This window comes from Protopterus annectens, chromosome 4.part1 (assembly GCF_019279795.1).
Source record: "Protopterus annectens isolate FY-2018-M chromosome 4.part1, PAN1.0, whole genome shotgun sequence".
Lineage (NCBI taxonomy): Eukaryota > Metazoa > Chordata > Ceratodontiformes > Protopteridae > Protopterus > Protopterus annectens.
Genome location: NC_056734.1, coordinates 765,804,074 through 765,876,162, shown reverse-complemented (window position 1 = coordinate 765,876,162; position 72,089 = coordinate 765,804,074). Strand labels below are relative to the sequence as shown.

At 38.7% G+C, this 72,089-nt stretch overlaps 1 long non-coding RNA gene across 1 annotated transcript; it reads right to left on the bottom strand.

Annotated features, from left to right (window-relative positions):
• Positions 1-19,340: 19,340 nt before the first annotated feature.
• LOC122801413 lies at positions 19,341-69,438 on the bottom strand. The gene is made up of 3 exons (XR_006364711.1): positions 69,276-69,438; positions 19,923-20,021; positions 19,341-19,837 (listed from the first exon to the last, which is right to left on the bottom strand). It is a non-coding gene; the product is annotated as an uncharacterized LOC122801413 (long non-coding RNA).
• Between the last annotated feature and the right edge of the window lie 2,651 nt (positions 69,439-72,089).

Here is a 72,089-nt window from a genome sequence, read left to right as displayed (position 1 = left end):
TTTAAATTATATGACAGTGAACATATCTCTCCTCATGTAAGTGAGGTACTTCAAACATCATTTGTTCTTCACAAAAGAATACACTGTGACTAAATAACTATAAAATAAATAAACTGTTACTGGCATTTCAATTTGCAAAAAAAAAAGTTTTGCTCATCACCTTTCAACACATCCATTTCTACACTAACAAACATCAAAATCTTAATCATACCATCACAGCTATATGTTGTAAAATTAAACGAAGCTTAACATTTGTATTACATCATAACATCATGTCCTTAACATACTTTTGAGTCATACCTCTCCAATGCCCAGATTTTTGAAGAATGTCCACATTTTCTGCCTCATATTTTTGGTCTGTTCCTCATAAAATGTTTGGGTTTTGGTCAAATTCTCTGAGGATCGAAATCACTAATGTCAAATGTTTGAGTTTCAGACTTCATATCCTTCATAGAATGCATGGTATTAATAATACAAAAAAAGAAAACGCATGCTAACACAAATCCTCTTACTACAGCAGCTTTCTAAGTTTATAGAATCAGTATTTAAAATACGTTTCTATTTTTGCGTCTTGGTCTCTCTATTATTTTAGGCTTTGTCCAGATTTATTTTTTGCTAAGACATTTAGAGGAATGTTTATGGTACTGAAACAGTTTTTCTAAAACCATGAAAACAGTTTTTTTTTTAAATTGTTTTCTTTCATAATATACCACAAAGCAAGCATTGTTTCTTTATGTTTACAAAATAGGGAGAAATGTAAAATTTTAAAATGTAACTTATTGGTGCAATTAGGAAAATAAATATGGGAGTTAGACAAATATTGCAATTCTGCATTTCTTGTAGATGCAAGATTATGTTGCATCTTATTTTCTGGTTATTACGGATGCACAGTTAGATGCACTTTCAGACTGAATAGCTTGGCATAAATAATTGTGAGAATGAATCTTATTATTCACTTTCAAATGTTGTGAGAAGTAAAAACGACAACTCTGATACATTCTACAGTTCAGTATGTGCAAGGTCAGTAGTGGTTAATGAAAAAAAAAAACATAGATAAGCCCCTCCTTTCCTTGATAATTCAAACTTTGAAGGATTTGAATTGTTTGGTTTAATCCAGAATAGTAGATTGCAGTAACAGCAGTATAACAGCACATAAAAAAGCACAGGAATGGATAGCTGTTTTTCTTAAAAGAATCACTGAGGAAATTGTGTATGGATAACTTAGCTACCCTATGTTAAAGGCAGAGTATTTTTATTAAAAATTAACATTTGTTATACATCTAATATGCTTATAGTCTTCATCTAAATTGCTGTTTTATATTATGTCATATGTTCTCTGTGGATTTCTTGGAACACCATGAGTGATTTTTTTTCTTTGACACAGTAAATTCTGCTTTTTGAGAGAGTAGTTGCTTTTGTTGTTTTACTTCTAATAATTGTGTATTATACTTGATCATTTTGATTCTGATAAGTTTCATTGAATTCCTTTTGTTAAAGTTAATTTTTACATGATATGTTTATGCTGGTGTACTTCAAATATATATATATGTGTGTGTGTGTGTGTGTGTGTGTGTGTGTGTGTGTGTGTGTGTGTGTGTGTGCTTTATGTGGATTATTGTTTGAAGTGTGCTGCTTTTTTAACTGTGTATGGAGCTGAGTTACAACGATTACTTTTGTTGCTAACATGGTTATTAATATGCCCACAGTGATGATGTATGGTAGACTATACAAAATTTCTGAACTTTGTTTCTGATAAATATATCATTATACCATGTATTACACGGGTCTATATTAGAACACCGAACATTCAAAATGTCAAGTGTTCTAATATCAAACCCTAGCAATCAAAAAAAAAACCATTGAACATTCGGAACAGCAAATTTTTTCCTAGGGAAAAAATTTGCTGTTCCAAAACACATACACACAACACAAGCACACCAAACAAACAGCGATCCATACACATGCACCTAAACTCATACACCTAACCCTACACTAAACTATACATACACCATTAACTATCCACTTACCTTAACCCAAACCCTAACCCTAAGGTCCATCACTATCGCACAGTCACCTCATCCGCGCCCTAACCCTAACTCACCTAACCCGCCCTAACCTACACGTCCACACAATCACACACTTACCTGAACCCGACCCGTGACTTGCCACCAGAGTGCTGAAAATACCGAAACAACTGAAACAGACAACCAAATTATTTCCCTAGGAAAGAATTTGGTTTCCTGTTACTTCGACATTTTCAGCATTTGCTGAAAATGAGTCGATATTAGAACACCCGACATTTCAAATGTTCGGTGTTCTAATATAGATAGACCCTGTTATACCTGCATAAATGGAATGTGTGCAGTTTGTGGTACACAGTGTATATAGTCACAAAAGAAAGAAAATAGAGGTGTATAGATGGCAGCAATGATATATATATATATATATATATATATATATATATATATATATATATATATATATATATATATACACACACACACACACACCAATATAACTACCTGGCTGTTATAAAAATGCAGTGATACATTAGTGGAAACTATGAGTAGGTTGGTTAAGGTAAGTAATATGTTGCATGCTTCTATGAGGCCTGGTTTTAAGTACACATGGAGACAAAAGTGATCTAACAAGGAAACATCTAGATGTTAGACTTGGTGCAGAAAGGAATGATGCAGACTAGTATAATCATAACTAGGACTTAACCAGTGCAGACTGATTGCAGAAACAGATGTTCTGGGTAATTCTAGCCCTAGTCATTTCAGTCAGCGGGACTCAAATTTGTGGCAGCATAGAAAGGATAATAGGATCCAGGTTTGAAATATTCTCAGTAATCCTTTGGTATGAATGGCCACGCCAGATTTTCTGACACTACAAGAGAACAGAAAAGAATGTAGTCTATAACCAAATGGGAGTTCAAAAGACAGGGAGCACAGGTTGGCCAAATAGGTAGAGTAAATGAAAGAATAAAGAGGTCAATAGATGAAGCTGGGGTCACATGAAGACTGGATGGTGTGAGATAGGGTAGCATAAATTCAAGAAACAAATGCAACATAGGAAATCTTCAGATAGAGGAAGAGAGAGGACAAGGTAATTAAGAGAAAAAGAGAAGACCCTGCAATGGAAAACTCCTTATGACTATTCAGCCAGAAAAGGAAAGAGGGCTAGATGTAGGCTTAGGCCAATAGACTGTTTAATCTAATTCAGGAAAGGGATGTAGGATAACATAGCAAGGAAAAGAAGTTAGATTAGATAACAGAGAACAAAGGAGCATATTTGGTGATTGAGGAAGAGACATTCAGATTGGTGATTAGGAATACTGGATGAAGCACAGACTTCATTAAAGAAAATACATTTTGCAAAAGTTAATAAGACAAGGTGGAGACATAAGATTACTGCAAAATATAAAGGTCAAGATTAGAGATGTGGGTACGCCTGGATGTATTGAGCAAAACTGAGCCATTAAGAAAAGCATTGTGGCTTCAAGGGAGATAGAGGTGATGTAGATGGCTAGAATGCAGTAGAAATTTTGTACTGGAAAGAATTCTGGTAGCTTCCTGGAGAGGTGATGAAGCCCTTAGTTTATCTCTAAGTAGAAAAAACTGAAGAAATAAATAAAGGAGGTTAAGTGGAAGACAGGATAGCAGCCCATAATGATCAAAAGATAACAGTTCAGAATGTGTTACGAGAAGCTTTAAATGCGGAGTCCTAGCAGAAGTTGAAAAGTGGAATGGCCGTTTGCCAAGGGAAAGATACTCCATGGAAAGAGAAAACAAGACTGACTGGAGGAATGGATAAAAGAATAGAAGGCAATGAAGGTAATTAGGGATTTGAATGAAAGGAGAGTAGGTGGTTTAGTATAGCTGAGTAGTATATTTTAATAGTATTTTACAGCTCATGATATGTTGCTATTTGCGATTTAATCAATATGGTTACTCTGTGATGTGACTTTTGTAGGTTGGTGACAAATTTTATCACAACTTTGACTGCATCACTGCAATTATTAACACTGTAGCAAAATTAGATCACTAGTATCCAAGAGTAGAGTAACTCACTCAATGAATATAGTTATGTATGTGTGTGTATGCATGTAAGCATGTATTGTTCTACCTATTTATGCTTATCTGAATATACCTGCACATATGTTTGCTAGTCTATTTATCAACCTGTCCATCAGTTTACTCTTTCCTGTTTTGTAAATCTCTCCTTATAACTTTACACATATTTCCATTTTTGTATTAGGTTAATGTAAATACATTTCTTTGTAAGTCTCACTTACTTAAAATCATGTTTTGGAACATTTCTTGATGCATTCATGCATGATTTCCTATTCTGTAGATATAGTTTACATTTTTTACTTCTTTCACCTGCTATAATCAAGTACTTCTTTAACTAATGTACATGAAGTAAACAATACAGCATCCAGGGGTAACGTTTCCTTTCTTTTATCATCTGTCCCTTATATCTGAGCACGATTTAAGACCCTTACTCTGCAAGTTGTTTGACAACCAGTATATGCAAGATCAGAGCTGTCTTCCAAAGTACTGCTCGTCTAAAGTTCTTCTAGGATTTCTAGGTGCCAAATACAGGATTGATTCATTTTAACACATGTAGTTTAATTTTGCCATTACTTTGGAACTGCTGTTCTGGGTCCGAATATCATTTTGATAGTTGCAATGCATTACATATGCCTGAAACAGGAGAGATAGTAAACCTATCAAGTCTCTCATACGTGTGGATTTAAATCATACATCCACCTCCATCCCTACCTTTCCCTCACCCTTCTTCAGTGGTGACATGTAGTCACTTATGCTTGATATGACCACACACTTTAGAGTTCTGGACCCAGGACTGACTTCCCCTGTACTCCACCAGTCATTTTCCTTACTCCTGCCATCATCCTCTTCCACAGCATTGTGTCCAAACCTAGAGTCATTCAGCAATTCACTTCTACTGTACTAATGCTACCACCAAACACTATAGTCATACTACCTACAACTAGAGGGCCAAGTCAAAGGCCTTGGTTAATGTCCACACAGATCAGATCTATCTGTAGTCCCCAGCCAAGGTCTGCTATAACCAGTCATATAATATAACTAAATTATTTTGACTGACCTTTCCTTCTGGGTTTGAACCCATGTTATTTTTCTGAAGATTGTATATTCTAAGTAAGCAAATGGCCATTTCCTAAGGACTCTTTCTATGATTATCTTTGCTTCCTTCTATCTAGCCTACTGTTTTTCTATTGTTCTCAATACTCTTTCTGTGCTCCCACCCTTGTGGGTTGGCAGCCTCTCTTTCCATTATTTGTTTTTGAATATTGATGCAACCTATTTTTTCAATACCTTATTTTTTTTCTGAGCATTTCATGATCTTCCTCCTGTTTTTGCAAAGTGTGGCCATGTCAGGAGCTTATTTCTTATTAGAAATATCTACCTAATAGAGCCTTTGTCCACCTCCTAACATCTTCTATCATCTTCCAAGGAAAATAGCAAATTATGCACCAGTACCTGAATTCCAACTGAAATAAGGTTTCAGGAAGCTATCCAGCTGTTTTTTTTTTTTTTTTTGCCAAGTCTTAGTTTTTAAGAACCAGTGGGTGTGCATCTATGGCAGGGAATTAAACTGCCACTTTATTCTTGAAACAGGTGTAGTTTGGCTGAATTCCTGCCTAATTTTCTATTGATTCTTTTATTTTCTCTGCTGGCACATACAGCTATGAGTATTACTCCAAGCAGCACCATGCTATGTTGTACTAGATAGACGCAGGCTCTCCTAGTGTGACATTCTCTACAAATGAACTGTGTCATTCTCACAGCCATTGAAATACTGTAGATGTTTTAGGTACTGTTTACAATTTAGATTTATGCTCTGTACTATCTTAAATAATCATTTATTCTTAAAGTTATCATCAATCCTGTTTTTCCCCATTTTCAACATGGGGTCAGGTCAGGGTGTCATGTCAACTGTTGCTATCTCTGTCAATTCAGTGCCACTCTCCTACATTCTTTCACAGTCATGCCTGACTGTCACAGATCTTCTCTCACACAATCCATTCATCTTTTTTCTGGATGTCCTTGGTTCCTCTTGCCTTCTTTCTGTCTGTTCCAAATCTTCTTCACCAGATTGTCTTCTGTTTTCCTGCACGTGCATGAATCATTTTAATCTGTTCTCTCTCTGACTTTTGTTGCATTTGGAGCTATTTGGACTTCTGACCTGATGTCCTCTTCATTTCTCCATCTGTTCCATAGTTTGCATCCTACTAATAGTAGTAGGATGCTCAGACACTTCATCTCCATCACCTCTATCAACTGCTCTGCCTTCACTGACCAGGTTTCTGGCCATACTGTAGTACTGGTCACACCACTGCTTTATACACCTTACTATTTAGCTTCTTTGGCATTCTTCTGTCATACACTACCCTTGACATTCTATGCCATTTGGCTGCAGCCCCTCTGATTCTATCTTTGACCTATTCATTCAGATGTTCCTTTTCCTCAAATGCCTCTCCCAGATACTTGAAGCTGTTAATCTGTTCCACTACTTCCCTTGTATCTCAAGTCTCATCTTCTTTTGATTTCCCCATTTGCCACTGTTACAATTCTTATTTGTACTCCATTTCATCACGTGCCCTCAGTTTTGCTTTCCATTTCCCTGTTTTTTGCTGACTTCTTGTTCAGAGTCTGCCTGTACTGCCACATCATCTGCATACAACAACTGTGTTGATCTGTCCTCTCCAACCTGTTTGCTACTGTAGTCCATCACCAGTATGAACAGCAGTGGGCTCAGAGTTGAACCCTCATGCACACCCACTCCCACTGGGAATCCCTCTGTGAGTCAAAACAGTATTCATGCTTGTGTTTTGGGGTCCCTGTACATAGCCTGCATTAATTCTACCAGTGTTTCTGGGACTTTAACCAGGACAGGACTGCCCAAATCAGCTTTCTTGGGACCTGGTCATACGATTTCTTCAAGTCTATTATATGCCCAGTTGGATCCTTTCCTCATCTCTAGCTTCTTATCAGTTATCTGTCTCAGTGCAAACAGTGGGTCAGATGTGCTGCATCCTGATCAGCTCTTCTCCTATCTTACTTTATAATACTCTGCGTATTTGTTTATCAAAGATCCTCTCCAGAACTTTCACATAGTGTCACAGGAGTTTAATACCTCTATACTGCCCACACCTGTGAATTCCCCCTTTGTTCTTGTATCTGGCACTAGTATACATATTCTTAATTCATCTAGGATACAACTTTCTTATTCATCTTGCCTTTTGTTCTCCACTTATGCTTCAAATATAAGCCATTTTAAAATATTTCTTAAACTACATTCCCAGAATATTACATATCCCTTTTACACCACAAACACAAACTATATATTAACAAATCCTTAAGCTCCTGTATTCCATCCATCCATCCATGCATCCACCCGTTCACATCTCCCTTTTTCCATTTTTGCACATGGAGTAGGCGTGCCATTTTCAACAGGGACAATCATCTAGAGCCAGGTTTCACCCCATTGGGTGACTATCAGACATATATTTTCCTTGAATTACTAACTACTCAGACTTTTTCTTAAAATTGAACAGTATTACACTCCTTTACTGTATTCTTGGATCAAACTGGAAGATCAGCTATCTTGTTCACACTCCGTCGCCAGCCTTCTAGAACTTGCTTTACTTTGGCAGTATAATAGTTGCCCGATGTACATAATGAACTTTGGAAGTATAACATTTGCGCAATGTGCATAATGAAATTTGGCAGTATAACAATTGCCCAATGTGCATAATGAACTTTGGCAGTATAACAATTGCGCAATGTGCATAATGAAATTTGGCAGTATAACAATTGCCCATTGTGCATAATGAACTTTGTCAATATAACAATTGCCCAATATGCATAATGAACTTTGCCAGTATAACAATTGCCCAATGTGCATAATGAACTTTGCCAGTATAACAATTATGCAATGTGCATAATGAACTTTGCCAGTATAACAATTGCCCAATGTGTATAATGAACTTTGGCAGAATAACAATTGCGCAATGTGCATAATGAAATTTGGCAGTATAACAATTGCCCAATGTGCATAATGAACTTTGGCAGTATAACAATTGCGCAATGTGCATAATGAAATTTGGCAGTATAACAATTGCCCAATGTGCATAATGAACTTTGGCAGTATAACAATTGCCCAATGTGCATAATGAACTTTGCCAGTATAACAATTGCCCAATGTGCATAATGAACTTTGCCAGTATAACAATTGCCCAATGTGCATAATGAACTTTGCCAGCATAACAATTGCCCAATGTGCATAATGAACTTTGCCAGTATAACAACTGCGCAATGTGCATAATGAACTTTGCCAGTATAACAATTGCGCAATGTACATAATGAACTATTGCTTAGCTCATCATTATCTATATTAAATAGATGCAAGTACTTCATCAAACTGGAAGCCTCCCCTCAAAAGCAAACACAGCCTGTGAGTAGCACACACCACCAGTGCATTCCACACAAATACACAGGAAAGTATCATATGCTAATGCAGTTAAAAAATCCCTGCATAAGACTCCAAGACCTAGTAGATGCAGAGCTCAGTGTAGCTCGACATTTCACCTGTTAGCACTGGCAGAGTAAAGGGTCACCACTGCACCTATACCCCCTTCTAATAAAAGAGTGACCAATGACTCCATTGTTTGGCACACTGACTTAGCTTTCACAAGGTTGGACAAAGAGAGGATGACAGTGAGTTGCCTTTCAGGAGCTGTGAACTCTGACATATCAAGGTCCCTAAAGACCCTTAAAGCAAGCAAATATGATTATGACATGGTAGTGGTCAATGTGGTTTATGACCTGCTACATAAAAAACTGAACAATATGCAGAGAGAGAGACGTGACAGAAGTCTCCATGCATGTCACAAATGCAGCTAAGTTCCTGACTTTCACTTTAACCTTTCCTTCCCCTCAAATGGTACTAAAGTACAAGGAAAAAATGACTGGCTTAAACAACTGGCTGCATAGCTGGGTTCATTCTAGGGTGATCCAATATGTGATAGCATGGAAGAAGATTCTTGACAGTCGCTTACATTTATTTTATTTATGTAGTACTTCTTGTCTTAAGGGAAAAAAAAACTAATCGCTTACTGAGCAGAGCTCATGTGCAGTACAGGGCAAGATGATAAAAAACACAAAAAATAGCTAAAACTTAATTACAAAATATGAATAATGCTGTTAGATCATACACAAATGTATGAATAAGAATAGTCAAAAGCAGTTGTAAAGTAACATTTGTAAAGTAGCATTTCTTGGCAAGTACCTGTATAAAGTTCAGAGAAGTACAATGTATTTGTTAGAGTTGGAAAGGAAAAGAAAAAATGTGTGACTTATTACTAAATTATAGTACAAACAGGGTCACAAAGAACTAGTAAGCAGTTTGCAGTCAGAAGCAGAAGTCAGTTCAAACACAGATTTTTCAAAAAAGTTTATTATAAATATAGTTTATAAAAATATGTAGTCTAAATTGCATTTATTAGCTATGAAGAATTACTCTTCCTTGTTGTACCAACTAGATTTTGGAGAAAATGTTATACCATCTAGATTTATGTACATCCATCAGCAACTCCATTTCTGATTTTTTTCACATGGGCTCTAGGTGACACCTTACCAGTGATAATCATTTAGAGCCAAGATTTACACCAATGGGTGGTTAGCCTTGACATGGTAGTTCTTCCACATCACACACTGGATGCACACTCATACCTACAGCCGATTTAGAGTGTCCAATCCACCTATTGCATGTCTTTGGAATGTGAAAGGTAACCAGAGCACCCGGAGAAAACTCATGCAAACACAGGAAGGACATGCAGACGCCACACAAAAGGTGCCCCAGCTGAAAAATTGAGCCAGGGAACCTCTTGCTCTAAGGAAACAAATCTATCTGCCATTCCACTCATTTTTTTGGAGTTTAATGTTCATACTAAGGCATAACCAATCCATCCATAACCCCAGTAAGTACAAATCAATGCAAACACAAGGCATTTACTTATGAGGCTGAAATACAGCTACGGTCACAAGCCATCCATCCATCCATTATCAGGCATAGTGTCACATAGGTTCATAGGTAGGTACTAGGCTATCAGCCCAAGGGCCTAAGTAAGCCTAGCCAACAAGGTTCCCTGGCTTATGCCACCCAAGAAAGTTATTTTCATGTGCCCCTGTCAAGCAGAGCCACAGAAGTGATCCCTGGGGTGTATTTCCTATTTCCCATCCACTTATCAAGATTTTTCTTGAAGAGTGCTAATGAGGAACTTTGCTTGACATAGATGGGTAGCTTGTTCCAGAGTATGGGAAGTCTCTGGGACAGGAATCTATCCCTCCAGCATGTCCTGTTTATTGTGGTGACAAGGTTTAGGTCCCTAGACTGTGTAGCTCGAAGGGATTGGGATTTCATTTGCTGTAGCATGTCCAACATCTCTGGGCTTGACATAGCTTTATGTGTTAGGCAGAGATCACCTCAGAGTAGGTAATATGATATGGAGTAAAGCTGGAGTTTTTTGAGACGGTCAGTGTAGGGCATCTGTTTGAGGCCAGTAATCCTCTTTGTGAGGTATTTCTGTGGCCTTTCCAGCTCCTGCAGATGTCTTGTGAGGTACATTCCAAAAGGGGCATTGTACTCTATAATGGGTCTAATGAGTGTCGAGTAGAGGGGAACAATGACCTCTTTTTTCCTAGTTTAGAACCCGTTTGTGATGAGGTGTGCCACGTAGAAGGATTTTCTGACTACTGTGGTGATGTGATTATCAAAGGAGAGACTACTGTCCACCTGGGTCCCCAGGTCTCTTATCACACATTCGACATTAAGTAGACTGCTGCCTATGTGGTAGTTCATGGGTACAGAGTTTTTACCAAACAGGATGACAATGCACTTTTTGGCATTTAGCATGAGGCCATGGCTCTGACACCAGGCATCTATCTCAGTGAGGCCCTTCTGTAGGATGTCCGCATCATTTGGGGACTCAGCTATGGCTCCTAGTTTGCAGTCATCTGTGAACTACATTAGCCAAAGTCCTTCTGTGTTAGCCTGTACTTCAGAGAAGTACATACCAAATAAGAGAGGTCCCAGGACTGTACCCTGTGGTACTTCACTTGTCACTGGTTTGAAGTCAGATTTGGAGTCTGCAACTTTTACAGTGTGGGTTCTATTCCAGAATGGGGGATGGTGTTGAAAGCCTTGGCGAGGTCAAGATAGGCTGTGTGAACCACCTTACCCTCGTCTACAGCTTTGGAGACTGCCTAAAAGAAGTCGATCAGGTTCAGAAGGCATGATCTGCCTTTCACAAACCTGAACTGGGTGGGGTCCAGAGTTTGGAGGTTACTAATGTCTTTGTTTATAAGTTCCATGATGATACGTTCCATGCACCAGGCTCGTCAGGCTAATTAGGAGATAGTTCCCAGGATAAGTGGTGGCTCCCCCTTTGTGGAGTTGGATAACTGTTGCTGTGCACCATTCAGTGGGCACAAAGCCTGATCTGAGACTATGATTGAACATGGTGCTTAGGTGGGGAGCCAGTTAGTTCTGAAGTTCATGTAAAACACAGCCTGGGATATTGTCCAGTCCCATGGATGCTGTGTTTTTAGCTTTGGACAGTGCAGATTTTACCTGCGTAGTTGAGATTACAGGGACTCTGCATTCTTCCTGTATAGATATGGGCCCTTTATGAGGTGAGGGGGGGGGTAAAGTTAGCACTGAACCTATCTGCCAGGACGTTGGCAATATCAGTTGGTTCTGTAATTTTCCTGCCATTGTACTGTAACAAAGTGCAGATCTGGATGTTGCCATTAAGATTCTAGACATAGCTGTAGAATTCTATGTGGTTGTCCCTAGAATCAGTGGCAATTTTGTTTTCATAGCTAGCTTTGGAGGATCTTATAAGGGATCTCAGCTTCTTAATGAGGCTGACCAGGGAACTCCTCCACTCTTGGGAGTTCACTCTCTTTTACAACAGTTTCTTCCTTCTGTTGTAGAGTTTGTTTATGGCTTCCTTTTTTTGGAGGATAGCATTTTGGTTCTGTTTGGGATAGCATGATCCATGCACTCGTGAAAGTGCTTATAGAGTGCATCTGTGTAGGATTCAGCAGTCGTAGCTGTATTGTCCATCTGCATGGGTGTCATGAAGTTCACCACTTCTGTCTTAAGAAGCATGAAGTTGGCTTTGGAGAAATTGTTTACCGTGATTTCCTTAATGGTGGGTGGGGGCGGGATGTGGATATCTAGGGTGATTAGCTTATGCTCGGATCTGACCAATGAGGAGTTGACTTCAGCTGTGGAACACCAGTCACTCATGTTGGTAATGATTAGGTCTAGGATATTGTTGCCACTGGTGGGGGTGTGGATAAGTTGATCCGGGGCATTGTAATTTATGAATTCCAAAAAGCGTTGAGTGAAGGAGTTGGTACATGAGCAGTTTTCCCAGTTAATGGTGGGGTAGTTGAAATCGCCCATTATTAGGGTGTTTGATTGAACCCTAATATTTTCCAGTATATCAAGAAAAGAGGAGTGGGAATCCTGGGGCATGGTGGGGGATCTGTTTCAAGCTACAATTTGGATTGCAGTTTTGCCCAGAGTTATTTGCACTTGGATAACCTCAGATGCATTATGCTGAGCAACTAGCCTGGAGGTGTGGATATCCTTAATGAATATGGACACACCTCCGCCTTTGGTGTTCCGGTCCAGGTTAGATGGTCGAAAAGTGTGGTATGCATTATAGCCTGGTAATGCAGGGGTGCTCTCTGGAGCCTTGAACCAGGTCTCAGTCACTGCATAGATATTGATGTTCTCCATTTTAAGAAGTGCCTCGAGTGAGTGCATTTTGAGATTTAGACTTCTAGCATTGAGTAGCATTACCCTCAGTTTTTGCTTGCCTGTTCTTGTTACAGTGGTGAATTTGTCACTTGAACCTTGCCTAAAAAAGGAACTAAAGGGGCAGCAAGAGCATTAGCCAGTATCTGGAATCCCAGGGGTGACAGGTGCAGGCCATCTCTGGCAAAGCATCATGGTCTGTCAACCATGTCGGCCCAGGCAGACAGATACTGGACCCCCTTAGAATGACACCAGAAGCTTAGTCAATTGTTGAAGTCAACCATTTTGTCCTTGTACTGCGCTATCATTCTGGGCGATGGCAGGATGCTACTCAGGGCTAGGGTCATACTTGCCTGGGCTACAACATCGGAGAGCTCTTCCATGTCTCTTTTCATGTAGTCCAGGGAGGTACTTCTCAGGTCATTTACACCAACATGAACAATGAAAGAGTCATATTTGTACTTGTGGAGTGACCTGAGTGCGTGGGTTATGTGGCGGATCCTGGCACCCGACAGGCAGGTGAGAGTAACTTTCTCCTTGTTTAGCCTGGTGAGTGGGACATCAGTGTGCCTGACCATAGAGTCACCTATGACTAGTGTGTTGGGTACATTTAGGCTTACCATACATCTGTTTTTCCCTGACATGTCCTCTTTTTGTACTCATGTCCAGGCGTCTGGGCATTTTTTAAAACTTCCGTGATTTGCCCGGGTTTTACAATCCTGACTCAGAATCCACACATGTGCGGATGGTAGAAGAGCTCGCAAGAGTCATGAGAGCAGTGAGACTGTGTTTGCGCGGGGAAAAGCAGGACTGTAATGTGTCAAGGACAGGTCGTCAGAGTGAGAGAGAGAAGGAGATATAGGGCAGTTTCAATATTTGATGCTAAGTAAGGTCAGTGCTAGCCTCTGGATAATAACTGCAATATTTGTTACGTTACACTGACTTATTTTATTTTACGTATCAAAAGATTTCTTTGGTGACCATGGAAGTTATTTAAACTTTTAAAGCAAAAAGTTTGTCTCAGACTCAGTCTTCTCACCTTTGTAGAGAAGGGAAGACTGAGACAAACCTTTTTGCTTTAAAAGTTTAAATAGCTTCCACGGTCACCAAAGAAATCTTTTGATATGTAAAATAAGTCAGTGAGAGAAGCCTGCAGCTCCATTGAATATGATAGATAGTTCATGAAATAAATGAAAGGCACTGATGCCAAAAAAAGGCTGAGAGAGCAGAAATGGCTGTAAAAAAAGTGCACTGTTAGGTTATGCTAAACTGAGCTCAGCTTTATTGTTTGCAAGCCGTACCGATGATGCATACTGGAACTAATAGTGTGTATGCATGTGTGTATGTGTGTGTGTGTGTGTGTGTGTGTATGTGCATGCTCGAGTTTGCCTGTGTTTGTAAAGCCTGCCCTGGGAGGGTAACTTGCAATGTTGTTTTTATTACTCTGCAAAAAAAAAATGGCATTCATTTTTCAGTTGCTAGAGTCTCCAATGCGGTAAACTTGACAAGTTCAGACTTCATTGAGTTGAATTTAGGGGAATTGTAGGTGAAGTGACAATCCTAGTTTGCATTCAGGCATGGCATTTCTTGTGCTTTAGCTCATTTGTCAGCAACTAATTCAATTTGCCACTCAAAACAGTTTTATCTTCTTAAAATCTACAAGGCACATTCTACATAATACAATATAATAAAGGTTGAATTGAGCAAGATACCTAACTCTAGTATTTCACTTTTTTCCATGTTAGCCAGTCTATATTCTTTTTATTTATACTATGTCCCTTCAAATTATCAAATTTTTAATACATCTCACTGTTATATTGTTGATTTCTGAGTGTATCAATGCATTCAGTATCACACTTTCTGTCTATGTAGCTAACACACTTTGAATACAGTAACTCTCATTTACATTTTTCTGCCATCTGATGGCATTTCTGCATTTAGAGCCATCTGTGTATGCACAAAACAACTGAAATGCAGAACCACAGGGCAATGCAATGATTTTGTTAGTGGCTACACACAGACTCATCCTTAGGCTTGTACTTTATTAAGTAATGGAGTATTGTGTCTCCATGGCACTTCATTTAAAAAAATGTGCTTACCACTCCCACGGATAAGCTAGAAGGCTTCCCTCCAACACAGAAAGGCTTGGGGGGCCTCAGAAGCTTACAGGCAGTCCTGTATACAGCAAATCTGTATCTGGACTAGACTAGTCACAGGAAAGGTGGGAAACAAGCGCAAATGCGGGCTTTTAAACCAGAAGGTTGAAAGAGACGGAAAAACTGCCCAGACAGGCAGTAGATACAATTTCTGGGACAGAAACCACTCTTGTGGTAGATAGGCTACCTAGTGCTTACCACTCCCACTGATAAGTCAGAAGGCTTCTTTCCAACACAGAAAGGCTTGGGGGGGCTCAGAAACTTAAAAACAGTCCTGGATATAGCAAATATTTATCTAGACTAGACTAGTCACAGGAAAGATGGGAAACATGCGCAAATGTGGGCTTTTAAACCAGAAAGTTGAAAGAGATGGAGAAACTGCACGCAGTTGTTTGGTACATGTGCTGGACAGCCAACTCCAATTAATGTTCCACTGTTATCTATCATATTCACCGGAGCTGCAGGCTTCTCTCACTGACTTATTTTATGTATCAAAAGATTTCTTTGGTGACCATGGAAGCTATTTAAACTTTTAAAGCAAAAATGTTTGTCTCAGTCTTCCAACCTTCTCTACATTACATAGAGAAGGTGGGAAGACTGAGTCTGAGACAAACTTTGTTGCTTTAAAAGTTTAAATAGCTTCCGCAGTTATGGTCACCAAAGAAATCTTTTGATACGTAAAATAAAATAAGTCAGTGTAATGTAACAAATATTGCAGTTATTATCCAGAGGCTAGCACTGACCTTACTTAGCATCAAATATTGAGACTGCCCTATATCTCCTTCTCTCTCTCACTCTGACGACCTGTCATTGACACATTACAGTCCTGCTTCTCCCCGCGCAAATACAGTCTTGCCGCTCCTGCGACTCTCGTGAGCTCTTCTACCTTCAGCGCATGCGTGGATTTTGAATTCTGAGTCGGGACTGTAAAACCAGGACAGATTGCAGAAGTTTTAAAAACTGCCCGGACGCCTGGACAGGAGCACAAAAAGAGGACATTTCCGGGGAAAACCGGACGTATGGTAAGCCTAGACTAGACTAGTTACAGGAAAGGTGGGAAACAAGCGCAAATGTGTGCTTTTAAACCAGAAGGTTGAAAGAGATGGAAAAACTTCCCAAACGGCCAATAAACTACAATTTTTGGGCCAGAAACCATTCTTGTGGTAGATAGGCTACCTAGTGCTTACCACTCCCACGTATAAGCTAGAAGGCTTCCCTCCAACTCAGAAAAGCTTGGGGGGGCTCAGAAGTTTACAAACAGTCCTGTATACAGCAAATCTGTATCTGGACTAGACTAGTTACAGGAAAGGTGAGAAACAAGTGCAAATGTGGGCTTTTAAACCAGAAAGTTGAAAGAGATGGAAAAACTGCCCAAACGGCCAATAGATACAATTTCTGGGCCAGAAACCACTCTTGTGGTAGATAGGCTACCTAGTGCTTACCACTCCCACTGATAAGCCAGAAGGCTTCTTTTCAACACAGAAAGGCTTGGGGGGCTCAGAAACTTACAAACAGTCCTGGATATAGCAAATCTGTATCTAGACTAGACTAGTCACAAGAAAGAAGGGAAACAAGCATAAACAAGGGTTTTAAACCAGTAAGTTGAAAGAGATGGAAAAACTGCCAAACGGCCAATAAACTACAATTTCTGGGCCAGAAACCACTCTTGTGGTAGATAGGCTACCTAGTGCTTACCGCCCCCACTAATAAGCTCGAAGGCTTCCCTCCAACACAGAAAAGCTTGGGGGGCTCAAAAGCTTACAAACAGTCCTGGATACAGCAAATCTGTATCTGGACTAGATTAGTTACAGGAAAGGTGGGAAACAAGTGCAAATGTGGGCTTTTAAACCAGAAAGGTGAAAGAGATGGAGAAACTCCCAAAGACCAATAAACTATAATTTCTGGACCAGAAACTACTCTTGTGGTAGATAGGCTACCTAGTGCTTACCACTCCCACTGATAAGCTAGAAGGCTTCCCTCCAACACAGAAAGGCTTGGGGGGCTCAGAAGCTTACAAACAGTCCTGCATACAGCACATCTGTATCTGGACTAGACTAGTTACAGGAAAGGTGGGAAACAAGTGCAAATGCAAGCTTTTAAACCAGAAAGTTGAAAGAGATGAAAAAACTGCCCAAATGGGCAATAAACTACAATTTCTCGGCCAGAAACCACTCTTGTGTAGATAGGCTACCTAATGCTTACCACTCCCACTGATAAGCTAGAAGGCTTCCCTCCAACACAGAAAAGATTGGGGGACTCAGAAGCTTACAAACCATCCTGGATACAGCAAATATGTATCTGGACTAAACTAGTAACAGGAAAGGTGGGAAGCAAGCACAAACTCAGGCTTTTAAACTAGAAAGTTGAACGAGATGGAAAAATGCCCAAACAGCCAATAAACTACAATTTCTGGGCCAGAAACCACTCTTGTGGTAGATAGGCTACCTTGTGCTTACCACTCCCACTGATCAGCTTCCCTCCAACACAGAAAGGCGTTGGGGGCTCAGAAGCTTACAAACAGTCCTGGATACAGCAAATCTGTATCTGGACTAGACTAGTTACAGGAAAGGTGGGAAACAAGTGCAAACACAGGTTTTTAAACTAGAAAGTTGAAAGAGATGGAAAAACTGCCCAAATGGCCAATAAACTACAATTTCTAGGCCAGAAACCACTCTTGTGGTAGATATGCTACCTAGTGCTTACTACTCCCACTGATAAGCTAGAATGCTTCCCTCTAATACAGAAAGGCTTTGGGGGCTCGGAAGCTTACAAACAGTCCTGGTTACAGCAGATCTGTATTTGGACTGGACTAGTTACAGGAAAGGCAGGAAACAAGCTTAGAAAGTTTTATTTTTTTTGGAAAGGGAGAAAGGAGAAACAGAAGATAATTCAAAGCCAAGGACACAAGTGGCTTGCCCTTCACCAATATTCTCTCTGTATTAGGTAGAATGAGCTAGTGACACTAGACTGGAATAGAGCTGGGATGGAGCTGAATAGATGGGACTGGTAGGAGTGTCTGAAGCCAAAATATGATCGCACTGTACTTAGTTGAGTGAGCAAATGAGATAGACCCAGGAGGAGTGTTCAAACACAAATTTACAGGAGGGTGGGTAATTCCAAAGCCACCAAGATTAATACCAAAACAAAAACAGGGAGGGTGGGTGGCAAACTAACTGCAGAGACAGAGACTGACCACAGTATTCTATGAAACAATTAAATAGAAATATGAATAACTACAGAGACACAATATTCAGTGAAACAATTAAACAGACAGAAAAATGAAATGCAGTACAATCTTTAACACTACAAGTTTATATTTAACTCAGCTGGTAATGCAGTTGATTGTAGGTATGTAGCAGAAGCCAAACAACTCAGGTATTCAGCAGTAATAAATTCAAAGATATTTCACTAACATGTATAAATACAGAGAAACCCTCTAGGCTAAGAGTTTAACACTGAATATCAATGAAGTGGAACACAATAGCCCCCAATAACTGCAGGGACAGAGAGAGAGAGAGAGAGACCACAGTATTCTATGAAACAATTAAATAAAAAAATAAATAACTACAGAGAGACTCAGACACAATTATTCAATGAAACAATTAAATAGACACAAAATTAAATGCAGTACATTCTTTAACACTGCAAGTTTTTATTTAACTTAGCTAGTAATGCAGTTGATTGTATGTATGTAGCAGAAGCCAAACAACTCAGGTATTCAGCAGTATCTGAATACAGCTATTTCATAGATGTAAAGGATAACAGTTGAAAATGATGCAAGGGTTTCTATGTTAGTTTCATCCCATGTGCCTTCAGTTTTGCATTGCATTGCATGTGATAGTGTTTTACTGTGTACTGGAGAAGAACAAATTCATGAGTTTTAATTGCATGTATCTACTGCACTGTTTGCATATTGTGTCTCAGAAAGTAATTTAATCCAATATAAATCAGCTGTGCTTGTCACAATCAAAACATGAGACTGTATTTGAAGTAGTTTTCTTGCGGTTAAGAGTATCTTTACGTTTTACTACTGAAGATTGAGGATGTGAGCTTCTGTTGTGCTTTATCTTGTACTCCTGTGTTTAGTTCAATTTTTGTCCATTGTACTATGTTGTAGTTCTTAAGAAGTTCACTTAACTTTTAGTGTTTCTATGTCACCCATGCAAAAATGCACTCGTGACTAATGACTTTACCTTGTTAGCAAATAAAAACACATAACTGCATTAATACAAATAATATTGATTTCTGTTCATCATATCGAAACTACGTTGACAATAAGTCTGTGATCAAGAAAAAGGAACGTTTTAAACTTTAGTCATTTTTTATTAAATTAAAAAGCAGTTTCTATTACAATTAATTTATTTATACCATAATTCTACTTAACATCCAATAACATGCCTAATAACTATTGTATGACATAGCTTCAAAAATACAAATGACTTTACTGACAGTTTTAGAGTACATTGCACAGGAGGCACACTTTTTATTCAAATACTACCTAGTCTAACATTTTAATTAACTGAATGTAGGCATCTTTTTTGTAAATTATTTTGCTACAAGATTGCACAAAAAATTGCATGCCTTCATTGAAGGTTGGGCGTCGAGCTGGCACTTTGGCACCCATAAAAAATCTACTGCCAATCATTAATGGACCGGAGTTCCACTGTGGCGATCCCTAACCAGGAAAAGCCGAAAGAAGAACAACATTGCACAGAAAATTGCAGGAAGGAAAGAAGGAATAGAAGTTCTTGACTGGCAATGGCTTTGGTGCATTATCTTCCTTGCATAAATCTTCTTTTCTGCATGAAAATCAACCAGCTTAGTAATTATACAACAAATTGTTAATTATGTTTCAGTTAATTTATATGTTTAGAAGTCACTTACTGTTTCAGGAGAAGACAATATAAACCGCAACTACACAACCCAAAATCCAGCAAGTCAGTATCAAAGCTGGCATTACCAGACGTGAATAATCCACTTGACCTACAGAGAAGCACAAAATTCATGTGTTAAAATGCAGACCAAAGCACCTGACTGCAAAAAAATATATAGAGAACAGGAATATTTCATGGATGTTGAATCCATTATATGCATTTTTATCATGAAACAGGATCACTTCTTATGGAAGATTTGTAAACATTTTGATGCTATAGCTACATACTGATTTTTACATATTTTTTTCCTACTGTGCCTTGAAAGACATTCATAAATATAGTCCCAGTTCTGTCAAGCAAGGTCAACATATTTTTTAACTCAGAAAATTCTTTACATAAAACAAATATGGCTTCTCCACTGCTTGGATAAAAACAAGGGAAAGAAGATTTATTTTGTAATAAAACTGCAAAGAAAACCATTGTGTATTCAATAAAAATAAATGTTTCTGTATGGTAAAATTTCTTAGTTATTGTTTCCGTCTCTTAACTATTTTATTTTCTTTCATCACCTTCTGCTTTGTTTTAAATTTCTAATCCAGTCCACCAGAACCATTTTTTTGTTGGTAAATATTATTTTTTTTGCACTCTAGTTCTTAGTCCAACAAGACATAATCAAGACATTTTCCTTTTTTATCACACTGCTCAGTCTGCCATTCCTAAAAAGTTATAGTTTCCAGTCCTACACACAAGTTGCCTGGAACAACAACTTCTATTCATTATTATTCTTTCCATTCTGTTTTTGCCATGCTCTACTCCCAAATCATATCCACCATTAAAAGCTCCTTCCGATTACAAATATTGTGGAAGTCCCCAGGACTAAAGCCATTTCTTTTGGATTAGGTAGTTTAAAGCATCCTATATGTACTAACCTCATTTGCTAATTACAGATGGAGTCAACTGATTGTACTTTCTAATAAAAACTATCTGACTATCCTCTACTAAACCCAGGAGAAGATTCTACAAGTGACTGGACAGTCATCTGGCTAAGATCTAAGCATCAACTTTTATCAGGGCGATGGGTCTAAAGCTGCTAAGTGACAGTACTCATTTCTTCTGATGGGAGCAAAAACATTAGGAGAAATATATGCATAGGGTTTATATTATAACATTGAAGTAGTAAAATGTCAAATGTTATAATATCTAACCCAAAACAGCGAATGCTGAAAATAGCGAAACTGCAGAACATCGAATTCTTTCCTAGGGAAAGAATTTGGTGGGCTGTTTCTGCCGCTTTGCTATTTTCTCCACTGTGGTGCAAAGGTTACGGACTGGGTAAAAGGTAAGTGTGCGAACGGACCGTGTGAAGGTGAGTGTGGGAATGGGATAGTTAGGGACCTTAGGGTAAGGGAGCAGGTAAGGTGAGTGTGTGATAGTTAGGGGCCTTAGGGTTAGGGAGCAGGTAAGGTGAATGTGCGATAGTTAGGGACCTTAGGGTTAGGGAGTGGGTAAGGTGAGTGTGTGATAGGGACCTTAGGGTTAGGGTTTGGGTTAAGGTAAGTGGATAGATAGTAGTGTATGTATGGTTTAGTGTAGGGTTAGAATTAGGATTTTAAGTGTATATGTGTGGATTACTTTTTTTGGTGTGCTTGTGTTGTGTGTGTGTTTCTCGGAACAGCAATTTTTTTCCCTGGGAAAAAATTCGCTGCTCTGAGCTTTTGATTATATCACATTTCGACATTCCAAGTTCGAGCTTATGGTGTTCAATATTTTGGGATTTCGATTATGTGATATACACCCTATGCATAACATGGTTATTACAGTGAGTCATCAGTTTAGGCAATATATGCCATTTTACACAAAAATATTATATCAGTGTTTCATATTATAATTCACATTTTTTGATTTTAAGGATCTGTAGGATGAGGTGATATTTCAGATGCACAATAAACATTGCTGTGTCTGTCTGAGATATTAACTGGAAGGCATCCTAGGAGGTCTGAACTTTGTAACACTTAAAACAGTTGTGTGTGTTTTTTCTGCAATAGTTAATTTGTTTAATACAATTTTTCAAGAAAGTTACAAATAGTACAGTAAGTCTAGTTTGTGCACTGAATGGTCATTTATTTATGTCTGTATGTATATATGTATATTTGTAGGATAAAACTTTTTGGAAGGCCATTTTTCTACCACACACAACCTTTGCATCATTTGAATTTTTGACATTTGCTTAATCAGACACACAGGTAGCACCCACTCAAAATTTGAAAATTTTACTGAATTTTTACTCAGGTATTGACAGAAATTTATATTGATCAGTAATTAAATAAAAGAATCACATATAATTGATGAGTATATTTCTAAATATAATCATTTGAATATTCCAGTAATTGCAAAATCTAATTTAAAATAAACAGGAAAATAACAGTGAAAGCAATTATTGCATAAAAAGCAAATGAATCACATAAATCATCAGGTCTTTGTGGGGAAAACATGGGCCACCTTAGTGAACCATTAATAAGCAATAGCTTTCAAACTTACCCCCAAACCAAGTTCATAAAACAGGCAAGTGACAAGCACAGCATAAAATCATGAATGGTTTATTAAACAAACGAACAAAACAAATAAAAGGATAGTAAGCACTTTCGCGTTGATCAACCAAGCTTCTTCAGACATGCAGGGGTGCTCAAACACATTATTATTAATGATAGATCTGCAATAAATGCAATGCCTACAGCTATATGTGCCTTCCCTAACAGATGACACATTGCTGCTGTAAGAACTTGTTCTATAACATAACTTTCTTTTAAAGATTTCATATTCTTGAAAGTAACTTTGGAACGGGGTCCTACAATATTGTCTATACAATCACATATCAGATCTTGTTTTTGCTTTTAGGTTGTAGGACCCTGTTTTCACTTGCAGAGGGGTTAATTGGAGTGATTTGTTAATTGATTGTTATTTTGCTAGGACTAGATGGAGTGTGTTTTAAAAGTAAGATGATTTGTTACTGCATATCTGAAGAAGTGTGGTTGATCCATGCAAAAACGTTCACTATCCTTTTATATGTTTCATTCGTTTGTTTAAAAAAGCATTTATGATTTTATGCCATGCTTTTCGCTTGCTTGTTTTATGAACTTGATTTATTTCGTCAGACTGGGAGCTTGACTTTGCCTAGTGCAGTAGATTTACTATTGTTTTACCCCCAAACCAGTCTAGAAATGTGTTTATTCATAAATGTTATCAAATTTATAAACTAATAGTATTAATTAACCATGATATTATTATTTTTAGAACTTAATATTCCTTCCACATCAAATGTATTTATAAGAAGGCATTCCTTTCAATTACTCTCTTATATTACAAGAGATAAAAGATTGTTCTAGGTCAATCTTTTCTTAAATGTTTCTGGAACATTGGTAGTTTAAATTTTATTTTAAGGAATTACTTAAAGTTTATGATTAATTGATGCAGTTTGTAAAGGGTACTGGTTACAATTACATTTTATTTTTGTTGTTGTTAATTCTCATTTCATTCTCTTTCAGTAAAAGATATTGCATTTTCCCAGCCTTATTTCAGACTAGGGTCATCTGTTTAAAAAAAACTACAAAGAATTTCCTTTTGGTAAATAAATATGCACTGACTTTATTTTATTCTCTAGTACATATTTGATCATGTACAATGTTTATATCCTTTATACAGTAATTGATTAAAAACTACGAAACATACTGTGACACAGGCTCACAAAGAACATATTTTCTATTACAGTAAATATGTTTTTCCTATTTTCTGTGTAAATGTCATATTATTATAGCATAAAATAGTTCATGCCAAGCTATTTAGTACCACATAGTTGCTGGCAATTTTGACAATGATTAAAACTCAGCAGAAAACAGTGAATATTATGTTGTCTTGCCTTATGAAGTACTAGTTCAGTCTTAATGGACAGCTAATACCTATGTCCATGCCTAGCTGTACTTTTCTGAGGTGCTGCTAAACTTTTAACACCACCTTCTGACACAATTAAGTTCTCTTCTTCTATTCTGAAACTTTCCAGTCTCCTCCATCCTCTTCTTCACCAGCAAATATAACAACAAAATCACTTGTCTTTCTCTCAGTCCATCCTTTTCCCTTGCTATTTAATTCCCACCCAAAGAACTTGAGCTGAAAAGTACAATGCATACATGGGTTCCTTTAAAAATATTATGCCCAACTCTATTCACGTTACTCGTGTTGTCATTGTAATGACTAGAACATATGTTATATTCCTGCCTCCTGTCCTCTTAGTTGCAAGTCCTAATATTTTTGTTCTTTCCTTACACAATTTATTAATTGTTATAAGCCAGTTATGACAAATATGTAGCTATTGGCTATCTATTAGTTATTGATACAGATCCCTGTGCATTTCCCATGGTCTCCACAAATCCTGTCCTCTAGATGCTTCTCATCTATGAGCTTCCATTTACTTGCTATTCTTCCACATACCAGCAGACCCTTTTCTCAACAAAATCTCGATAAATGAAGCTACTTCTAACCCTTATTATTCCCATCCTTTCTCTCCAACTTCTACTGTGGCCAGCTATAGTGGATCAAAGGTGCAACTGTTGATTGACAAGCCCATCTAAATTTGAGCAGTGGCTCATGTGCTGTAACAGCTGTGTGTGGTAAAACTGGAGTCCGTGACTGGCACTGGCTTGTACAACATGTGTGGAGGAAGCAATGATGGAGGTAGATTGCACCATGTGACTGCCACCATGCAAGCAGAGATATGCAAATGACTGAAAGCATGCTTTATCACACTCCAGCTATTATGGCAGCCCTTATTGGCATGTGGGTGATACCATGCATTCACTGGAGCAAGGGGCTTCATGATGGTGCAGGTGCTCTCATCAGCTGTGAGAAGCAAGATTATTGCCTCACTGGAAAATCCTCATTCTTTAGCTTTTGGCTGGGGAACAAGTCATCCTCATAGCTGACTAAAGGAGATGCTTCTGCCTGGTGCTCTCCTCTGTTGTGGGGATACCCAGCACAGGAATGCAAATGGGTTCTATATTTATGAGAAGGCTCAATGTCTATTAGGTGTGGAGGCAAAAAAGCATATAGAAAAAAATGTACTTCTTCACCTGAAATAATTGCACCATTAATTGTATTGAGTGTTAAATTCACTTCTCACCTACATAAAACTATTTAACTGTTTTCTATCAGCCATCCTAATCAGCTGTTCCTCTCTAAGGATATCTCATAATTTCCATCCTTCTTAAGTACTCCGCATTTTCCTTACTCCTTCAAAGCCTATAATTTTCTCACCTCTTCCTCCATTCATTATATCCACCACTTTGCAGTCATATTTGTATCATCTAGTACTTTCTCTCATTGTGCTTCTAAGACCTTTTACCTACACATGCTTATGTTCTCTTTCCACTCTTCACCATCCTCTAGCCAATCCCTCTAAATCCATTGACTGCAGTTGGGTCTGTTTATGTTACCCATTTTATATCTCTTTGCCAGGTCATCTGAAGGAAGTAATACCCCTACAATTTCTTATCCTCTTACTTTTCCCTGTGGTATTCCCTATCCTACTTCTGAACATTATAAATAGCCTGCATGTTCCTCCCTTCAATATGTGGTCATCCTCCATATCAAAAAAAAAAAATCATATAATTAGTTTTCTTTATTTTTTTCAAATAAAATGTTATTGTTTTCACATGTAATAGCAGTAACAAAGGTCATATAAGCATGAATGTACACTGAATAATCAATGATCTATCACAGTTATAAGGCAAAGAGACATTCTGTCCACATTTTGTTGTTTTTCCCAATAATTTTTATTTTTGTTTTACATTTGCAAAAACCATAACCATTCCATATTTACAAAATGCCCATATTTGCATGTTATACATTGTGGATAAAGTAGAAACATGTAGGTCATACAGCATACCTAATTACAACATATACAAAGATGCTTTCCCAATTAATGTCATTAGTCTAAAAACAGCACATACAAAAATGATACTTCATCCATAGTTAAGCTGTGTACTTGTGGGAATACTTCCAGTTCATAAGATATGGTGTACCTGGTGCTTTATGCTAATAAGATGTTATAGGACTGTTCCCAGATTGCTCGGGCTTTAATTTTTTTGTTTCTTTTGTCCAATAGTATTTTATGTGCTAATAGATGTTTAATAGCAGATTTCTTCAATTCCTCCCAAGAGATATTTACATGATCTAACCATTTGTGAGCTATATATAGCTTCATTAATAAGAAAATCGTTATAAGTGGGTTAGCTTGTTTTCTTGAGATGTTGGCCGGGAAGATGTGTAAAAGAGTAAATTCCCATGTTAGTGTTGATGCTTGATACCCCATTTTTTGTAGTTGTAAGTTAAGGGAATTCCAAAGCTTGAAAACACATTTACAACTCCAGAATATATGTATTAGGTCTGCAATCTGGTCTTTACAGTGTGGACAGTATGAGGACTTAGTTGCACTGAATTTGTGAAGAATTGCTGGGGTGAAATAAGCATTATTATTAATCATGAGTTGTGTGTAAGAGAGTTTTTTAAGTGGAATAGTTTTCAATGTTAAGTTGATTGCCTTTTCTGTTTGCTGGTCATCCATATCAGGTTTTCATTTTCTCCAGTAATTAGAGAAGATAAGGTCTTTCTGGAATTTGATTTCCCCTATCATTTTGTATGAGTTCGTTATTGCTTTCCTTGACATTAACATAGTCTTCCAAAGTAGGGTACAATTTTCGATGTCACTTTCGAGTATGGTAAGGTTTTGGAGGTAACTAGAACACACCTCTTTGATTTGTCTTAAAATTATTATATATACTTTAGGTAAGTTTAGATTAGTTCTTAATTCATGAATTGTGCTATTGAGGAATGGGTAGATATCTTGGATTCTCTTATGTTTTAACTGAGGGAAGGAGTCTAGGTTTAGCATCTTGTTATTTATTTTTAATTTAGGATTTTTATGGAGGGGTTGTATTAACATAGCTTGTCCAAGGTTTAAGGAGTGAAAAAGTTTTTGTGTTATATTTATAGAATGTTTTAGTGGCTCTAATATGTTATAGGCTTGTAAATCTTTTTTATTTAAGAAGGGAAGCACTTTGGGATTGATGTCTAGTGTTTTTATGTACCTATAGTATATTGTTACCCAGGCCGGTGAACCAGTCTTTGCCGAGGGGTCATACTCTGCTATTCTCAGTATTCTATTAGTGTTGATAATAGAGTAGTAGATTTTGAAATCTGGTAAGTTCAGACCCCCTTTGTTCTTGGGAAGTGTTAGTTTTTGATAGCAGATGCTGGTCTTTTTAGGTTCCCATACAAATTTTGCTAGAAAGGTATGAATTTGTTTGAAGAATTTATTATGTATAGTTATCTGAGATGTCATAAATAGATATATTAATCTAGGTAGTATGTTCATTTTAATTATTGATACTTTAGACAAAAACGGCAGCTTAAGGTTATTCCATCTTGTACATTCTTGTGCTATGTTTTGCCATTTAAGAGTTATGTTATGTTAGTAGAATTCCTTGTTATTCTGAAAGAAAGTAATCCCCAGGTACTTGGTTTCTTCTTTTATTTTTATTTTGTCTAAGAGAGGTATTAGGGAGATTAGTCTAGGTGGCCTTAAGGGGAATATATTAGTTTTATTAAGGTTTAATTTGTAGTTAGACATGTATGAGAATTGTTCAATTGTGTTTATTATTTTGGTCATGTCTGAACTTGGTTTAGTAAAGTATATGTTTAAATTGTCTGCAAATGCTGAGAGATAAACTTTGAAGTTATGTATTCTGTCCACATTTTGAATTCTGATTACAAGATTACAAAGGTAGCACAATACATTTTGACTGGCCATGTGTCATATATATATATATATATATATATATATATATATATATATATATATATATATATATATATATACATATATATATATATATATATATATATATATATATATATGTATGCACACACAGACATATCTTATGTCCTATTTGACTATCAATAGCTATTACACACTTTATATCCACAACTTCAAGTTCAAACCCAACAATATATACTATTTACATACTGATGTCAACTAAGTTAACATTTTAACTCCATACAAGAAACCTCACCCATTAAGGCTGAGTTTTCTAGTCTGATGTAATTAGTTGTAGACGGTCTGGGTTGTTTGTGGCTTAGCCTTTCTTATTTACTCTAAAGGTATTAATTATTTAAGATAAAATATCATGTAGTGTTTTCCAATATTTCTGATAGTAAGAGAGTTTCTTTTGACTTTTTGTAATAAATTTGTTTGCTAATATGTATTTCATAGCCATACATTTATACTCTTCCCATGAAATTTTAGACCTAGCTAGCGAGTTTTTGGCTATATACGATTTCAAAAGGGCACATAATGTTATTATGATGCTTTGTTTAGATAAGTGAGATCTTCTGGGAATATCTGTAGTACTGCAATCTCCCATGACAAAGTGGTCTTTAAATAGCCTTTTTTCTCCAATTTAGTTCTTAGTGAGCACCATAATTTGTATAAATTTTTACAGCTCCAAAAGACATGTAGAATGTCCGCAACACTGTTGGGACACAGGGTAAAAAGTGAGGAATGAGTAGGATCAATTTTATTTAGAAGGACTGGGTATGGTAAGCATTATTATTAATCATAATTTGGGTGTACATTAAATTTTGAAAGGGGTCAGTTTCATGGTGAGTTCTACTGCACCAATTTTTTGTTTTGAAGTAATGTTTTTATTCGTATCGTCCCAGTATTTTGAGTATAGGAGTGAGTTCTGATATTTAATACTTATTATTAATCCATAGGTATTAGATAACAATTTTGCCCTTAGAAGTAACATTTTCTGAAATAGTAGGTGTATGTGTATTTCTTGTTCACTGATTTTAATATTTGAGGTTAGTAAGTTAACTAAGAATATTATTTGCCTGATTATAATATTATAACTTCTACTTACTCCTAGGCAATGCCTAATGTAATCCAATGGAAGGTTTTTAATTTGACAGAAGTCCCAGACTGTGAATATTTTGATTAAAGGGTATTGGTCTAGGTTGCGCATAGTATTATTTAATGCAATATTAGGATTTAGGTGGATTGGTTGTAAAAGGGTAATGGTGTCTTTAAAATGTAGTAATGTTATTAGTTTCTGAAATATTAGACTTTTATTTATGATTATTAGGTGAATTTTAAATGTCTTCAGAGTCTTATTATTCATAAACGGTATAGCCTTAGGGTTTATATTTGAACAAATTAAGTGTTGATAGTATAGTTTTATCCATAATGGATGCCATTCTTTGTTGCCTGGGTCATAGTTGGCTATTTGGGTAATTCGGCTAGCATTTATAATCTCATAATATATTTGAAAATCAGGTAATCTGAGCCCCCCTTTCTCTATGGGTATTGTCAATCGGCAGTAACTTATTCTAGTACTTTTAGGATGCCATATAAACTTTGCTAGAACCGTTTTTATTTTAACACAGAAGTTATTAGGTATGGTAGTGATGATAGCATTTAGATGAGAAAAGATTTTTGGGAGAATATTCATTTTAATAATTGCTGCTTTTTAGATAGTGGGGACAGGTTTAGGTTATATTTAACCATGTTTTGTACAGTTTCTTTTTAGTGTCATCTGAATGAGGGTGGGCAAAATAGATACCCAGGTATTTAATAGAGTAGTTCACTTTGATTTTTGTTTCAGGAAAGTAAAACTCTTTGTGGCCTATAGGGTTCGGTGGAAATATAACTGATTTATTTGGATTTATAGTATAGTTTGATATCATAGAGAACTTTCAATAAAGTCTAGGATCTTCTTTAAGTTAGTATTTGGAAGTTCAAAATATATGTTGAGGTCGCCTGCGAAAGCTTTATATTTAATCTGGATTTTGGAGATTTGCATAATTTGATGATATGCCCTTTGGCATATTTGAAGTAGTGTTTCAACATAGATGTTAAACAAATAAGGGGATAATGGACACCCTTGTCTTGTACTGTTAACAATTTTGATTGGTTTTGATTGCTTTTTATTTATATAGAGTGTGGTAGCAGTATTGTTATACAAGGCCTTCACCATGTTTATAAATTTCTGTGGAATGCTAAATTGTTGCAAAATTTAAAAAAGAAAAGCTAGATTTACTCTGCCGAAAGTTTTGGATGCGTCTATTGATAGGGCATATCTGGGGCATTGGTCCTTTGCTAAAAGATGGATTATTGAGTCGATGGTGAGTGTGTTGTCCCATACCTGCCTGCTGCTTATGAAACTGAGTTACTCAGAAGATATTATATATGGTAATATTTTTTGATTCTATATGCTGAAACTGTTGATAATATTTTGATATCGATATTTATGAGCGCTTTTGGTCTATAATTGTTTGAATTTGTGTCATCTGAGTTAGGTTTTACAATGAGAATGTTTTTTGAGTTGTTTATGTACAGGTTTGAGACTCCAAACTCTATTATGTATTTGTGTACTCTTAACAGGATCAGTGCGATTTGTTGCTTAACTTTCTTGTAAAATTCAGCCATGAACCCATCAGGTCCTGGTGCTGTACCTGGTTTCAACTTGTCAATAGCTACATTAATTTCATCAACTGTTAATAGAGCATTTATATTGTTAATTTGTGCTGCATTCAATATTGGAAATTGCAATTCTTTAGTAAATTGATGGTAAAGGTCATTAGACTGAACTTGGGGGCCGTAAAGTTTTTGGTAAATCTCTTCAAATGCCTGTATAATATTATTATCCAAGTATAGGGTTTTATTTTCATAACTAATTTGTCTTATTTTGGAGGGGGATTTTTTTTTTTATATTGATGATTCTTGCCAACATTTTAGAAGGAGTTTGGGCCCATTCTGCATATTTGTGTAATAGTTTTAGTTCCGTGAGAGAGTATTGCTGTGTTTGTATTTTGTACAATTGTCTGTGTAAATGTGTCATTTGGTTCTCTAGATCTAAAGAATGCTTCTTTTGCAATTCTAGCTCTATATTTTTTAACTTATCTTCTATATTAGTCACTTTCTCCTTGTTTAATTTTTTTATATAGCAAAGCTTTTTGAATTAAAATTCCTCTGATAGCTTTAGTTGCTTCCCATTGGATATCATATGGCATTTCAGCTGTCATAATGGTATTACTAATTTGGATAAGAATGTTTGTGACTTCGTGGATAACTTCTTTTTTATTAATTAAATTATGATTTAGAGTCCAATTTGATGAGATGTGAGTCAGCTGTTTAGATATATTGTCCTTTATTATAATATTATTTTTTGAGTGGTCTGAGATGGTTCTGGGCTCAATATTGTATGTAACATTATTTATTATAACTTCAGAGATAAGGAATAAATCTGTTCTGGACCATGATTTGTGATATGATGGTTAATACGTACATTTACTGACTGAAGTGTCTGCTCTATAAATTTATATAATCAGTTTTCTCATATTCCACACCTTCAGCTGACTATATATTCCTTCACCCTCAGTATTTTCTGCATTAATCTCAATTTTCTGCTTGATTGCCAGAATGATGCTATAGTCTATGAAATAGGATGTTGTGTTATCATCTCCCATTTCCAAGACATAATCTCTTCATTCATTTTTCAGTACTCTTCCTCTTGAGCTAGATCTCTGTTGTTCTGGGACAAGCCAACTCTCTGCTCCTTTATTCAAATAACTAATTTAATCTAATTATGCAGCATGTCTTTCCTATCTGTTACTCCCAAGTTTCTCCATACTCCTCTAGTACCAGCTAGGTGTTGTTCAGTTGCAGTTTGCACCAGTAAATGAGAGGGTTACCTTAATGCTGTTTGCGTAGAAAGGGGGAACTATGTCTGTTGCATATTTACACCTAACAGATAATCAGAATATATAGTCTTCTTAGAGACAGTAGATGCAGTTCTTTATAAGTGCCACCTATGACCGCTATAGTTTCACTGTGAGACTTTAAATGGTGTATTTGAGAAGCATGGCTTCCCTGAGTTGTTTTTGGACATCTGTTATTCATGTATTGTTTATAACAAACACCATGTTCAAACACAAATATTTTCATAAGTGTACTTCGTACTAGAGCTCTGTGGACTAAAGTTCAGTGGTTGACTTTGCGGTCATGTCATTAGACCTGAAGCTAAAGCTATATGTTCTGGACACTCAAGTCAAGACAGGCACTAAGCTCTCAGATGGTCATCATTTGGTGGTGAGCAGCCTCAGATGGTTACAGTTGCAAACCTGCAATGAGGATGTCCCCAGGAACACCTAATGGATGCTTCTGTGTGGGGTGAATTCATCTTCTACCTCAGGAAGATCTTCTGCCATGCAAATAGCTGAGATGATGGTGAGGAACTGTGAGAAATGTTGGCCAGAAATTGTCATTTTAGTAATCCTAGCAGAAGCTGGTGGACACCACTGATTACAGTAGCAGTCTGGTACAATCACAAAATGCTATCCTTAATGACCAGCACATTTGACTGATAGGTGCCGACAAATCATGGTGGCAGCAGCAATTATCAAGGAAGTGAAGGCCTGGCAATGGGAAAAGTTTAGCAAAGCCATGGATAACAGCTTTTAATAAGCCCATGGATAATACCTTTTTAACAGGGTCAAACAACACAGTGGCTTAGGAGGGGGTGATAAAATACTGCTAAAGCTGCTCTCATTAAAGGTAGAAAAGCTCTGGCCTTAAATGAGAAATGGTGGAAACACTTTTCGAAACTCCTCAATCTGGTGGGCATGCCCTTCTCTGATAAGGAAGTGCAAGAAGTAAATGGTGGAACTGGTTCAGTTTCACTAGAGGAAGCCACTGCTCCAGTCAAAAGGTTCTACTGCTACAAGGCTGCAGGAATGGATGAGCTTAGGTCAGAAATGCTGAAGCCACTAGAAACATTGAAGTGTAATGGCTAACACACCTATTTAGTGTTGCATGAGGCTCTGAGTAATAGAGTCAGACTTTCAAACTGGAGTAAGTAGTTATCTCCATTTCTAGAAACGACAGGAATGTGTATTCTAGTTATTACCCTTTCTGAAACAGCATATAACAGCATGCTGGTAAGGATATTTCATCCAGCAGGTACATTTATGATGCAGGACTGATGGGGATCATATTCTGTCCAGTACTGTCTATATGTGTTTAATGGACTTGGAGGAGGCAAATAACTCTGTACCCTGGATGTTTTCTGGGAAATTATACAATTATATGAGGTTCCAAGGGTGCTATTGCAGGTTATTTTATCAGTGAGACTACTGTCCCCATAGTTTTTTTATATTGCTAAAAATAAGGCAAAACATGACTCTGTCTATCAAGCCACTTGTGGCAAACAGGGGGAATGCACTTTGCCAGAATCAGTGAGCTAGCATGTGCTCATCTCCTATTAGAAGATTTTTTTTTGATATTGATAAAATAAAGCAAAACATGACTGTCTATCAAGTAATAAGTTACTCTATTAAGACTACAATTTTTGTTCATTTATAATATTCAAAATCAATTCTGGTATGTCAGAAATATTTGGATCCCAGTTGTCTTTTGCATGGTCTTTTGACTATGCAATATTACGCCTGTAATTTGCATTAATGCGTGTTTTCATAGTAATACAGAGACAGCGTGTATGACAGAAAAAGAGCAAAATGTTCATACCGTCTGTCAGGTACCTAATATCCCAGATGATGGTTTGCGGCTTGTGCTGTGACAGTTGTTGTACAGAAGCCTTAAACATAAGTGCTAAAAAAGAAAACACAAAACACGTAGTAATATAATCCTTATTAGTGGAAATACTCTGTTACATTTGTGTTTTGCAGAGGTGATCAGTGATGATAATAAATGTGTGAAGAGGCTACAATCAAAAATAAAACATTAGATCCTAGAGTGTTAAGGGATTTTTGCCTCTATAGTGTCACATTTCTGGTAGTAATAATAAATTGCTGTTAACAAGGACAGTAAGGGATTGGCACTACAGACTTTAAACAACACTTATGCTATTTTGTAGCCACCCTTTGTAAATGTGGTGCTGCTACGAGTATGTTCTCTGGTGTTTCCATGGTCAGCACACTGCTGTAGCTGGAGTTAGCACAGTTGTGCATTTCATATATGAGCAGAGAATCAGAAACATGTGGTGGACTACACAGGGCAACATACTGCAAGATGAGGAGCCATTCAAAATGATTGTTAAAACTGGTACACTGGAATACTGCTATACAATGCAAACAGGTAGTGCAATGAGCATTATTTGTGCTGTTTGACACGTGGTGGTGTACAATTGGTCAGTTCACAGACACCCCTGACACAGCAAGTTCAGTGTCTGTGAGCAGAAGTAGATATGTACATCACAGTTTTTATGAAGAATATTTAATTGGCTGGCACCAGAGACTGGTACTTGCACATGCAGTTATGTGTGTGAACTGATTGGTATACATGTTCTCCTTAACATAGAGAAAGATGGGACATTTGTTTTTCATATGAACTGCTCCAGTCAATCTATTTGCTTAGGTGAGATACTCAGAAATAGGTTAATGATGCATATTATAGCATAATTTTAAATCACTTTACATCTGTGATACACAATTCAACCTTCCTAGTGTGGTATGCGTAGCATGGACTCAGGACTGTTTCTGTTTGTTCTCCATAATGAACACAATTTTGTTCAGTGCATTGAAGTAAAAAAGAAAATAAATGAATATCAGGCTGGGGGAAAGTAATTTTCCTGAACTGTATCCCTTATCTGCGGATTCACATAAAATCTGGGATACTATCACACTGAGAGGACTGCTTTTATGTGCTAAAACAAGATATTACTTTTAAAATGGTTTCTGTTTTACTTTTAGCCAGATGTTCCTTATAAAGGTCCTGTCCTCCTTTGCTGTGCATTGTGCATGGTTTCAGTACTGACTGCATTCTGGAACTGTTAGAACATATGCTCTCATCACATGCACAGTCATCAAGATACTTAATGGCAGAATGTCTTTACTGCAAGGTGCCACATTTGCGCAGTGGTTAGCATTGCTGCCTCACAGCATTTGGGTCTCCAGTTCTATTCTCACCTGAGGTACTTGTATGTAGAATCTGAATATATGGCCAGCGTCTGCATGGGTTGTTTCATTTATTTATTTATTTGACATTTGCTAACCGGCATAGCCGGCTTAGGCATAGGCCAACTAGGTGGCTGCCTAAGGCGCCACTCTAGCAGGGGCGCTTTTCCAGTATTTATTTGCTGTAAGTAGACCAGGATGGTGGCACCAAGTGGTTTGGTGGGGGGCACTGTGGAACCCTTTTGCCTAGGGCAACAGTTGACCTAAGGCCGATCCTGCTAACCAGGTTAGTCCGACTGGGTAGAGATCCTTTTTCAGCGGAGACCTGAGGAGAAAAGCTCCAACATTACAAAAAACAGTGAATGTTTGTCTTTTCAGCTTTTCCCGGTTAGGGGTTGCCACAGCGGAACTCCGGTCTGCTAATGATTGGCAGTCAATTTTTATGGTGCCGAGTTGCCAGCCCGACCTTCAGCGAAGGCACTCCCATTTATGCATGTCTTTCGGAGGCCACATGCAGACAAAAAACAGTGAATAACAATTGTAAATACTTACAGAAGAAAAAAAGATTAAAAAGTACAAACATGAAATAGCTAACATTTAATAACAAGGTCATCATTTTTTTAAACAGTGAGACAGTAATAAGAAAAACAAATGTACAAATCTGCCATAAGTTAGATAGAAAACTGCATAATGAGGGTATGAATAAATTCAAAAGGAATAATGCAATACAGAAAGTTATAAGCCAAGCTAGATGGTATATATAAATGCAAGAAAAGTAATACAGTATATGCATACTCTAGAAAATACCTTCACCAATGTGGCCAATTATGAACTGAAACTTCAATGCACAAAAACTGGAAAACTAATAAGGGATTATAATGACTTTGTATCTGGTCATATTTTTGTATGGCCAAGAACAACAGAGAAGAGGGGTGGCCAGCAAAAGGCTCCTGAGCTTGACCAGAATAATATGGTAGTGTCAGAAAATCAAGAAAATGGACAAGAGGGAAAAAGCTAGGAGGCTGAAACTCTGCAGGTGTGTAGGGTACTATCCACCCTACAAAGGGGTAAGACAATCCTGGTTATGGCTTAACTGCCAGTGTTGGAGGAGCAGATGATGCTGCCATAAGAACTGATGTGCTGCCTTCCCATAATAGTGTACAGGATGTTGCATTGAATAACACTTTAGTGCATGATGCTCCACAATCGAGTAATTTGAGGTCTGGAGGTAAAGCGGCATAATATGGGAGCCAGACCAAAAGAAAGACCAACTGAGAAACAGGGTTTTCATCCCTTACCAGTGATGGTGAAGTCATCTCATTTTCTCAGCAGAGGGTGCCACAAGAGGAAACATTCCAATGAGAGCCAACAAGGAATACGCAAGATGAGGAGGTGAATTGTATAGTGTATAACCTTTCTGAGCATATTTTGACTGAAGCAGAACTATCTGCTCTGAATAAGGGACACAGTTTTATTCCCTCTGTACAATCAGAGGTGAGTGCTGTTCTGATTGATCTAAGACTTTTCTGTCAGAATTTGACTTTAAAACTAATGTTTAATGACAATAATGATGTTACCAATAGACCGCGATTCAGGCGGCCAAGTGATTTTGTTCCATCTATGCCTTTACATGTACAGCTTTTTATAAAAATATGTGAAAATGAGTTATGTCAATATATGCATGGAGAAAGGGCTAAGGCTTAACAAAATTTAACAGCATCACAGCACCGAGCCCTAAATGATTTAAAGAATAATTAGGCTATAAGCATCAGACCCTCTGATAAAGGAGGGTCTAGAGTAGTCATGAATCACAAAGATTATAATATGAGTATGCTTGCCATGCTGAATGAGGATACAACATATGTACAGATCAGCATAGACAGGGTAAGATCTATTATTGATTATGTACATATTGCTTTATATGAATTATTTATGGAAACTTCCATTGACTGTGACTTGTTTGATTTTTTTGTATGTGACTGAACCTAAGACACCATTGATAAAGGGCCTTCCTAAGGTTAATTAATCTTTGACAAAACCACCCCTACATTTGATTGTGTCAGGGGAAGGATGGGTCACACAAACATGTTCTTTATATGTGGAAAGTAAGTTTAAGACAATGCTGGCTTCGGTGTCTGTTTTACTCAGGGACACAGCAATTTTTAACTGACCTCTTCATGTTTTTGGAGAGTTGTGGTGATGTAACAGGGTTTTTTCTTGTGACCCTTGATGTAGTGAATTTATTTATGTGCATCCCAAATGAGCATGGCCTTGATACCATTACAGAACTGTTGACATACACACGGAATTTCGACAACGGTCAGGTTGAAATTGATTGCTGCTTGTTGGATTTGGTTCTAAACAATTTTTTTTGTATGGTGACTGCTTATATGCACAAAAATGGGGGGGGGGGGGGTAGCCATGGGCACCTCCTGCACAAATTTATATGCAAATGTAGTAATGAACTCATGGGAGGAACAATTTGTGCTTAACAATAACAATATATACAGACCACACATTAGATTTTACTGTTGCTTTGTGGACAATGTTTTTATCTTGTAGGGAGGGGGCCAAGAAGAATTGTATGATTTTCTTCACTACATTAACCATACTACTGAATTTTTGAAGTTTACTATGTCCATGTCACAGAAAGAGATAGCTTTCTTGGATGTACGGTTAATGGTTAATCAAATGGGTCAGGTAAATACCAATTTATTCCGAAGGGGATGTTGGAAAAATAGTTACTTGTCCTTTGATAGTATGCACTCCAGGCATATATACCCTAATGTAGTAAGATGCCAATACATGAGAGCCTCTAGGCTATGCACACAAGAAGAAGCATTTAATGAAAACATTGATGCATTGAGTCAACATTTTTTGAAAAGGGGCTATAAGAAGGATCTTCTGATACAGCATAAAGAGAGGGTGGTCAAGGATAGAAAAAACATTGCTACCCCATACTTCTCCAGGTATGCTTCGAGTGCCGATAAGGATAGGAGCTTTGGCAGTAAACTCAGATTTGGTCTGAAGAACACAAATGATGTAGGCTCTGTTTGTAATATTATATGAATAAAGTGGGGAATGCTTACAAGTGACAACAAGAGAGTTGATAGTTGGGAACAATCCCTCCTTTATGTACAAAAATTATTTAAACTTGAAAAGACAACTGTGCACAGGGAATTGTAATACTAAGTCAAGCAACTTGCTATCTGCCAGACTTGGTACATACAGTTGCAGGCATTGCAGAGCCTGTACGTATATTTCACAGGAACAAGTGTTTAAACATCCACGGATGAAATATATTTTTAGTCCCAGATTCGATGCAGATTGTAGTAGAGCAAAAGTCTTGCACAGGATTCCATGTTGGTAAGACCAATAAGAGATTAAAATATAGAATTTTTGTCATTCTTATGAGATTAGGACTTGCAATATAAACAATGCACCAGCTAAACATATTAAAGAAAATGCTGGACATGAGTTTGTTTTTAGAGTACTACAAATAGTTCATGTGGGTCACTGGGGGGGGGGGGGTGATCTTACTAACTATACTGAAACAGTAGAACTTAAATGGATCTTGAGGCTACAGGCTGATAAACATCCTGGTATTAATGCTTGTGGCTATTTAAAACCTGTATTGAAAGCGAGGAAATTGGTTTAATGAAGTGATGAATTAACATAGCTAATTTGAACATCTAACTGTTTTTAAACTGAGTTGTGACATTGTGTTTTATGATCTGAAGAAGCATTGGTTTTACAATGTGAAAGCACTTATCTGGTCCATTTTTACAAATAAATACTTTTACTGTGTGAAGCTGTGGTGTTCCTGCCAATTTTTATGCTTTAGGTTTGTGAGTATGGGGGCTGTGTAGAGTAATGTGGGGAGTAGGAAGGCTTGAGCAAGGGAAGAGTCTGAAGGAATGTGAGGAGTTTTTTGTGTCTGTGTAGGAGTCCAGGTTTTTGATGAGTCTTTTTAATACATTATTGAGTGTGGAGATGAACTTCAGGTGCTTGTCAATAGTAACTCCAAGGTGTTTTGTGTGAGGTTTAGTAGAGATGGCTGTGTTGAACAACGAGGAGACAAAAAAAGTAGTTTTAATGGTGTTGGAGAGTTGAAGGAAGAAATAGGAGAAGGTTAGTTTTCTTAGGGTTCAGTAAGAGTTGGTTAAAAGTAAGCCATCTTTCAAAGGGAGAGAAGGGACTGTTGGGTGAGGGAATGAAGGTGAGAAATGTTGTCAGAGCAGGAAATTATTGTGGAATCATTTGCATACTGAATAATAGTAGGGAGTGGGCAAGAAGAGTGATGTTGTTAACAGGTGTGCCAGTTTCCTTCTATATCACAAAGATTTTCCATAGGTGAATCAGTGACCTCCCATGTTGACAGTTGATCTTTGTGCCGTATGTGTGTGTGTGACTATTTATGTGTGTGTGTGTGTGTGTGTGTGTGTGTGTGTGTGCGCGCGCGCGCGCGCACAAGTATGTGTGTGTGTATGTACTGCTTACAACCTGAGATTATCTACCACTGTAACCAGGATTAGTTTTGCTGCCTTGTGCCCACTGAGTAGTGGGGTAGGGTCTGCAACCCTGCTGAATATAAATTGGATTAAGAGGGTTTATAAATAATAAATCAATGCCTTATTTAACATTTTTTGCATATCTAGTTTAGATGTCTTTTCTGTATCTGCATCAACCTGTAGACATTAAAAATAGGAACAAAGGCCCTTGAAATCCAGGAACATCAAACTAAAAACTGGACTTCTAATTAGCATAAAATGTAAATACAAAATTGACATAATGGCTAAGGTGTTTACCCTAACTCTTCACACATCCAGTAGAAATGTGGGATACTGCTCAAAAATACATGTTTAGAAGACAGGGCTGGATTCAAGATGGCTTGCATGGAGTCTAAGAGTAGAGTAAGACTCCATGCAGCCATCATGTCCGACGAGCGATCCACGAACAGCCTGCAGGGGTGTGCAAGAGAGCTCCTAACACATCTCTTACACGGACCGGGCCGGGACATGCAAATTACCTCAATTGCAGCTGAAAGGCATGCAAATGAGGTAGATTTTAGATTCAGGAAACCCAAACCTGTCCGAGTAAGAGTAGTGTTATCTGCAGAAATGTACTCAGTTGACAACTGAGTACTGTTCTGCAAATAGCAAAACGGAGCCGTGACAGCTCGAAATAAAGGTTGCATCCAGTAGAGGAAGCATGCCAATGGCCAAATATATGGTCATTGGCAATGTTTCCTGATGCAAAATGAAAAAAAATTAATTTATTTTTTTTTGTCCGATTTCCGATGTTTAAGTGTAGCGCAGCGTTGCACTAAAGGACTGTGCTCTAAAAAACAGAAAACTAATAATAAAAATCCACAAATGTGGATTTTATGTGAATTTGTAATGTGCAATGCAAAGCAATGGCAGGCTGAAGACAACATGGCTACCGAGTAGGGGTTGCTAAGGGGGGAACCCAGTCTAAGAGATGTAACCAAGCATTAGGTTCGTAGGTTCATAGGTTCATACTAGGCTATCTGCCCTAGGGCATTTATAAGCCTAGCCAGAATGTGTTTGGCTTTCGCCACCCATTTTAAATTTATTTTGCTATGCCCTTTTTCGAGGTTAGTATACTATGCCTCTATCTAACAGTGACACAGAAGTGATACCCGGGGTAAACCTACGATCTCCCATTCACTCATCAAGATTCCTCTTGAAGAGAGTCAATGAGGGACTCTGCCTAACCTGGACTGGGATTTTATTCCAGAGTGAAGGGAGCCTCTGGGTTATGAATCTGTCCCTCCAGCATGTCCTATTTATTTCAGTACTGAGGTTCAAGTCTCGAGCGCGTAGCTCGATGGGATTTGGATTTTCTGAAGTGCAGCATGTCCATTAATTCCGGGTTGGACATGGCTTTATACGTCAGGCACAGATCTCCTCTGAACAGGCGGTATGCCACTGAGTAGAGCTGGAGTTTCTTTAACCGGGCAGCATATGGCATCTGTTTGAGCCCTTTGATCCTCTTGGTGAGGTACTTTTGGGGTCTTTCCAGTTGCTGCAGGTGTCTGGTAAGGTACATCCCAAAAGGGGCATTGTACTCAATTATGGGCCTGATGAGGGATGAGTAAAGAGGCACGATGACCTCCCTGATCTAGATGTGAATCCCTTCATGATTAGGTGGGCTATATAAAATGTTTTTCAAACCACTTTGGCCACGTGGTTGTCAAATGAGAGATTGCTATCAACTTGGGTCCCCAGGTCCCTAATTACTTCTTCTGTACTTAATGGATTTCCACCTATGTGGTAATTTGTGGGCACTTTGTTTTTGCCAAAGGGATGACTATACACTTTTGGCATTTAGCTTGAGGCCATGGCTCTGGCACCAGTTGTCTGTTTCTATGAGGCCCTTTTGGAGGATGCTTGTGTCGGCTGGAGAGTCAATTATGGCACCCAGTTTGCAGTCATCTGCGAACTTGGTCAGCCACAGTCCTTCCGTGTTGGCCTGTACCTCTGAGAAATATATACCGAACAAGAGAGGTCCCAGGACTGAGCCTTGTGGGACACCCTTGTAACTGGTTTGGAGTCTGACATGGCTCCAGCAATTCTAACCATGTGGGTTCTATCCTTGAGCCAGTTTGCAATCCATCTAGTGGCATAGGGGTTTATATTTAAGCTGGTGAGCTTATCTATAATGCCCGAGTGGGGTATTGTATCGAAGGATTTTGCGAGGTCCAGGTAAGCTGTGTGGACCACCTTCCCCTCGTCAATGGCCTTGGTGACTGTTTCAAAGAAATCAACCAGGTTTAAGAGGCAGGATCTGCCCTTAACAAAGCCGAACTGGGTAGGATCCAGTGTTTGTAGGTCCCCAATATCTTTATTTATGAGGTCCATGATGATCCTTTCCATAGCTTTGCAGACCAAGCTAGTCAGGCTTATGGGGCGATAGTTTCCAGGATCCGTTGAGGCACCACCTTTATGGAGAGGGACCACTGTTGCTGCACGCCACTCTTTGGGCACATATCCTGTAGTAAGGCTGAGATTGAACAGTAGTTTTATGTTTGGGTTTAGCTCTTCTTTGAGTTCATGTAGGACGCAGCCCGGGACACCATCTGGTCCCATTGATGCTGTGTTTTTGCTTTGGAGAGGGCGGCTCTTACCTGAGCATCTGAGATGTCAGGGGCAGCACTCTGCTGGGATAGATATTTGCCCTTTTGGTGGGGAGGGGAGAAGTTTGCTGAACCTGTCAGCTAGGATGTTGGCAATGTCTGTGGGTTCGTGTATTTTTGTCATTTTGGACTAATTCTGAGCATATCTGGGAATTACCACCCAGGTTCCTAACATAACTAAAGAAAGCCTTGTGATTATCCTTAGTGTCCTGTGCAATTTTTCTCTCGAAGCTGGCCTTAGACAATTTTATGTGTGCCCGTAGTTTTTGCTAATACTGATCAGTGATGCCTTCCCTTTTGGGATTTTGCTTTATCATTTAGTAGCTTCCTCCTTCTATTGTATAGTTTGTTTATGGCTGGGGTCCACCAGACAGGACGCCTGCCTTTGGAGGATTGGGTCTTGGTTTTATTTGGGATCGATGATCCATGCATTCCTGAAGGTGTTCATAGAATGCGTTTATAAAGGATTCTGCGGTCTGGGCTGTATTTTCCACAGGCCCGGGGCTTTGAAGGATTCCACCTCAGTTTTGAGGAGTGTAAAATTTGCTTTAGAGAAGTTTTTCACTGTGGTTTTCTGGGCAGGGGTGGGGTCGGGATGTGAATATCCAGTGAGATTAGTTTATGGTCTGATCTTACCAGTGAGGGATACACTTCTGGTCTGGAGCATAGAGTCCCCATGTTGGTGATGATCAGGTCCAGTATGTTTTCCCCTTGTGGGAGTGGTAACAAGTTGTTCCATAGCATTTGAGTTTATAAATTCTAGGAACCTTTGGGCTAGGGTGTTGGAGCTAGAGTAATGCTCCCAGTCTATGTTTGGGTAGTTGAAGTCGCCCAATATAATGGTGTTTGGAGAGACCTTCATATTTTCCAGTGTTCTCAGGAAGGCCAAGTGGGGTTCCTGGTTTTGGGAGGGTGGTCTGTAGCAGGCTATAAACTGGAAGGCAGTTTTACCCACTGTTAGTTGCACATGGATAGTCTCTGATGCTTCGTGCTTTGCCACCAACCTGGAGGTGTGGGTATCTTTGATGAATATCGATACTCCCCCTCCTTTTGTGGTTCGGTCCAAGTTTTGGGGCCGAAAAGCATGGTATGAGGTATAACCTGGTAGTGCTGGGGTGCTCTCGGGAGCCCTGAACCAGGTTTCTGTTACTGCACAGATATCGATGTTCTCCATGCTAAGGAGAGTTTCGAGTGCGTGCATCTTGAGGTTTAGACTTCTGGCATTGAGTAGCATTACTCTTAGTTTCTTTTCCCTTGTGATACCTATGGAGGTGGGTTTGTCTTTTGAGCCTTGCCTAAAAAAGGCACTATGGGGGTAGCAAGAGCCTTTGCCAATATCCGAAAGCCCAGGGTTGACAGGTGCAAGCCGTCTCTAGCGAAGCATCGTGGCTTGTCGAGCATATCATCCCAAGCTGACAGGCATTGGATCCCCTTTGAATGACACCAGTACTTAAGCCAGTTGTTGAAATTGATCATCTTGTCTTCATATTGTGGCATCATTCTTGGTGAGGGTAAGATGCTACTCAAGGTCAGGGTCATACCGGCCTGGGCTACATGCTCAGAGAGCTCCTTTATGTCTCTTTTCATGTAGTCCAGGGAGGTACGTCTCAGGTCATTCACACCAGCATGGACAATGACTGAGTCATATTTGTACTTGCCTTGGAGTGACCTGAGTGCTTGTGTTATGTGGCGGATCCTAGCACCCGACAGGCTGCTCACCATGACCCTCTCCTTGTTCAGCCTGGTGAGTGGGACGCCAGTGTGCCTGACGATAGAGTCACCTATTACAAGTGTATCAGGTGTGTTGTTTAGTCTTAAGGGCTGTGACTGTTTGGCACACTGGCTTTGTGAGATATGTGTTGCACGTGTTTTGTTTTGGGGTAGCGGCTGCTTGGGTGTCTGCTTTGGAGGTCTCTGCTGCTTCGGCAGATCTTTATTTAGAGCCTCTGAGTATGTTTTTGTGTGATTATGTGTTTGGTTTGCTGTCGTGGTAGGTCTATGTGAGACTGGAATTGTAGTGAGTATGGTTTCCTTCTCCTCCTGACTGGTTATGCCAGTACTGAGTTGAGAGAGCTTAGCCTCCAGTTTGGCTACATGGTTGCATCTCTCACATGTGTTGGAATTTGTTGGGAGGAGGAGAGGGTTGTCTGTGTACATGAAGCAGTTGTAACATTGCCTCAAGATTCCCAGATTCACCAGCTGGACCGGAGAGGAGATTGACAACTGACCTTTGGACATGCTAGAATAATATTGGGAATTCCTTAATAATTGAAAACCAGGGCCAGTGGGGAGTGAGGGTGTAGTGCTTTTAATTTTTAGTGCTGACATATAATTGCTTTAGTGAGCAAGTGCCAGGTAACTGCCATTAGTAGGCAATCCTATGCAAATGAGTGTAAGGATAGTGAATCCCAAGTCTACATAGCAAATGAGCACAGTCAGTGGAGTGTAAGACTAGGATAAGGGGAGTAACAGAGTAGGATATAGGTGACATCATGAGGGGGGTATGTATGAAAGAAGCTAATCTCATTGGAGCAGAGTGGCATGTGTTAGCTGTCAGTTGCTCATCACTGGAAGAGGTGTGTCAGTAGGTATCCTAGCTAAAGTCAAGAAATGTGTCCGCCCCCCTGAGGGAATGGAAAGGGAAAAGGAAGCACAACAAACAGTAGGAAGTTAACCAGGGAGAGTCAGCAGAGCTAGCATGTGGAAATAATCAGAATCAGGCAATCACACAGGCAGTACACAAACCCAGCCCAGCACAGCACTTAAAACTCTGAAAACAACAGCCCATTATGTTTCTGTCAAGAGACACTGCAACACTGGAGTTAACTAAGAGAAGTGAAAACTTAAAAAGCTTAACTGACAAAAAAATGTTAGTGGCTGCAGTTGCAGGCAGTGTCTACTGTTATTAATGTCAGTATTCATTGTGTAATACCCCACCTCTATACATGACAGCAATACTTTCTAGAGGGTGTGAGACTGACACAGCTAACATACATTGCACAATCATGAACTTCCATAGAACATATTTAAGAGCTATGGCATCTGCCCCACTCAGATATGCTAGTGTTTGTAGTGCCCTGATACTGTGTGTGGTTTGTAAATTGCCTCTGTAACGTTATTGTTTGCTAGAATGACTGCTTCTCTTATCACTGTCATGTAATGCAATTCCACAACACTGGCTGTTAAGGATTCACAGAACAGGCTTTGTCTAACGGCCTTTCTATTATTCCTTTACATTCCTTCATTGTAAGGAATGATATATTTATTACAACATCAAATTATTTTATATTTGCTGTGGCTTAGTAATAATTCATGCAGTCTAGTGTATCCAAGGTCTGGGGTTCGAGACTGACAGGGGTGTTTTATTTTGCAGATGAGCAGACTACAAGCCTTTTAGCTACAGGTAAAATGTTGAATAAATCAACTATGGTAGTGGAACTCAGTCAGCAACATTCTGAAAGGTTACACTGGGCATGCTCACACACATAGGCCATGTCAGAGTATAGCAATGGTCCATACCTATCAGGCAGTTACAGGTGTCAACCCAGGAACCACACACTATCCAGCAATCTGGCCTGTGCACACAGCTATATGACAATAGACACATATACAATAGAGTTGAACCCTGTCATAATCACATCTTTGCTGCAGATACCTAAGTTGTTCATAGAAAGTGGGGAAACGAAGATGATAAACACCTGCAAAGGGTATCATCAATAAACAGGTGTGAATCCTGAACATTATCATAGGTGCAAAGTCTGATTCTAGGCTATTTGCCCTAGGGCATGTACACACCTAGACAGAGTGTGTCTGGCATGTGCAACATGTCCAAGTTGAATATTGTGCATGTGAAAAGTAGGTCACACAAGATAGCCCATATATGTACAGTCCATTGTGCATCTGTGTAGCAGGGACACAGAAGATATCCCATAGCCAAACATACAATCACCCATACACCTGTGCAGCTGACTCACACAGAGTTATTGGACACCTTCCAACACACATGGTTCATTCCTGCAATTACTGCAGACACTACCATGACCAGTCAGAAGATATCTGCAACCTACAAATGTGGCAGGTGAAAAGGAAACACCCAGTAAAGCATATAGTGCGCCGTGTTAATGCCTGTCTCTGTAGTATCATAACCTAGTTAGGTAGGGGTTTGAAACCTGCAAATACTGAATGTGTGTGTGTGTATGGGGGGTGTTGTGTATGTATATCACATCCTTTGAGAGGAGTAGACTGTAGACACAATGAAGGAGTTACATTCTTCTTTGGAAAGTCTGGTGATGTCAGCATCCTACAAGTATAGCAGGTGGAGACAAATGCCCAGTAAAGCATATAGCGCGCCGTATTAATGCCTGTCTCTGTAGTATCATAACATAGTTAGGTAGGGGTTTGAAACCTGCAAATGCTGAATGTGTGTGGATGGGGGGGGGTGTTGTGTATGTGTGTCACATCCTTTGAGAAGAGTGGCCTTTCTGTAGACTGTAGATACAATGAAGGAGCTACATTCTTCTTTGGAAAGTCTGGTGATGTCAGCATCCTACAAGTATAGCAGGTGGAGACAAATGCCCAATAAAGCATATAGCGCGCCGTGTTAATGTCTGTCTCTGTAGTATCATAACATAGTTGGGTAGGAGTTTGAAACCTGCAAATGCTGAATGTGTGTGTGTGTATGGGGGGGTGTTGTGTATGTGTGTCACATCCTTTGAGAGGAGTGGCCTGACTGTAGACACAATGAAGGAGCTACATTCTTCTTTGGAAAGTCTGGTGATGTCAGCATCCTACAAGTATAGCAGGTGGAGACAAAGGTCCACTAAAGCATATAGCGCACCGTGTTAATGCCTGTCTCTGTAATATCATAACATAGTTAGGTAGGGGGTTGAAACCTACAAAGGCTGAATGTGTGTGTGTGTGTGTGTGTGTATGGGGGGTGTTGAGTATGTATATCACATCCTTTGAGAGGAGTGTCCTTTTTGTAGACTGTAGACACAATGAAGGAGTTACATTCTTCTTTGGAAAGTCTGGTGATGTCAGCATCCTACAAGTATAGCAGGTGTAGAAAAATGCCCAGTAAAGCATATAGCCTGCTGTGTTAATGCATGTCTCTGTAGTATTATAACATGTGTAGATAGGGGTTTGAATCCTGTAAGTGCTGACTGTGTGTGTGTGAGCAATTCTGTTTGAAAGGAGTGGCCTTTTTGAAGACTGGGAAAACACACTAAAGATGTATATTCCTCTTTGGAAAGACTGATGATGTCACCACCCTAGAAATACAGACGGAGAAGAGAAGCCCACCTGTAAAGCAAATAGCATGCTGCGCTAATGCATCTCTTTCTAGTGTCAGGCCGGGGTTTAAATCCTGTAAGTGCTGACTCTGTGTGTCACTCTAGGACAATGCGGTGTGGGTTTTGCTTTTACTATGTTATAACATATTATGATTACAACAGTAAGTGCAAGCCTGCATACTACATGAATACATTTGTTGCCATTGACAGGTTGTGCCACTGTTTCTCAGATCGTAGGTTACATACGTATGTATGTGACAGGGCCATCCACTGTCGTGATCCGTGGCCAGGGTCATCTGTGCCACACACACCCATGACAGTTACTTAACAGTAGTTTGAGTGAGGGTATATGCCTGGGGTATATGTCAGACATGTTCATACACAATAACTACTGACAATAATAGACAGTCTTTATAGGTGTACAACCACCTTGTGGATATGCATCCAGGCCTCTAATGTCTCATGTGACACACCTTGGAACTCCACAATACCTATGGATATGTGGATACCAAGGGACACATGACATAACATGAGGCTGTATGTACACATTGGTACCCAACATACATGTTGAGGGCTACCACCTATGTGGTACTGATGGGATAGTAAGTATAGTACATGTGGATGACTATGCTATAGTCAGCTTACTGCTATACAGCATGTATCAGATGACAGGCATCTGTCTGTATGATACCCTTGTGTAGGATATGTGTCCCTACAGTGCCCTGGCTGGTGTGGCGCGCACGTCCGCACATACATATTGCACTGGATAAAGCGCTGCTAAACTTTGGGCAACCCTATTTAGCTGGGTAAAGCACTGCTTAAATCTGGAGCCTTTAAAATATATATTTTCGTCAATAATAAATTGGCCATTTCACTGCTTTTTATAACATTTTAATCATATATGTCAGGTATTATTTCATATACTGATTTGGAACATAAAAAAATAATAAAGGCAGTGGTGGGACTCAAACCTTGAATGCCTACACTTTGGGCTAACACTCTACCATTACACTACTGTTACTTGGCAAAATTGGAATAATTAGTTCTTATATGCTATTCGCTGTCACAATTGCTAACTGTGGTTAGGCAATGGGCACACCCGCACACACACGCACAAATACGGGCAGCCCATACCTCTCAACTGTACAGATTTTCGCAGAATGTCCAAATTTTTGCCTTATATTTTTGGTCCATTTTTCATAAAATTGTGGCTTTCTGGCAAATTATTAAAGATTGAAGTTAGAAAATAATGACAGACATTTGGGTTTTAGACTTCATATCATACAGAACATGCATACTAATGCAAAACCTGTTATTCTATCAACTTTCTAATTTGTAAGAGCAATATTTAAAACATGTCCCTATTTGTACCAGTTTTTTAATGACTTTGTCCAGATTTCTTATTCTAAGAGGTTGAGAGGTATGCAGGCAGCTATATCGTGGATTAAAAATAAAAAAATAATATTTTATGTTTTATAACTTTGATTGGGGTTTCCAGTGTCAGGGCGTGTGCTGTTGGGTGCAAGTACATTTGAGTGACCTTGCTCTTGTGTGCTGACATTTTGCTTTGTAACAACTTGCAGGGGCGTGAACATTTAGACTGCTAAGCAGTCGGACACGCCCCTGCTTTCATACTCAGTCTGTGTAAGAGTTACTGATGAGTCAGTGTGCCCTCATGAATATTCATGGCTCGCTGATGTCATACTGTTCAACTGCAGCCTCTGTGTAAGACTTATTAAGTCTTACATGGAGGATTCGTGAATCCTGCCCAAAAGAGTGACAAAAATTATGGAAAATCTAAGCACATCATCAAAGAGACAGTGTAAAATCTATAGACTTTAGTGAAATGTATTGCAAAATTCTACCATACAAGATCATTTATTTTTGCTTCAGAAAAAAAGAAATTGTAAGATATATATCATTTTTCAGGCCTATATTATTTGAACAAAGTTTTCTAACTTCGAATACCATATGGGCTACACCATATGGTTGAAGTTAGAAAACTTTGAATACTGAAAAAAAAGACTAAACCCTAAACTAAGGGTTGTAGGGCAAGCCCCCCTGCACCCCCCACGTGGGTTTAACATGTTAGGCGACCTTTTTATTTATTTATTTTTTTTTTCAGTATACAAAGTTTTCTAACTTCGACCATATGGTGTCGCCCGTATGGTATTCAAAGTTAGAAAACTTTGTTCAAATAATATAGACCCCGTTTTTATTTAAATTATTGATGCCATTCATATGTTTGGTCACGTAGTGTGGAGTTCTGTGTACAAGACAGCATCAAAAAAATCACATGTGATGAGGGAGAGTCAGAAAATTGTGTGAAGAGGTAAACCAAGCCTGAAAATAGCTGCATAACTCAAATAATACAAACACTGTAAATTAGGCTGGAAAATAGGAATGTTCTTCGTAAATAGGGACAGCTGAGAGGACATTTCTCCTGTGCTAAAACAAAATCTGACTTTTAAAATGGCTTATGTTTCTCTTTTAGCTATGTGTTCCTTATAAATGTCCTTGTTTTGTTTCTAGAAGAGTTTAATTGCCGTAATCTTTTAATGATATTTTTTAGAATATACAGTACTGCAACTTCTTACCAGTAAGCATGATAACTCCAAAATGATGTGTGTGTGTGTGTGTGTGTGTGTGTGTGTGTGTGTGTGTGTGTGTGTGTATGTGTGTGATGGGGTATAACATTTGGGGAGGTCACACTTCAGAAATGAGCAAATGCACATGAGCTAATATGTTTGTGCTGTCATAAGGCTTGTAAGGCACCACTAAAATAAAATATTGTTGCTTGATAGGGACCAGGGGTGGCTCATACCATTGGACTGCAGGACTGCAGCCCCCCTTCAGCTGTGAAAAGAAAGAAAAAGATTAACATTTTAAAAAATAAAATATTTAAATAATACTGCTTTGCTAGCTGCGAGTCCGACTGACTTGCTGTTAAAGTCCCAGAACTCAAGCTGCACATTCATGCATGCTCAGTGAGTTCCATTTAAAAAAAAAAAAAACTAGTTTCTTTAAATACAGACTGCTGTAAAACCAGTCCAGTGTAGAGATGAAACACCAAATGAACAGCCTTCTTGAGAGATAAAAATCCTTTACTGGTGTCTCCTGGTACCTTGGCTAATGCCTTCAGTGTAGAGATGCCCAGAAGTCTATGCGGTTTGTAACCATGGTAAAGCGGAAGGGTATCGGACTGCCACATCTGCAGTCATGTGTGTGACGTGGATGGCTATTAATTGGTTCTCACTCTCTTCCCTTGCTTTGCTTGCTGGGAAAAAGAGCGCAAGAAACAATCAGCAGCAAATTGGAGTTTGTTCTATTGGACAGCCAAGGGTGCCCGCAGGCAGGTGAAAGGGGGTGCACTTGCATCACCAGATGGGCTGAGGTAATCCAACTATATATGATGTGACCCAATATGTATTTGCGAGTTAAGGGATCAGAAAAACTACTAATTACAGCGTGTACGTTACACACAGTTTGGTGTGCTAAGTTTCAATGCAGCCAGTATTTACATTTTAGGATAATTAATTATGTTTTATGTTATTTAAAAACAACAAACAAATAACTAAATGATCTTTTATCCTGGATCACTTGTGACTCAGAAATAGTATGGACAGTGGTGCTAGCCTGAGATAAGCATGTGTGAAACCCTATAAACCCCAAAGGATCCCTGAGATTAGTTTACGTAACCATACAAAACCTGAATCCATTTACTAGCTAATTACTCAGTAGCCTGCAGAGGGATTAGTCTGTCATTAAAAAGGGATGGATTAATAAGCCAGGAATAGACTGGAGCCAAGGGTCTGGAGTCAAATCTCACGAAAGTCTCCTTCATCAAGAGGGGTAGATTTTGCAGTTTTGTGTACTGCATGTCATGGCAAGCTAGCAGGTGGTCCTTTTGGTGCAAGAGAAGAGTAAAGGACAGCGGGCACAAGGGTTCCATAGTAGCAACATGCTAGGAGCTGAGAAGCAAACAAAGTGAATCTAGACTTAAATCTGCCCCCCACACACACACACACACACTCCTGGAGAGACAGTAACACTACCTTGAAGAGATTGTGTTACAAATATATTTACAAAAAATGAATACAGACTACAGCATAACCCATAACCTCTTCTTTCCTAATCACCAGTTTTAGGAGGGATTATGAAGGACAGAGACAAATTTTAAGCCTGCATGTGTTTTGGAAACCACATTACAAGATGCATTTTCTTTGACATTGTCTTTTAGTTTTTCACTATTTGACTGCACTACTCAAACAGACGATATAGCAGCTGGCAGGACAGGACACCTTGCACTTTCCCCATGTGCTATTTCCAAAATCTGTTCGGTACCAATGCTTTCGTTGATGTGTCAAAACCCAGATTAACAAGTTCAAAGCAAGCAATAACTTCTGGCTTGAAACAGTTTGCTGAAATTCTGGTTATAATGTTACATATGGTGAAATATTTGAAACCCTCCAGCCACTGTCCAGTCATATCCATTAGTAAGTATATGTAGTCTTTCTTCTTTCTCTGACTTTGTTGATAGCAAAGTTGCTAGAGATCTGCACATATAACAAGTGTTTTTTTTTGTGATTTGACGTTGGTGTACAGTTTTAAAATATATTTAAGGCTTATTTTGGTCCTGTGTTTATCCCACTGAATCAGTTATGTATTAAGAACTTGTTGGTTTTCAGCTTATTGTAAAGCTGTCTAATTTAGCTATAAGTTTACTCATATTATGATGCCTTGTTTTATACTTGTGAACTCTTAAAATTTTATGTATAATTGGTGTACAGCATTTGGAGGATACAACATTTACACCTTTTTTTCAGATGTTTGATATTTTAGCTGCATTTTTTTTTTGTTGGAAGAGAACTGCTGTGGTGTTAGTATCACAGCAGGTAGAATTCCTGCGTCTTGATGCAGAAGGCTGTAGGTTCTACTCCCATGGCATATACATCTGGATTTTAAGGTGCTGCAGTCCTGAGTATGTCCTCCTTTGGATAGAGATGCCTGTTAACCATAAACCTGTTTTTCAGTTTGCCATCCATTCCCTATTTCAGCATACCAGCTTACATTTTGTAATGTAACATATGCAATTTATTCTTCAAGGGAAGCAGGCACTGAATTTGTAGATGAAAACACTGAAATATAAAGTTGTTTTCTAGCAGCAACTTTTTTCATTAGATTCAGATTTCTGTAATGTGGAATTATTCAGATAACTTTTACTTCTGCACAAATTGTGCTTATTGACTGATATTGGTAGATTATAATGGGAAAAGTTTGAGTGGCCTTTTATGGTTGAAATGTTCTGAATTGGGCACTCTTGTCGTTATTGGTTTGTATGTTTTGTTTCATTGCTTAGTGGAAAAATGTTCAAAACTATAAATTTAAAACACACTCTAACAAGTGGTGCTGTATTATGCAAGGGATATAATTCAATTTATATATTATAATTAATACATTCAGTAAGGTGAATCAAAGAATGTTTGCATGGTCCTAAATATGTGCAAGGGGCCTATGATTTGAAAACAGCCCAAAGGTAAATGTAACCCAGCACTGGCCAAATGCATTTTCTTTGAATGTGGGTTTCAGTGCTGTTTCAATGAATGAGTTTCAAAGGCAGAGAAGTTTTAATGTTGTCTGTTTTCTCTGTAAGACTGTATTTCTTTGTTTAGTAGATATCTATCAGTGTTTATGCTATAAAATTTGAAATAAAAGTTGTAAATTAAATCCAAATATCTGTAATCACTGTAGAAGTAAAGCATAAAACAGTATGCACACAGTTTTTAACACTGGAGGCAATGTGTTTTGGGGATTGTTGATGATTTTTCTTTAACATAATATTCTGGGAGGGTCAGCCAGATGCTAGTGATCAATGTCTTTTGGGGGCTGTTGATGACTTTCTTTTTTTTTTTTATATAATATCATGGCGGGAGTCAAAGAGATACTAGGTATGCAGTGTGTTCTGGAGAGTCATTTGTGGAGGACATCTGTTTTTTTTTTAACCTAGTATTGTTTTTAGGGTTAATCAAAATAAATTAGGATGGCTTATCAATGTTTTGTTGTTGAAACAAACTCTACTTTTGCATGAGTAAAGTGTGTATGGGTGAACTGACGTAAGATCACATGCAAGTTCTTGGCTATGTGATGTGAAAGAAATACAGTAATGTAACCGTGGTCTTTTATTGTCATTATTTTAAACCTTGTAGGCTCAAAGCAGATTCTCTGGGTAGGCAGTTGGGATGGGGCAATGCTTATATGCAAATGGAATGACTGCATTTCTAGCTTGCTTTGCAAGACTAATGTGCATTTGAGTGAAGTAAGATCAACCATAAGTCCTGAACTGAGTGTTATGTGAAAAAAAAGAATATGAACCACACAAGTCAACTAAATCTACTGTGTCTTGGGATATACAACAAGGAAATGAAACAGGGATTAGAAACAAGATCACATTGTTTGCAGCATCTTTTTTTTTCTGATGACAAAACTGAAGGATTAAAGCAAAATAACTATGCAAAGTTTAATGGTTACTAAAATTTGAGCATAGTAGGCAAATTAAAGGTGAGGAAGAAAACCAGGAGAGTTTGAAAATAATGCTTCCGAGAACATGCAAGTGAGATCCCTGCTGATATGAAAGAGTAGAATATGACACACACACAAACACAGTACAGGAACTGTCAGAGAAGAATGAAGTTAAATTTTATTTTTATTTATTTATTTTATCTGACATTTGTTAACCGGGTTAGCCTGACTGGGCAAAAGCCCCTTTTCAGCAGACGCCCGAGGAGAAATGCTCCAGTAGTAAAAAAGACAATAAATATGGTAAAATAATTACAGAAAACTAAGATTTTAAGGAACAAATTGGCTAACAGTTAATAACAAGGTCAGTTGCTACAGATGAATAATAATGTATAAAAAAAGTAATCATACATAGTGCAAATATGTGAAAAGTGATGCAGATATGAACAGCATAATGAGAATGGACAATATGTACGACATAATAGTGGCAACCAATTACAAGCAAAGATAGGATGATAGGTGAAAGAAGAATAAATGACAGAGAATGTCACCAGTTAGGAAAAATAAAGTGGAGAGACATAGAGAAGTGAATGCATTTTTCTAGGATTTTTGGTATGGGGGATAGGATGGCAATTGGTCTGAAGTTTGAGGGGTCAGTTTTGTTGCCGCCTCTATGTACGGGTATGACATAGAATTTTTTCCAGCTGTCAGGCACAATGTTTTCTTTAATGGATCTGTTGAGTAATATGGAAACAGAAAGAGCGATAGAATTAGCAGCAGTGTTGAGGAATTGTGGAGGTAAGTTGTCAACTGTTTGACATCATATTTTAAGTTTGGAAAGAAGGGTCTTGATGTATGTTGTGGGGACAGGTTTATGAGAAAAGATGGTAGAATGGGTAGAAATAGGAGGTGTGGAGTCAGTGATATTGTTGTTTTTGATAAGGGTACAGATGGGATCAATGAAGAATGAATTGAGGATTGTAGTAGTTTCTGTGAAAAAGCTATCAGGGCAGGGGTTAGGGGAAGATGGGGACCCTGGATGTAGTAGCTTATTAACTGATTACCAGTTAAATGTGCTAGTAATGGTCCAAGCACGTTGATAACAAGTAATCCAAAGATAGGGGCCTTGAAAACAGAATGTATACTGTCTCGTTTTAGTGGTCTTTCTAAGAATTTTTACATGAAGAAGCTGTGGGTGCTATATAACTTTTATAATAAGTTAGGCAGCCACAATATTGTAACAAATATGTCGAAACATATTTGTGTTACACATCACCGCACAAAAATATGTAATAAAAATAACCTTGGGTGCACAAGTATATAACCCAAGGAAAAGGTCAATATGCTCTGGTATTCTTATTGGAGGGTAATTGGACAAAGGATGTCATTACTACAAAGAGTAAATATTGAACAGGGAGGATTTGTATATAGGTAGAGAGCACTGTTCCGTAAAAGCAGTGAGACTGGACTAGAGGACAGTATTTTATACATACTGGGTACAAACTTCATTGTCTTTTGCATTGTGGATGAGTTAAACATGGTGATTGCGGAAGTCTTCAAACATATTTGATGAAAGCTTTCAAAGTGCTTGCAATATACCCTTAATTCCATATAATAAAAAAAAGCAATCACATTCCCAGCAGAGAATGTCTCAGTGTGCCTTTGACATAAACCTGCAAAACATGCCTACATTTCTGAATTGTAGTTTTTAAGATATTAAACTAAAGGCACTGTGATCAAAGTGTGTCTTTGCAACATGAGTGCAGCAGCAATCACACAACACATAAACCTCTTCACTTGTAGCATCCAAGCACTCTTCATTTTAAAAACCTATGCCAAGGAGCACTACAGTTATGAGAGAGCGTGAAAAAATGAAAATAAAGCAGCAGCAGATTCTGAGTATAACTTGATATAAGGACATTCTTCAAAGAATCATTCTTGTCGGGAATGGCTGTCAGTAGTGCTGGTCTGAAGAAATGTTCTCATTCACATAGCCTAGACTAAGATGCAAGAGTAAGCAGTGTGTTGCAGTTAAAAGTGCAAAAAAGGGCTTTTTGCATTTTTTCATATTTTTCTTTGACTGAGAGCCCCATCTTGGGCATCTCCCCATTTATAATGGAAGTGCAGTGCAAAATGTTCCAAGTATACAAAATTTACTGACAAAACATCCATGGTTATAAATATGATTTCTATCAACACAAAAATAAGTATGCCCTCAGGATTATGCATGTAGTACTGTGAAAATTATGAAAACAAATGCGCTTGTCATTTATGAATAAATAAGCAGTAGTGAATGAATTTCAGGTATACAGCACTTACACACTGATATTTGTATGTTGTTATTTGGTACATAATTGATATGTGATCTAACCAAAAACGAAAAGTTCACAATACCATTTTTTAAGTACATTGAATATGGATAGAGGTTCATGATACTGGTATGTACAATGGATAGCAGATACATCAACTGTAAACTTATTTTACCTCAGTAAGTGTGAAGTGCAAGTGGTAATGAGTAATGTTTGAGGGGATTGTGATTCATAAATCTCTTACACACCAGCACCCACAGGATTGCAGCTGATCAGCCTGTTCAATGCTCAGTTCATTGCAGCCATATGGAAATGTGGAAGTCTGCATGCACAGCCTATGAATATAGCATAGGTCCATATGTTCATAGGTGTGCACTAGGCTAATGGCCCTGGGGCCTTTACAAGCCTAGCCATAGGATTACCCTGGCATAGTGCCACCCGACCTTATTTCCCAGTGCCTCTGTCGAGTAGAGCCACTGGAGTTATCCCCGGGGTGAATTTTCTGTTTCCCATCCACGCATCAAGATTTCTCTTGAAGAGGATCAGTGAGGTGCTCTGCTTGACATGTATGGGAAGTCTGTTCCATAGCATAGGCAGTCTCTGGGTTATGAACCTGTCCCTCCAGTGTGTTCTGTTGATTGTGGTAATGAGGTTGAGGTCTCTGGAGTGTGTGGTGTGGAGGGATTGGTATTTCTTTAGATGTAGCATTTCTAACAGAGCTAGGTCAGACATGGCTTTGTAAGTCAAGCAGAGATCGCCTCTAAGTAGGCGATATGAGACAGAGAATAGTTGGAGTTTTTTGAGTCGGTCCATACAGGACAAGTGTTGAAGGCCTAGGATCCTCTTTGTGAGGTACTTTTGCGGCTTCTCCAGTTGTTACAGGTGTCTAGTGAGGTACATGCCAAATGGGGCATTGTACTCGATGACTGGCCTAATGAAGGAAGAGTAGAGGGAGACAATGACCATTTTCTTCCTGGATGCAAAACCCTTAATAATGAGATGTGCCACATAGAAGGACTTTCTGACCACAATTTGCAATCATCTGTGAACTTTGTCAGCCCGAGTCCCTTCGTGTTGGCCTGGACTTCAGAGAAATAGATACAAAACAGGAGAGGACCCAGGACCGAACCCTGTAGGACTCCACTCATGACTAGTCGGCAGTCTGACTTTGAGTCAGCTACTTTCACACTGTGGGTTCTATCTGTGAGCCATTTGCAACCCTCCTAGTGATGTAGGGGTCAAGCTTAGTGAGTTTTCTATGATTCCTGAGAGGGAATGGTATCCAAAGCCTTGGCCAGATCAAGGTAGGCTGTATGAACCACATTGCCTTCATCCACAGCTCCAGTGATTGACTCAAAAAAGTCGACCAAGTTGAGCAGGCATGCTCTACCCTTCACAAAACCAAACTGTGTGGAATCCAAAGTTTGGAGAGTGCCTATATCCTTGTTTATTAGATCCATGATGATGCATTCCATAGCTTTGCATATCAGACTCATCAGGCTAATGGGGCAATAGTTCCCAGGGTCTGTAGTCACTCCTTTGTAGAGTGGGATGACTGCAGCAGTGCACCATTCAGTAGGGACAAAGCCTGAGGTTGGGCTGTGATTGAACAGGCCACACAGGTGAGGTGCCAGTTCACTCTGTACTTCATGCAGAACACAACCAGGAATATTGTCAGGTCCCATAGAAGCTGTATTATTGGCCTTAGACAGTGCTGTTTTAACCTGTGCAGTAGAAATACTGGGTACTTGGTAATCTACTGGTATTGTGATTGGTCCTTTGGGGGGGGGGAGGGTTAAAGCTGGCATTGAATCCATCAGCCAATATACTGGCAATATCTGTTGGCTCAGTATAGGAGGTACCATTGTGCAGTAGCTCAAAGCAAATCTGGGTATTGCCGTGGAGATTCTTTACGTAACTATAGAAGGCCTTGTGGTTGTCTTTACTATCTGCTGCAGTTCTGTTTTCATAGCTAGCTTTAGAGGATTTGATGAGGTATCTCAGTGTTTTGTTGAGGCTGATAAGGGAGTTTTTCCAGTCTTGGGACTTTACCTTATTCTGCATTAGTTTCCTCCTTCTGTTGTAGAGTTTGTTTATGGCAGGGGACCACCAAATTGGCTTCCTTTTTTTGGAGGAAAGCATCTTGGTTCTATTGGGTATGGCGAGATCCATGCATTTCTGTACGTGTTCGTACAGTGCGTTGGTGCATTATTCTGCAGTCACGCAAATATTCACCATTTGCATGGGTGTCATTCATGAAGTTAGCCACTTTTATTTTTAGGAGCCCAAAGTTAGCTTTGGAGAGGTTCTTCATGGTGGTTACCATTGCAGGGGGGGGGGGGTGATGGGATGTGGATTTCCAAGGTGATTAGTTTGTGGTTTGATCTAACCAGGGATCAGCTGACTATTGGTGTAGAGTAACAATCGCCCATGTTAGTAATGACCAGGTCAAGGATGTTGCTACCTCTAGTGGGAGTAAGAATGAGCTGGTCCAAGGCATTGAAATGAATGAACTCCAGGAATCTTTAGACAAGTGTATTGGTACATGAGTAGTTTACCCAGTTAATGGAGGGGTAGTTGAAGTCGCCTAGTAAGAGAGTGTTAGATTGGACCCTAATATTCTCCAGAGTGCTTAGGAACATGGAATGCGAGACTTGGGACATGGCTGGGGACCTATAGCAGACTATGACCTGAATCGCTGTCTTACCCAATGTTAGCTACACCTGAAGTATCTCTGATGCGTTGTGTTGGGCTACCAGTCTGGAGGTGTGCGCATCCTTTATGAATATGGAAACACCACCACCTTTGGAGCTATGGTCCAAGTTCTGGGGCCAAAAGGTGTGGAATGAGTTATAGCCTGGTAGTGCAGGCGTGCTTTCTGCTGCCTTGAACCAGGTCTCTGTTACAGCACAAATGTTGATGTTCTCCATTTTATGGAGTGCTCCAAGTGAGTGCATTTTGAGATTTAGACTTCTAGCATTGAGCAGCATGATCCTCAGATTGCATTATGCTTATGCACACATTGGAATAATTCTTTTGTGATCATGGTCATATATCAATTAGAAGACGGCTGTACTGTGCAAGAGCACTGTAAGTCAATGCAAAAGTATGTAAGTGTATGTGGCTAATGGTCATGTCTAGCCACTGCAGAGCAGGGTGAAGTGGGCTACAGTAAAGCACGTACAATACACTGTTGTTTAAACTACTTGTATGTGTCATTTTAAATATTAACTTACATTTTAATGTAATTCAACACCATGCAGAGTATATATATATATATATATATATATATATATATATATATATATACATACATATCTATATATATACATATATATATATACATATATATATATATATATATATATATATATATATATATATATATGACATTTTTGTTAAGTAGCACAACTCTCCTTGTCTGAGCAGTTTTAATTATTCTGTTCAGCAGACTTCTGCAGATGTCCTCTGTGGTGGTGGCCTGTATAAAAAGAAGCAGACTTGTGTATATATGTTTAAAAAAATGTGATAGTATAGTGCTGTTTTGGGTGGAGAAGAGAGAATCATTTTTTCATTTTGAGTGTTTCTTCCTCAAGAAAAAAAATACATTTTTAATATGATAAGGGAGAATCAGATCAACGGCTAAAACATGTAAGTTATTTCCCTCGCATAGGGGATACTGTTTTATAAACCTGTAAGTGTATATTTGACCAATGGATTGGAAATCTGTAATTCGATTCTGGCATCTATTTCTCTGGTAGATAAAGGCAGATAGTAATGCCCAAACAAACATACTCCTCCATATAACCTCTAGAAATGTCCTAACATACCCCCTCCTAATAAAAGCCCATGATGCATAGGGATTCAAGTGGGTTGGGTTGCATAGTTAGATTTATAAAGGCACTGGTGGTCGTTAGCCTAGTATGTACCTATGAACCTGTTATTGGATACTTCAAAGAAGCAGTCAGTATTCACTGTGCAATGCATAAAAGTTATCTGACATTTTAGGCAGATTGAACAAATGCAATGAACTTCTCAAGCTTGTGCAGCATAATGTATTAGTAAATTCCTTTGACAGTATGACAAACGGATTCCTTATTGAAATGTTGAGACTTGCCAAATGTTGAAAATTTCCATTCCTTATAAATATTAAAAAAGACAGAATATACAAAAGAATATTGAATGTAAATTCTCACTTTTCTACTTTGAACTTTTTCTTTTTTGTGGGAAGCAAGGCCCTCACATCCCAAGAACTTATATATACCAATTCTGAGATCACCATACCTAAAAGAAAGGGTTGTTTGTTTGTCTTTTCCTGGTTAGGGGTTCGCCACAGTGGAACTCCGGTCCGCTAATGATTTTTTTTTTATGCTGCCGAGTTGCCAGCCCTACACCCAACCTTCAGCAAAGGCACACCCATTCACACATGTGTTTTAGAGGCCACTCAGCCGCAGGGAGGACAAGCAGACTCCACACAGAAGGCACTCCAGCCAAGAATTGAACAGGAGAACCTCTTGCTATGAGGCAACAATGCTACCGCTGCACCACCGCAGATTCTACCTAAAAGAAAGGGTATATTCTGAAAAATGGCACTCTCAGACTTAATATGAATAAGTCTGCATTTTCAGTCATTCATTCTCCATATTCCAGGACTCAGCATTGTTATTCTCAGCATTTCAGACAGTTAACATTTTTTCTTTAGTTTTCTATGCAGTCAGATAGGTTAATTCTCTGTCCTTACATTAAAACTAGTATTCCTTCATTTCTGCACATTATAGATCTTTGCCATCTACCTTGTTATCATTTACTATCACAGTATCATTTAGAATCATTAATACTACCAAAGGCTCAGTCCAAGCAGTACCAAGTTTAAGATCATCAATTTGGACACTGCTCTAACTTGCCTTAATTTGCTGAACTATGTACATTTCAATATGGACAACCATTTTTTTATCTATCAGAATGCACCTGTTGTGCTGTTTTCATTCTCAGAATTAAAACCATATTTCTGTCCAGTGCTTTCTGTGATTCCTGAAATATTCTTATTCTAAAATGTTATGAAGAACCTTTCTCATTGCAAAATTTAAAAGTTTGGTATGCATGCTGTACAATATATGCATAAACTATAGCAGAAAAGAGGAAAATCCCAGGATGCAAAAAACTCCCTTACCAGCCTCAGTAAGAAGCCGAGATCCCTCATAAAATCCTCCAAAGCTAGTTGCGAAAATAAAATTGCCAAAGATTCCAAAGACAACCACGAGGCATTCTATAGTTATGTCAAGAATCTAAATGGCAATACTCAGATCTGCTCTGAGCTACAACAGAATGGCATTAAATATACTGATCCCAAGGATATTGCCAATATCCTGGCAGATTGATTTAGTCGAAAAATAAAAAAAAAAAACAACCGGAGACACTGATATAGATATCCATGCTTTACTGATGATTCTGATCGATTTAGTGCCAACTTGACCCCCCTCTCACCCCCTAAAGGGGCTCATCTCAATACCAAAAGATTGCCAAATTCCAGTAATCATGGCCACACAGGTAGAAACCGCACTCCCCAAAGCTAAGAATACAGTATCCATTGGACCAGATGACATCCTGGACTGTATACTACATGAACTACAAAATGAACTGGCACCTCACCTAAGTGTCATGTTTAATCATAGCCTCACCTCAGGCTTCATGCCCACTGAGTGGCGTACAGCTACAGTTATTCCACTCCACAAGGGGGGATCCACCTTGGATCCCGGGAACTACCGTCCCATCATGGAACGCATTATCATGTAACTTATAAACAAAGATATTGGCAACCTTCAAACACTGGACCTCACCCAGTCTGGGTTCGTGAAGGGATGATCTTTTCTTCTGAACCTGATTGACTTCTTTGAATCAGTCTCCAGAGCTGTGGATGAGGGTAAGGCAGTCCACACAGCCTAAATGGACCTCGTCAAGGCCTTCGACACGATACCCCACTCTGGAATCTTAGATAACCTTACTAAGCTGGGCATAAATCCCTACATCACTCGATAGGATGCCAACTGGCTTTCTGACAGAACCCAGACTGTAAAAGTAGCCGACTCCAAATCCAGCTCCAGACAAGTGACAAGTGGAGTACCTCAGGCTTCAGTCCTGGGACTGCTGTTGTTTGGCATCTACTTCTCTGACGTACAGGCCAACACTAAGGGACTCTGACTAACAAAGTTCGCAGATGACTGCAAACTGGGAGCCATTACTGAATCCCCAAATGATGCAGATATTCAAGAAAAGGGCCTTACAGAAGCAGATGCTTGGTGCCAAAGCCATGGACTCAAGCTTAATGCCAAGAAATGTATAGTTATCCCCTTTGGGAAAAACCATGTGCCCATGAATTACCACATAGGTGGCAGTACACTAAACACCGAAAGTGTGATGAGAGACTTAGGGACAGAGGTGGACAGTGGTCTTGTGTTCAATAACCACATCACCACAACAGTCAGGAAATCCTTTTATGTGGAACACCTCATCACTAAGGGCTTTTCACCCAGAAAAAGGGAAGTCATTGTTCCACTGTACTCATCCCTCATTAGACCCATTATAGAGTACAATGTTCGTTTGGTATGTACCTCACAAGACATCTGCAACAGCTGGAAAGGCCACAGAAATACCTCACTAAAAGAATCACAGGCCTAAAACAGATGTCCTATGCTGACCATCTAAAAAGCTCCAGCTATACTCTGTGGCATATTGTCTACACAGATGTGATCTCTGCTTAACATACAAGGCCATATCAGACCCTAAGCTGTTGGACATGCTCCACTTAAAGAAATCCGAATCCCTCAGAGCCACATGCTCCAGGGATCTGAACCTTGTCATCACAATGAACAAAACATGCTGGAGAGATAGGTTCCTGAGACTCCCCATACTCTGGAATAGACTGCCCATACATGTCAAGCAGAACACCTCCTTGGCCCTCTTCAAATGGAACCTTGACGAATGGATGGGAGATAGGAAATTCACCCTGGGGATCACGTCAGTCATCTTGCTAGACAGGGGTCCAGAGAAGTAAATATTGTGGGAAGAAATATTCAGGGAATTGTTATGGCTAGGCTTGTATAGGCCATAGGGCTGAAAGCCTAGTACCAACCTATGAACCTAAATATCAATGCCACATTAAAAAGGCTTACCTCTTTGATGTTTATTCTGTTGTTTTCCTCAGCACATCTTCTAATCTTCTTTGAAATAAAGTGGTTAAAATTTATGTAAGAGACTATAAAAACAATTTGAAAGACTATGAGCCATGTGCATTAGGAAAGAGTATAATTATCCCCACAGACAACGACAGCCCCCATCACCCAGCCTACTTTGGAATCATCAATCAGAATTAGGCAGCAGTACTTTTCTTGCTTGAAATGCATGTGATCCAGTGAGAAAAATAAGCAGATATGTTATGCATATAAACCAGTCTGGAGACATCAGGACTTCTATTCTGCATGTAAACTAATGGAACATTTGTCCTGTGTCTGAACCAATAGGAAGGCATCAATACTACTGTCCTGCATGTGAAATCAGTGGGGAGACATCAATACTTGTGTCCTGCATGTGGATCAGTGGGGAGACATCAGGACTTCTGTCTGGCATGTGGATCAGTGGGGAGACATCAGAACTTCTGTCCTGCATGTGGATCAGTGGGGAGACATCAGGACTTCTGTCCTGCATGTGGATCAGTGAGGAGACATCAATACTTGTGTCCTGCATGTCGATCAGTGGGGAGACATCAGGACTTGTGTGTGTGTGTGTGTGTGTGTGTGTGTGTGTGTGTGTGTGTGTGTGGGAAGATATCAGTACTTCTGTCATTTTCGTAAATCAGTAGGGATACATCAGTACTAATGTCCTGTATGTAAACCAAGAAACACATTAAGTACATCTGTCCCGCATGTAAACCAATTTAAAGGCATTAGTGCTTCTGTCCTGTGTGTAAACCAGTGGAAAGACATCAGTACCTCTGTCCTGTGTGCAGTGCATGTGAACCAGTGGAAAGACATCAGTACCTCTGTCCTGTGTGCAGTGCATGTGAACCAGTGGGAAGATATCAGTACTTCTATCCTGTGTATAAACCAGTGGGAAGATATTAGTACACCTGTTTTAAGTACAGCACATATGATCTAGTGGGAAGACACTGATAATTCTGTCCTGTATGTGAACCAGTAGAAAGGCAATGGAACATCTCTCCTGCATGCTGTGCATGTGATCCAATGAGAATACATCAGTACTTCTGTCCTGTGCGTGAACAAGTGAGAAGACATAAGCATTTCTGTCATGCATGCAGTGCATGTGATCCGAATGGAAAGACAACGGTACCTCTGTCCTGCATGTGAACCAGTGGGGAAGCTTCAGTACTTCTGTGTTGTATATGAATCAGTGGGAACAAGTCAGTATTTCTGCCCTTTTCGTAAACCAGTGGGACTACATCAGAAATTCTGTACTGCATGTCAAACAGGGGAAGACATAAATACATCTGTCCTGCATGTTAGCCAGTGGGAAAACATCAATACTTCTTTCATAGGATCATAGGAGGTTACTAAGCTATCGATCTGGAGGTCATTTCAAGCCTAGTATTTTATCCCAAAGTAATACTATAAATACTCTAGTCACTACCCAGGATTGTATTTAATAATGGCTGCCCATGTCCAGGAGGGTTGTGGGCGTCATCTTCAGTAAGAATTTAAAGTGCCCATCCACTCGTCCAGGTTCCTTTTGAATAGTGTCATAGAGGTGCTCTGCTTTACATGAATTGGCAGCCTATTCCAAAGATGTGGCAATTGTTGGAGACAAATCTGTCCCTCCAGCCTGTCCTATTCAATTTACAGGACATATTAAGGTCCCTGAAATGAATAGTTTTAGTCCCATTTGAATTACCTATGTGCAGTAAACTGATTAGGTTTAGGTCGGAGATTGTTCTGTAAGCCAGGCATAAGTATCCCCTAAGAAGTCCATACGATACTGAGTATAGTGACAGGGGCTTTAGTTGGTCTGTCTAAGGCATGTGCTGAAGTCCCTTGATCTTCCTAGTTAAAAACCTGTGAGGTGTCTCCAATTGCTGCAGGTGCTTTGTACAGTACATGCCTAAAGGGGCATTATACTCAATTAAGGGCCTGCTTAGTGATGAGTATAGAGGGGTTATAACCTCCTTTACTCTAGAGGCAATTCCTTTGCTAATCAAGTGTGCTACATATAAAGCCTTCTTTACTACAGTAGACACATGGTAGTCAAAGTTAAAGTTGCAGTTTACTTGTGATCCCAGATCTCTTACCACTTTGTAGGTGCATAGGGTATTGTTGTTAATTTGATAGTGTGAAGGGACATTGTTTTTACCAAAGGGAATGATGATGCATTTCTTTGCATTCATTTTGAGACTATGACTAAGACATCAGTTGTCTGCATAAGACCCTCCTGAAGTATACTGACATAATTTGGGGATTCAATAAATGCACCCTGTTTACAGTCGTATGCAAACTTGGTCAGCCACAGCCTCTTAGTTTTAGCCTAAACTTCTGAGAAGTATACACGAAACAGAAACAGCACTGACCTTTGTAGCTCCCCACTGGTGAAAGGTCTACTGCTTGGTGTGGAGTAACCTACTTTGATAGTGTGTAACCAGTTTGTGAGCCAGTTGGCAACCCATCTTACAACAAAGGTGTTTACATTCAGTTTGCTAAGTTTATCAGTAATGCCTGAGTGTGGGATTGTGTCAAAGGCCTTTGCCAAGTCGAGGTATACATTTTGCACAGATTTGCCCTTGTCAATGGCCCTGGTCACATTTTCAAAGAAATCCACCAGGTTTAACGTGCAGTATCTGTGTTTGACAAAGCCAACTTGGGTCAGATCCAGGGTTTGGAGGTTGCCTACATATGTCTTTATTTATGAAGTTCATGATGATACATTCCATGGCTTTACATATGTGGCTGGTCAGACTTATGGGTCTATAATTCCCTGGGTCTGTTGCTAAGCCACCTTTGTGGGGGGGGATAACTGTTACTGTTCTCCATTCTGCAGGAACAAAGCCTATGATTAGGCTGTGATTGAATAGGGTATTTAATGGTGATGCTAGTTTATGTTTTAGTTTGTTTAGAAGACAGCCTGGGATGCCATCTGGTCCCATAGAGGCTACGTTTTTTTGTCTCAGACAAGGCTTTAATGACCTTCTGTTCAGATATGTAGGGTGAGGGTGGTTGGGGTAAGGTTTGTGATAAGTTTGAATGGGGTAAGGGAGTGAAATTTTTGCCAAATCTGTCCGCTAGCAGGTTTACTATCTCTGCGGGATCAGTGTGTGTTATATCTTTAGCCACTAGTTCGGTACATGCTTGGGTCCTACCTTTTAGATTATGTACATAGCTGTAAAAATCCTTATGGTTATCTTGGGCTGTGATTGCTAAGTTTTTCTCAAAGCTACTCTTAGGGCATTTGACATGTTGTCTTATTTGCCTGTTGAGGCTGAAGAGCATGATTTTCCATTATTAGGGCATGGTCTTAGTTTTCTTAGATAGCAACTTTTTGCATTTGTTGTAAAGTTTGTTGATGCTGGATGGCCACCAAGGTACTTTTTTTTTTTTTTTTTTTTACTGGGGGCTCTGGCTTTGATTCTATCTGGAACTGCCGAGTCTATACACTTATACAAGTGATTGTACAAGGCTTTAATGTAAGCTTTGGTGTAGTTACCACTTCCAGTTGGAGGTGAGGCTTGGAATGCCTTAATACCTTCCTTTAGGAGGGTATCGTTTGCTTTGGTGATCCTTTTTAGTCTGACTTCACCCTTTGTGAGTTCTGGTATTAGTGCCAGTTTGAATGGGGCCTCATTTGTGGTCAGTTTTAACTAATGAGGGTCCAACAGTTGCAGTGATACATCTGTTTGCCATGTTAGTGAGGACCAGATCTAGGAAGTTTGTTCTTGTTAGGGTTTGAACAATTTGCTCCAGGGCATTTGAGTTAACAAAGTCAAGGAACTTTAGTGCTAGTGAGTTAAAGCTAGAGTAGGTTTCTCAGTTGATGGTGGGATAATTGAAATCCTCCATGACCAGAGTGTTTGGTAATATTTGGATTGACTCCAGTTCACAGAACAAAAGTATTTCTGTCCTGCATGTGGACCAAGAGGAGAGACATTAGTACTTCTACCCTGCATGTAAGCCAGTGGGGAGAAACACGTACTTCTGTCCTGTATGTAAACTAGAGGAAGATATCAGTACTTTTGTCCTCCATATGGACCAGTGAAGAGACATCGGTACTTGTGTCCTGCATGTGAAACCATGGGATGACATCAGTATTTCTATCCTGAATGTAAACCAGGGGAAGATATCAATACGTTTGTCCTGTATGTAAACCAGGGCAGAGACATCAGTACTTCTGCCCTGCATTTGAAACAGTGGGAAAACATGGATACTTCCATCCTGCACACAGTGCATATCATCCAACGGAAAGACATCAGTACTTCTGTCCTGCATGTGAAACAGTGGGAAAACATCAGTACTTCTGTCCTATATCTAAGCCAGTGAGAAGACATCCGTACTTCCATCCAGAATGCAGTACGTATGAACTATTGGGGATACATTAGTAATTCTGTCCTGCTGCAAATGCTAGTCAAACAGTGGAGAGACATCGGTACTTCAGTCTTGCATGTGAACCAGTAGGAAGACGGTAGTAATTCTGTCCTCCATATAAACCAGTAGGAAGACGGGAGTAATTCTGTCCTCCATGTAAACCAGTAAGAAGACGGTAGTAATTCTGTCCTCCATGTAAACCAGTAGGAAGATATCCATACTCATGTCTTGCATGCAGTAAATGTGAACTATTGGAGAAATATTAGTAATTTTATCCTGCCCTGAGTGTGCACCAGGCACTAGGAAGACAGCAGCACTTCCAACCTGCCAGCAGTACATCTGAACAAGTTGGAAATTATCCCTCCCTTGGCCCTACTTAGTCACTGAATTATTCCATATGACTGGATGAAAGTGAGCAACTCCACAGCTGCTTCAAAAATGAAACCATGGCCAGGAAAATACAGCAATTTTTAAAAAGGTGCCATTTTGCTAAGAATGACTATTTTAGCAAGTCACTTCTCCATGATTAGTATAATACATAATTTCAGATTTTCTATTGGAAGAAAAAAAAAATCAGCATTTCTTCTGTAATAACAGTAACAATAATAGCTACATATTAAAAAGATTTCTGTATCTATAACAATATGTTAGCCTGATGACTCTATGTTTACATGTTTATATGTCTTTTTATTACAGTAAAGTTAAACTATAAAGCTGCTCTGTCACTGGAAACAATTAGGCATGGATATTAAGCATGCATGTTTCTAAGCACATTCCTGTCCCTGAATTATTCATGCATGATAGCTAAGTCTAAGCCACACCAGGTGATGTATTAATTATGTCACTTTCATGCTTTCTGGGAAGCAGCTATACCATATACATTTCTTGAAATGGAAAGTTTAGCACAACAGTTCAGTCAGTCTTGCCTAACAGAAAGCTAATGTGAATTGTCTGCTGCTGGACAACCACCTAGTAAAATTTAAATAATAAGCAAACTGACAGTTGTAAAATATCATTTTGCAATTAGACTATTGCCAGCAATTGGGAAATACAAGTTGTATGCAGTTCCATTAAGCATAACTGAGTGTATTTGCCCATGAACACCAGAAGTTTACTGTCGTAACCTAGTAGTTTAGCTCCAAATGTTATAGACGCGAGCTGCTACCAAGCTGGTTACTCCTAAGAAGAGGAACTTGCACATAGTGGGTTGCATGCTAAATATAATTAAAGTAAATTGAAGAAAGAGAATTATGTTATTACTGTAGAATTTCTATGGAAAACTGGAATGACACACATTAATTCTTGCCCTGTGCCCTCATAATTTAGCATAATACTTTCTTAAGTCAATAGAAAATGTTTTGTAAACATGCAGTGAATTCTGTAATTACAATAATTTTTGCTAAGAGTTTTCTGATATTCACAAGACAACTATGAAACAAAAAAGTTTCACAGAAAACACTGTCTTGATTATTTTAAAAAAGTAGTTCTTACCAGTGGTTGCCATTGCTTTCGTATTTCAGCTAATTCGCAGTTTGACGCTCAGTTTTGCTGGTGTCAGTTTTGTGGGGCATGATGCTTTAAATACAGTAAAACTGGAATGCGCATTAGCTGCCAGCTGTAAGATCTCTGCCAGTTTGTTTGTGTGTGGCCTTTGTGTTTTTTTTTTCTAGATAACTGCCATATGCCTTCACTATTAAATGGTTCCCAGCTTAGTCCCACTGCTAATATAAACAGGTGATATTTTTGCATGGAAACTGAAAACATGATGTATATGGACAAGACTGTAAAATACTCTGATTTATTTGTGACAGCTGTTAAGTTAAATATACTGAAAAAGCATTCAGCAAAAGAGGATTGGCTTAATGTTTCTGCAAAAGTCTATGAATAGCACGAAGTGTTGATTATAAAGGGACATAATGATTCATATCTATAGCTCAACGATGTCCAGCAGTTATCGCAACTAAATCCAAAATGGAAATATTAGATTCTTCAGCCTTGAGATTAGAAAATACTTTCCTGCAGTAGTGCATACTCAGAATTAAACTGTAGTGAACTAAATCATTATTTATGAAAGAAAGCAACTAAGTCTCATGTTCTTTCATACAACTTGACCATAGCTGCATTGCAAATCACTCAAAAAAATAAAAGTATAAATTTATCTCTTGTGTTGTTCCCATGCTTGCATATAGGGGCTCTGACTTTTCATGTATTTATTTGCATCAGCTGCCATTCACCATGTCAGTTAAATTTGTTGTTGCTATTTTTATGCAGACTCCTTTAAACAAATGCTGCAGCACACAACTGAAACCCCACCAAACATTACCCATTTATATTTTTATGTTCCCATGCAGGTAATCTCTTTAGTCTTTTTCAAGTAAAACAAGCTACTGATAAGGGAATTGGAATGCTGGCTAATTTCTGCCCTATGTTTGTTTATACCAGAAATAGCTTACCTTAAGTATTCGTGCAGAAAACCTGGTCACTAGCTAGTAAAGCCACAGAAGGCTTAGAAAACATACAGTAAGGGAATATGTTATGAGCTGTTTTTTGTCCCTTTTTAAAAAAAATGATGATTTATCTGGTATTGTTAATTACTTCTATATGTCATACCTGCAAAACTTGACTATCCCACACTATTTTGGTAAGATCACGCCATATTAGTCTTCCATGTTATTTCAGGTATCCGATGTCATACTTTTTCTGTGAATTAATAATACTTTGTCTTTTGACCACTTCCACAAAGAAGCTTAATTCATATCATGTTATATTTCAGTTCTCTATATAAGTGTTGCTTATGGTTTTGCATTGCTGGCAGGTGCAGCCATTTGCTTCCCATTCTCTTGTCTGCAAGGGAGCACTAGTGGAGCTCTCTAGTTGTAGTCCCATCTTACTGTTGTTTGCCAGCAGGGATCATGTTCCTATTTCCAGGATTCTTTTATTGATCTGGCAGCCTATACTACAATCAACATTCTTGATGGAGAGTTTCCAGAATCTTATACGATGACCTCTCCAGTTTGAAATCTTGTGTCGGTATAAATCATCATTTTATTTATTTATTGCTTTGCCTTTTGTTGTGCTTCTGATATAGATGCATAACTCTCAGCTGCCTCTGTTTTTGCGTCATATTTATGCTCTGACAAATAACATTTTTGATCTCTAGTAAATCAGTATTTAAGTCAATCAATAATGACAGATGTTAGAATTTCACACGACTTATTCATCATAAAACGCATATTGTTGCAAAACATGTTCTATTAACTAAGTGAATTGAATGCATATTTAGAAATTATCCCTAATTGTGGACATTTGAAGCTTTTGTTTTGTCTCTGCTCCTCCTTATTTTTGTTTTGTCCTGTTTCTTGAGCAAATCAGTTGCAAGCTGTGTATAAATGCATTGAACAACACCCGCCTGTTTACTAATTGCTGGAACACTCCAGATATTAGATGTTATTAACTTATCAAAATGTTGCTATAACAAAAATAGTAATACCAAATATAAATTGTCTTAGTGAGTTAGCTATATACAAGAAAAAGTATGCTCCTTGTATATAAAATAAATAAAGACTATTACACTTATTACTAAACAGTTCTATATATAGTAATAGAATTGAAAGTTTCAGGTACTAAACTGCAAAATGCATAATTGCAATCAGACATGTTTCCTTCCTCTGTGTTACATCACCTTGCTATCATGTAGTCATTTGGTATAATTATCACAGTGAATGTCTCCTTCCAGGTAATGCTGCAGAAAATTGCCAGCTGTTAGCATTTCCCCTAATGCAAAGTAAGCATTTGAGAAGGTCTTGTACTTGTTTCCGGTGTTAGAATATAATGACGTCCCTTCAGCAGTGATTACCTTCATGTAGTTTTCATGTAACAAGGCCATTAGCTCAATTATAATGTAGGCAAACTTCAGCTCTACAGTAGGACCACATGAGGATGTCCACTATCCCTGTTTTATTTGCTTTAGCAAATGAACCAATTACACAGACCATGTGATTAATCACACAACATCTGTAATATGCAAAATGTGTTTCCCCTGATATTAAAGTTATATATTTAACTTGCCTTCAGGTTAAAATACATCTTGATTTTCAAATTCATAGCTGTCACCATCAGACATGTCCTGGAACTCTTCTCATTCTTTCAATCCAATATCCCAGCTGCTCTTCAGCTTATCCATCAGGGGCATGAGTCCAAGGTGTAATGGCTGGAAAACATGTCTACAGGAAATCTGGGCAATCTAATATAGTATTGTCCTGACAACTGTAGAGGGATTTTCTGCTTTTTCATTCATTGTCCTGC